Source organism: Schistocerca piceifrons, chromosome 5 (assembly GCF_021461385.2).
Source record: "Schistocerca piceifrons isolate TAMUIC-IGC-003096 chromosome 5, iqSchPice1.1, whole genome shotgun sequence".
Taxonomy (NCBI): Eukaryota; Metazoa; Arthropoda; class Insecta; order Orthoptera; family Acrididae; genus Schistocerca; species Schistocerca piceifrons.
The window spans coordinates 92,402,061-92,474,149 of record NC_060142.1 but is presented as its reverse complement, the minus strand read 5'-3'; the positions used below and the strand labels follow the sequence as shown (position 1 = coordinate 92,474,149).

Below are 72,089 nucleotides of genomic sequence, written 5' to 3'. Positions count from 1 at the left end.
TATAACGGCTTGGACACCATTCCCAACCGAATCAGTCAATGCATCCAGGCCAGATGGGATGCATCATGATACTGATACGTGGGCTCATACTGCCAAGTTCTTTGTAAATTTGCTTGACTGCTAAAACATCACATACCCTTCCAACCCATAAAGTTTCATTTCGTTTCCTCCTCCCTTTCTGGACACTTCACTTCTTTGACATGCCGCATGTGGGGAAATTAAAGAGACTTTTTGAAAAAAGAGAGGCGGCTATATGAATATCGAGAGCTGAGATTGCAGACAGTATAAAGCAAAGAAGGGAGAGCTGAAAGGCTGAATGAGTATGTAGAAGGACTATACAAGGGAAATGAACTTGAAGCCAGTATCGTAGGAAGGGAAGAGAAAGTAGCTGAAGATGACTGAAATACAATATTGCGTGAAGAACATGACAGAGCTCTGATGGACCTAAGTCAAAGGAGGAGGAGATTAGTGTTTAACATCCCGTCGCCAACGAGGTCATTAGAGACGAAGCACAAGGTCGGATTAAGGAAGAACGGAGAAGGAAAGCGGCCGAGCGTTAAGTGATTTAAAGAAATCACGTAAAACCTGAATCAGGATGGCAGGACTTTGGTTTGAACCGTTATCCTCCCGAAAGCGAGTCCAGTGTGCTGACCACTGCGCTACTCCTCTCTGTACCTAAGTGGAACTAAGTCCCATGGAGTGGTTGTCATTCCCACGGGATTTATGAGGTTCTTGGAAGAGTCAGCCATGGCAAAACAATTCCACCTGGTGTGCAAGATTATGGGACCGGCGAAATACTTTTAGATTTCAAGACGAATGTAATAATCCCAGTTCACGAAGAAGAAAGATACTGAAGATGAGATATTACCAAATTATCAGTTTTAATAAGTCATGATTGGAAAATACTGACACGACTTATTTGCAGAAGAATCGAAAAACTAGTAGAAGCTGACCTCGAGAAAGGTCAGTCTGGGTTCAGGAGAAACGTAGAAACGCGCGAGGCAATACTAACTTCACGACTTACGTTAGAAGAAAGGACGAAGAAAGTGAAATCTACGTCTATAGCATTTGTGGATTTAGAGAAAGCTTTGGACAATTTTGACTTGAGTATCTTCGTTGAAATCCTGCTGGTAGCAGGAGTAAAATACAGTGTGTCAAGAGTTATTTATAGGTTGTACACAAACCAGATTGCAGAAGTAAATATGTGAGTGAGACAGTGTTGTAGCCTGTCCTCGATATTACCCATTCTGTGCACTGAGCAAGTAGTAAAGAAAACCAAGAAGAATTATGGAACGGGAATTAATTAGAATTCTGGGACGGAAATTAAGTTTCATGGAGAAGAAATTAAAATACTTAAGTTTTCTGACGACGCAGTAATTCTGTTAGAGACAGGACATGACTTAGAATAACAAATGAACGGAATGATTCATGTTATGAGAAGAGTATATAGGATGAGCAAGAATAAGTACCGCCTGTAATGACCTCGATGTTGACGTGATCTTGGAGTCTGATCGCCCTTTTCCACAAAAGTAAAAGAAGAGTATTGAAATGTAGCCGAATTATGTTAGGTAATGATGAAGGGATAATGAGGAAGTGGGACACTAGTAGATTTGTTTTACTGTTTGGAAAGCGAAATAAGTGACGGTGACCGAAGTAGACAGAATATAAAACGTAGACTGGCGATAGCAAGAAAAATGTTTCTGAAAAAGAGGAAATCGTTAACATGTAACATAAATTTAAATATTAGAATGTCCTTTCTGAAGGTATGCATAAAACAAGTAAACACTTTTTTATTAAAAATCTGAAATAAAATGGCAAGTATGACCAATCATAATCCACAAACAGATCCTTTATATGTCTTTACATTATCTAAAAAAAAATGCCAAACTCCACCTATTTTTGCTCATTTGATGAGAACCTGGCCTTAAGCCGCCGAAGTAGTGTCCAGTAGAAAGAGCTGCACCCGGCCATTGTGACACTCGAAGTTATTATTAATATTATTAATATCGCAACTCGATTCGTGAGAGGCGTTTAAAATCTCGTCTGCCGCTAGCACACAAACAAGTCGTCTTTGAGTGAGGAAATCACTGGTTTTTATTTAACATATACGTTCTGGTACGTAGAGAGTACGTGTAGGGTAGTGGGGAACCTGTGATGCAGTTGATCCGATGAACCGCACAGCCATTGGCACATTGCTGCAGCCGACCACCCCAGAGAGAGGGCGGCGGAGGCAGCAACAACACACGGCCCGGTGTTCTGCATTATGTAGGCCGCTAACCGTCGAACAGCAAATAAATACTGGTCAGTTGTATAATTGTGCCATACTGTTCGCTTACCGTAGTTCTTCCAGCTACTGCTCACTGTGTGATGCGTGCGCCTCCTGTGCCGTGATAGCAAACTGTCGGCCGTTGAATTTCGGTGCTAATTTTTTGCAAAAATGTTTTGTTGTTAACATACGACCATTTGTTTATTACAGCGTCTTTCAAAAACGATTCATACCGATCCAATAATGTTCATCGGAGCTTCTTTATTCCTTACAGCAAAACCTGATAAGTTTTCACAGAATAATTATCACTCTATACTCTCAGTAGTACGGTAGATATTCGTTAATGGTATACATATCTTTGGAGGTTGTTGTTGTTGTTGTTGTTGTCTTCAGTCCTGAGACTCGTTTGATGCAGCTCTCCATGCTACCCTCTCCTGTGCAAGCTTCTTCATCTCCCAGTACTTACTGCAACCTACATCCTTCTGAATCTGCTTAGTGTATTCATCTCTTGGTCTCCCTCTACGATTTTTACCCTCCACGCTGCCCTCCAGTATTAAATTGGTGATCCCTTGATGCCTCAGAACACGTTCTTCCAACCGATCCCTTCTTCTAGTCAAGTTGTGCTACAAACTCCTCTTCTCCCCAATTCTATTCAATACCTCCTCATTAGTTATGTGATCTACCCATCTAATCTTCAGCATTCTTCTGTAGCGCCACATTTCGAAAGCTTCTATTCTCTTCTTGTCCAAACTATTTATCGTCCATGTTTCACTTCCATACTTGGATACACACCATACAAATACTTTCAGAAACGACTTCCTGACACTTAAATCTATACTCGATGTTAACAAATTTCTCTTCTTCAGAAACACTTTCCTTGCCATTGCCAGTCTACATTTTATATCTTCTCTACTTCGACCATCAGTAAAACTCCTTCACTACTTTAAGTGTCTCATTTCCCAATCTAATTCCCTCAGCATCCTCCGACTTAATTCGACTACATTCCATTATCCTCGTTTTGCTTTTGTTGATGTTCATCTTATATCCTCCTTTCAAGACACTGTCAATTCCGTTCACCTGCTCTTCCAAGTCCTTTGCTGTCTCTGACAAAATTACAATTACTTTGGAGGTTATTGTTGTTGTTATTGTCTTCAGACCTACGACTGGTATATGTAACCCTCTGAGCTATTCTATTTCATAAACGTTGCTTCATCTCTCCATAACTGTCGCAGTCTACAGTCACTTGGACCTGCTTACCTCGGTCTCCCTCTACAATTTTTATCTGACACATTTCCCTACAGTACCAAATTAAGCATTCTTTGTCCTATCAACATATCCCTGCTTCCATTCAAGTGGTGTCATAACACTGATACCTCCACAGTTCCGTGCAGTACTTGCTCAGTAGCTATCCTATCTATCCATCCAATCTTTGCCGGCCGGAGTGGCCGAGCGGTTCTAGGCGCTTCAATCTGGAACCGCGCGACCGCTAAGTTCGCAGGTTCGAATCCTGCCTCGGGCATGGATGTGTGTTATGTCCTTAGGTTAGTTAGGTTTAAGTAGTTTGAAGTTCTGGGGCACTGATGATCTCAGAAGTTAAGTCTCCAGCACTTCTCTGTAGCATGACATTGCAAAAACTTCCATCCGGCTCTTGTCTGTGACAGTTACTGTTCGCTTTCACACCAGACTGAGGTTTGTATCCTGCACGCACTTCCGCATGACTATATTTCAGAGTAATACCTTCTGAAAAAACTCCCGAGTCCTAAATTTTGTGTTTGATGCTAAAAAATTATTCTTTTCAGGAACGCTTTTCTTGCTGCTGAGAGTCTACGCTCCATAACCCTCATTTTACTTTTGACGTTCTTCTCTAGGCACTCTCCATTTTGCCATTTTGTTCATCTGACCTTCAAATCCTTTACCGACTTTGACAGAATTACATTGTCATCAGCTAACCTCAAAAGCTTTTTCTTTCCTCTCCCTGAACTTTAATTAACTCTCCAAATTTCTCCTTTGTTTTCTTTACTAACTGCACAATATGTAGACCGAATAACATGGGGGAGAGGCTACAACCCTGTCTCATTCCCTTCTGAACCACTGCACCTTTTCATGCCATTGATCTCTGATAACGACAGCTTGGTTGCTGAGATAGCTGTAGATAAAAATTCACACCTTGTATTTTATCCCTGCCACCTTCAGAATTTCAAAGAAGGAATCCCACTCGCTACTGTCGAAAACTCTCTATTTATACAAATGCTAAAAATCTAGATATCTGTTTCTTCAGTCTATCGTCTAACATAAGATACAGGGTTGATATTGTCTCAGGTGTTTTCCTCGGAACCAAAACTGATCTTCTCCGAGATCTGGTTCTGACAGTCATGATAATATAAACATCCTGCGTAGGGTCGTCACATGAAAACGGCAGTGTTATAAAATTGTGTACTGGCGTATAACAGAAAAATATTCAGACAAGGGACGGTAAATCAAGCGAGTTGATTTTCGCTCATGTACTGACGTGTAACATGAGTTTCTGGTTACATTACATTCACCACCTAGAGTTCTTGTATCACAGAATGATTAATATATTTGAATATGATCCCACAAATAAACCAATTAATGGTTTTGCACAACGGATAGCCTAAATCTAAACAAGCATTTCAGTGAAAGCAATGTTACGGAAAACGCACCAGGCTTTATCTTATTGTACATCTCTTAATCTGCTTATCGCTTTTCTCTAAACGGCCTCATGGTTGAGACATCGAAGTTACAGACTATGGGGTAAGTATCATGTAAATTCACTCGCATTCATATTGTACAAGAGTGGGTGAAAGTCATTGCTATGATCTACACCCAATGTGGCAAGCAAAGAATGAACAGAGAAGACAGCAATTGGTGTCGTGTCAAAGATGTGCGATCCCAAACGTTTTGTTAATAAATAAAAAAATAGTCAACGATTAATAATTCTCCACGTATGTAGGTATTCGTTAGGGACATCATTTCATGGCCACGTTAACTGAAAACTATGGAATCACGAACACGTGAGGGTCTAATTGACAGAGATGACGGTACCAGTCACAAAGTTTCACCAGTTAACACTGAAATGAATTTAACACAGTATTCTCCATGTGGTGTCACCGCCAGACACCACACTTGCTAGGTGGTAGCCTTTAAATCGGCCGCGGTCCGGTAGTATACGTCGGACCCGCGTGTCGCCACTATCAGTGATTGCAGACCGAGCGCCGCCACACGGCAGGTCTAGAGAGACGTCCTAGCACTCGCCCCAGTTATACAGCCGACTTTGCTAGCGATGGTTCACTGACAAAATACGCTCTCATTTGCCGAGACGATAGTTAGCATAGCCTTCAGCTACGTCATTTGCTACGACCTAGCAAGGCGCCATTATCAATTGCTATTTATCTTGTGATGCATGTACCGTCAGACCGATGTTCACCGATTATGGATTAAAGTTAAGTATTCCAGAAGCTACGTACCTTTTTTGCTAGTCTCAAATCCTTGTCATTGTCCAGACCTCACGCCAGCCTGCGTGAGCTTAAACGCGTGCCTATCGGCCTCCCGTCGTAGTGGATTGGCTGTCTTGCCAGTCCACGAAACTCCACACAGTATATCTGATAATAACCAATCAAATTGTCAGAAAGGAAGACTTTACAGGCATCGAACTCGGACGATAAGTGGTGGTGGCTCAGAACTGCCTTCGAAGTACCCTTACCTCACGGAACTTAATGAACAAAAATCGTAAAACGGATCACGAGATGCTTTCCTAACATAACGAAGGTAAAACACCATGTATTAAACACTTGTACAAGCCACACTATCACCTTGACCCACACCCGACAAAGACAGCTTAAGAGAGCGCATCAGATCACTTAACAGTTCGGCTCTTTTCGAACTGGTGGAGGAGAGAGATCTCCACCACGTCTGACCAACGACACCCCAGCAATGTGTGGGACTATCATTTACCTATTGCACTCGACCACTGCTTTTCCTCCTACGCCCCCACAACGTTAAATTGGCAAGAGCTACAGGCTACATTTGCGAACTCTGCCCATCTTGGTAAATTTGTAAAAAGATCTTATTTGCCCAAACTGCTTAGGTCATCGGTCCCTAAGCTTACACACTACTTAATCTAACTTAAAGTAACTTACGCTAAGGACAACACACACACACACACCTATGCCCGAAGGAGGACTTGAACCTCCGACGGGGGCAGCCGCGCGGACTGTGACAATACGCCGAAGACCGCGCATCTACCCCGCGCGGCTGCCCATCTGGGAGAACATTTGAAATCCACTTGCACGCATTTTATTTCATTCATGGACTTGTATGGTATATGTGGGTAAAGGAAAAGATATATGTAAGGAAAATAAATGAACACATTGGATCATCTGTCCTCCAGAGGCTGAATGTAAACTTGACAGAGTAATATATGGTATAAAATGTGCTCTTAATGCATGAAAGGCACATCATAAATGCAAGATCCGTGAAATAAACCTGCTTGAGCCGTTTCATTAACATTAGCTCATCTGAAACATTTTGGCATCAAGTGTCGGCAGCTTCTTCGTCCCCGTAACGTTCTTTTCCTGTCCTCTTTTTAGGAAAATGTCGGTTGCGTAATCTCAGGCTGTAGCGCCAGTCTGACTAAGCCATTGAAACCCCAGCTTATGAATTTATGGCCTGACACCCACTGAATCAACGAGGAGTCCCACTAACCCGTATGACTGGACTGTCGATCAGTTTTACCGGAACTGTTCACAACCGTCAAGAATCGAAGGACCAGTTCTACGCTTGCGATATAAAGCCAGGAATCGCTTTTGCAGAAGGGAACTGTGGTATAAGTGCGAGTGCGCATTGTAGATGCCATTTTATTCCCAAGTTAGCTACTCCTCAGATTGCGTACCCATTCGTTTAGGCTGCCAACGCAATTCGAACTTGCGTATAGCCAGGCGAAAGTTGTGATATTCAGATAATTTTACCATTGTCTAGAATGAAATTTTCACTCTACAGCGGAGTGTGCGCTGACATGAAACTTTTTACCATTGTCTGTCTGCAAAAATACTGTAGTAATGGTAACACAGAGGCACGAAAATATTTAGGAGGAGGTACGTCTGAGGCTCTTTGGCTCGAATGGACTTGTGCTCAGTTTATTTACTAGACAAAACTAAAACATATTGTATTCTTGGTTCTCAAACGAAATAACGAATTGAAATTTGAAACAGTGGTAAGAAAAACATGTGGCCGAGCTGATGCCACGTACCACAAATATTTAAAACAGTTGAATTGTACAAGACGACACAGGAGCAGATTCTTTCCGTCATATTACCTAGTTTCTCATTTAGAACATCGAAAAAACTGAGTTCAGCTTCGTTCCTCGATCGACAGAGAAAATGTAGTTATATAAAGTTCGATTCGATGTATTCTGCATAATAATTGGTCCAACGATTCACTTTCTTATGCCTTTTCATTCTGACGAATAATTAGCAACATATCTGCATTACAGATTGATTCTATAGTTGTCTCTGACTACCTATTCTCCATATAACCTAGCTAACCCAGCCCGAAATCGCCCACAACGCGTGTGTGGTGTACTTCCTTTCAGCCCCATCGACGGGACGAGGTTCTCCTCACTCGGCTTCGAATAGGCCATAGCCCTATGACGCATGGCTTCCTGCTCTGGCGAGAGGACCCTCCAATGTGTGGTGCTTGCGGCGTCCAGGTCACTGTGGGCCACGTTTTATTGGATTGCGTTTTATTTTCTGACCAGCGTGTCGCGGCTGACTTGCCAGCGGACCTGCCATCTCTTTTAGGCAACACTCGGACGAATGTGGCTAAATTTTTAAAGTTCTGTGCCCTGTCAAATGTTTTTACAAAGATTTTAGGGAGAGGATTTTAATTTGCTCACTGTGTGACAAGCTCGCCAATATTTTATGTAAGTGGCCAGCCAATAACAATTTCCTGTGACATTCTTGTTGCTATGTTTCCCCTTTACTTAGGTTTTACTTTCTTATGTAGCATTTTCCTTCTTTTCCTGCTTTGTTTGAGTGTGTGCTTCAGTTTTCTTAGGTCTGTCCGCATTCGTTCCTTTTAATGTGTGTCAGGGCGCTGATGACCTCGATGTTGAGTGCCCATAAGCCCCAACACACCACCACCACCACCGAAATCGCCGTTTAACCTATCACCGGGTTATACTCCAGTTAGGCGTTATTCCGAGCTGATGCAACCAGTTTCCCGCGCTATTCCGAGAATACAGGTTAGCCAGCATCTAACTTGAGTTAGGCAATTCACATACAACTTGCGTTAGTGGTGACAGATGTGACTCAGATTTACTGCACCAATCCTAAGGGAGTAGAGGTCACCCACAAAGGCAGCTGCATAAAATGCGTCATTTTTCGTTCGTCTCTAACATTACGAAGTCGGTTCAACGGTAGACAGGAGTTGTCAATAATAGCAGTGCGATACGCCATAGGACTGTATAGGCAGCGCTGGAGAACCACCGAAATGTCACAAACTCTTGTGGGAGACGCTTCAAGAGAGACTTTCTACTTTAGAGTGAAACATGCGATCAGAATTCCGAGAAACCATGTTCCACGGGCGGCAAGGAACACGCTACTTCATCGGGTGATGTCCTCCATTAACAAATTCTGGTGCATACACTAGAGTCGCGACATTATTTTATTCACACGTACTATTCGCAGATGTAATATGCAGGCGTTCCACGTACGACATAAGCACCGTGTCCAGCGTTGCACGGAAACCAGTACCGGATAGACAGTTTCTGATCACCGAGTGGTGCTCTTGACGTTCCACAGACCTTGTGGCAGGTGGTAGGTGGCAGTTGGCCTACCAGCTCTAGCCAGAGGTTCCACAAACAACTTTAGTACAGTATCCAACATTTAGGCAGCTTTCGATCACAGCGTGACGTTCCTGCCATTCCGCAGACCCTGCGGCAGGTGGCGTGCCTGTTTCAGCCATGAGTTCCACTAACAACGTAATAAGCAACGGTGTCCTGCGTTGTATCATGCTCCGGCCTTTGCTCGGACCTTGTGGCGGGTAGCGTTTCGATTTTCACGACTACGTTTGTCGGGCAACGTGACTACGCAAAATAATCGACATTGGAGTTCTGAAAATCCTTGTTAGTTACTTCCAGAGCCTCTGCATGACGTCACCAAAATACAACTTCTAGTTGGTATGCGAACATATACTGCAACCTTTTTTTAAGAGAACCAACAACTGAAGAAAGAACTATTTTTATATCATCAAAAAAAAAAAAAAATGCAGAAACACACATCATTGAAGAAGTCTCACAGAGATAGTTCAGTAGTCCAAATTCCATCGTGCACAAATTTCAATAGCCAGTTGCAGTGTTGACACCGATCAGCAGAATCTGAATTTGTCAGTCGAGATACTGCGGCTGCTTTGTAGTGTTGCAGTTTGAGTTTTGTGAACAGTCGCTACACTAATACACACCAGTCTGAAGTGCTTAATGGCGTAGCGATTTTCTCGGATATCTTTCCAAGACTACTCCTTACTTTTCTAATTTATATCTTATCTCTTCAGAGTTGTGTTCTACAGACGCTCCTAGCTTACCTGCTCCTTTTTTCGGCTAGAACTGCAGCCATAACAGCCACCGTGCTGAAACAACGATCGGAAACTTTCTACGCGGGTGTTGGTACCATGCGACGTTGGACACCGCGGCTGCCTCGTAAGTGAAACACCCAGCATACGTGCGTGGGACACCCGTTTAAAAAACGACATAACTTCATTAACGACAAAACCTACCTGTCCTACAGCTGGCTGTCTGACCCTGTTCAAAGCTGTGCGGAATAGGATATCAAAGCGCCAGACAGACACACGCTTTGACGAGAAGTTTTCAGGCATTTTAGGAATGTATTATGTCTTGAAAATCGAAAATTAAGCGCAGAAAAAAGTGTTCGTGAATCAAGAGAAGCAGTAAAAACTGGTGTAGCCTTGGGCTGGTTCTGTAGTTCCTATTATTGTTTTAAATCCTACGGAAGTCAAGCCAAGTGGCGGCAGAGTAGCAGTTTATTTCGACAAGGGTGTCTAATTCAGTGCGAAAAAAACATTTTTGAATGTGCTACTTCGACATGCTCCAAATTCTTTGGAAAAAAAAAGAACAATAGCCAAGTGAGAACGGTTGAAAAGAATTTTCCTCTCTGCTCCTACCCGAATTCCAAGAAGTTGGGTTAATTACAGTGTTACGTGGCTCGTGGGGACAAGCCATAGTCCAGTGACGCGTGTCTCACTGTCGTGGACCGGCGCTTGTTAATCAACAGAGGCATCCTAGTCATTATTCAAATAAAGTGTTTTGAACGAAAATGCACGAAATGATGTGCTGCCTCCATCAATAATTCATGTCACTTTCAATTTTTGACGCAGAAGAGTACTTATGTGCTGAATCAGTAAGCATTCTCATCTGCATAATGACATCAGCTGTGAGAGAAGTTCAGTTGTATTGCAAGTGGCGATATGACAAATATGCCTGTAGTAACTCGTTCAGAATGCGAAATGTCGGCGAGAAGGATGAGTTGCAGCAATATTTTAATCTTACATTTGCGATTTAAAACCTACCAACTTCATACGATTATGTAGTGAATCCTTCAGTTTCTAGAGCGAGAGCGCACATTAATTTTACACTCTGACCGCTTCTCCTGATCAATCGTGCCTTGAGGATTTACAGTTTCTTCTGTTATCTTAAAGAAGGTAAGTAAACTACATGCTAGATTATTTCTTGAAAGATTTGCAAAGAAAAGACTTAAGAGGAGAAGAAATAACAGATAGGGACAGTTTCAGAATAAACGCGTTACAGATGGGAGGATCCTAATGTGAGGAAGAAGAGAAAACAGCTCGAAAGCGAGGCGAGAGGTGGAAAATATAAGTAATCACAGTGGCAGTATAGAGGAATGATGGAGCGAAGGGAGTTGAAAAAAACGTTAAGTGATAAACTGAAATAGCTGCATAGTCCACAGAAGGCTTCAACGAGAGAAGTAGGAGAAACTCCTTCAGTAGCTTTACAATTGCGCTCACCCACCATCTGTTCATGATGGCGTAGAAAAATGGATGACAACAATCTGTTCAGGTGTAGTGGAAGTTTGGTATTCAGGTTTGATTGCGTTGGTGTTTGAGTTAATGATCATTTAAATAAGAAACGTAGTTTCATGCTGAGTTCTTGAGTTGTTCATTTTACAATTCTGAATCTATAAAACGCAGTGACGTGTTTATCTGAGTACGCATAATTTTCTTTCACACAAGTAACAGTACATACGTTGTCGTAGTGTTATAATTCTATGTTCGTTCTACAGAAAGCACCGCTACGTGAATCGGTAATTTATAGCAAGCAGCAGAATTAAACTTACGACATTGGAAGAGATCCGTTGAGTTAGATATATTTGCGATACGACACGCAATAATAATTTAAATAAAAAGCTTTTTAATATAACACGTTTTTAAAACGGACTAAAAGATATAAAATATATTCTCCAAGCCCCATAGAGATCAATACAGGCAGATAGTCCTGAAAATTCGTGTTTGTGAATTTTTAATAGCTATGACCAATACTTTAAAATATAAAACGAAAACCATGGGAGCATACAATACGAGGGGCGTTTGAAAAGTCCGTGCAAAAATAAAAACTACTTACATGTTTAGGGTAAACTTTTTTTATTTTTCATCATTGTCTCCTTTTAGACTTATACACTTCGTCCAACGCTGTTCTAATTTGTTGATCCCTTCCGAATAATAGGAATTGTCCAAGTCTGCAAAATAGCTATTAGTTGCTGCAATCACCTCCTCGTTTGAATAAAATCTTTGTCCCGCCAGCCATTTCTTCAAATTGGGGAACAAATAGTAGACAGAGGGAGCCAAATCTGGAGAATAGGGGGGATGTGAAACGAGTTGCAATCCTGTTTCCAATAATTTTGCGACCACAACTGCTGAGGTGTGTGCTGGTGCATTGTCGTGATGGAGAAGGACTTTTTAGTGGTCAAATCGCCGGCGTTTTTCTTGCAGCTCGGTTTTCAATCGGTCCAGTAAGGATGAATAATATGCACCTGTAATAGTTTTACCCTATTCCAGATAGTCGATGAATATTATCCATTGCGAATTCCAAAAGACAGTCGCCTTAATCTTTCCAGCCGAAGGAATGGTCTTCGCCTTTTTTGGTGCAGATTCTCCCTTGGTAACCCATTGTTTAGATTGTTGTTTGGTCTCAGGAGTATAGTAATGTCTCCATGTTTCATCCACAGTGACGAAACGACGTTTAAAGTCCTGCAGATTCTTCCGGAACAGCTTCAAACCATCCTTGCAACACCTCACACGATTCCGTTTTTGGTCAAGTGTGAGCAATCGCGGAACCCATCTTGCGGATAGCTTTCTCATGTCCTAACGTTTGTGCAAAATGTCATGTACCCGTTCATTCGAGATGCCCACAGCACTAGCAATCTCAGGCACCTTAACTCTTCTGTCATCCGTCACCATATCATGGATTTTGTCAATGACCTGCATAGGGCGTCCAGAACGTTCAGCATCACTTGTGCCCGTATGGCCACTTCGAAAATTTTGAATCCACTTATAAACTGTTCTAATCTAAGGTGCAGAGTCACCGTAATGTTTATCAAGCTTCTCTTTAGTCTCCTGAGGCTTTTTTCCTTTCATAAAGTAATGTTTAATCAGCACACGAAATTATTTTTCGTCCATTTTTTGACAGTCACTCGACTTCCTTGATTCACACGAATGCAAAACACAAAGAAATAGACCAATATGACAAACTTGGTGTGCGTTCTTTCCAAAGATGCTACTAACTAAACATGACCTCGATACCCGCCGATGGTGCCATCTCTCGGTCTTTGCACGGACTTTTCATAAGCCCCTCGTAGATATTTGATCCATGAATAGTTCACGTAAGTTAGTAACAATTTCATTTCTCTGCAAATGATATCAACTGTTGTGTGATTTTTCTCGCCGACAATTACTCTCTACACTCTTTACTGTCATTTTCTGTTGCCCCCCACGTTTTTCATTTTAAATTTTACGAGTATTGTCATAGTTATCAAAACTTAACAGGCATCAATTTTCAGGACTATCTGTATGAGGTTAGGAACGTATACGGGGCAGGGAGAAATCGTTTTGTATTTTTAGTCCGTTTTAAAAACTTATTATATTAAAAAGGTTTTGTAGTTAAATTATTACTTTCTGCTTTTTGATCTTGTGCGTGTGAAATTTTTAAATCGATTTCAAACATATTGATGAGATTACAGCAGACATATTGTAAATCTCAGGTTTATTTCAGTTTCTGTTCACCTGAGTCAACAAATATATTCATTCCTCCTACGTCTATGTCCCGACGAGACGGTCAAGATAAAAATTAGAGACAACATACCTCACACAGAGGTTTGCCAGCAACTGTTCTTACCACGAAGCTTTCGCGACTGGAACAGGTAGAGGGGAAAAAAAAACAGCGGTATACGGAAAACCCTCCGCCACACACCAGCCAAGACAGCTGCTCAATATCGCAATGTCGTCCAGTTCTGAGCTATGTTAAAAGTCTCAAGCCTTTAGCTTGTGGGAAAGTTAGCGCAAAATCAGCTGCAAAATTTGTACCGAATAGACAAGAAAGCGACCTAATAAAAACGTTTTAAAATACTGCGTCACCGGAAAGACACATAAGTCTACTTTAGTTTGAAATGTTTACGTTGTCTCTGGAAGTCTGAGGCACTACATTAGGCTGCGGTGCGCATAGACCGTTACGTGAAAGCAACTGTGAGGTGTTTCCCCGGAGGCCGTGTCGCTCTAGACGTCGTCTGCAGCGCAGCGGTGACGTCACCGCGGCTGGTTCTTCCCCGCGCGAACAGGTCCAGGTTGTGCACCAAAGATCGGTATTTCACCTCTGTGTCGACGGAGGCCGCTGTCTGCCGAGTCACTGTACCAACCGGTGTTTCACCTCCGTGTCGATTGTGGCCGCTGCCTGCTGCGCCAACAGGCCACTTCGTCGCGACTACGCGGTCCTTGAACTTGGGATAGAAGCGGCGTTTGTATGGGGTTCCCAAATCCGGTTTCAGGTAACAGCGACTTCCCAGTGTGACTAAACCGTTTGTCTGCTTTTGACTTACTGAATCTTCCTAAGACTGTCTACTAAAACTTCTCAAAAATGATTACATCAAACAAAAAGATATTGCTGAAAACCCAAGGAAATTCTGGTCTTACGTAAAATCGGTAAGCGGGTCGAGGGCTTCCATCCAGTCACTCACTGATCAGTCTGGCCTGGCAACGGAAGACAGCAAAACGAAAGCTGAAATTTTAAAGATAGCATTTGAGAAATCTTCCACGCAGGAGGGTCGTACAAACATACCGCCCTTTTGAGTCTCGTACAGATTCCCGTATGGAGGAAATAGTGATAGACATCCCTGGGGTTGTGAATAAGCTGAATGGGTTGAAAATAAATAAATCGCCAGGTCCTGATGGGATTCCAATTCGGTTTTACAGAGAGTACTCTACTGCATTGGCTCCTTACTTACCTTGCATTTATCGCGAATCTCTTGCCCAACGTGAAGTCCCGAGCGACTGGAAAAAAGCGCAGGTGACGCCTGTATATAAGAAGGGTAGAAGGACGGATCCTCGAAATTACAGACCAATATCCTTAACATCGGTTTGTTGCAGGATTCTCGAACATATTCTCAGTTCGAATGTAATGAATTTCCTTGAGACAGAAAAGTTGCTGTCCATGCATCAGCACCACGGCTTTAGAAAGCATCGCTCCTGCGAAACGCAACTCGCCCGTTTTTCACATGATATCTTGCGAACCATGGATGAAGGGTATCAGGCGGATGCCATATCCCTTGACTTCCGGAAAGCGCTTGACTCGGTGCCCCACTGCAGACTCATAAGGTACGAGCATATGGGATTGGTTCCTAAGTATGTGAGTGGCTCGAAGACTTCTTAAGTAATAGAACCCAGTACGTTGTCCTCGATGGTGAGTGTTCATCGGAGGTGAGGGTATCATCTGGAGTGCCCCAGGAAAGTGTGGTAGGTCCGCTGTTGTTTTCTATCTACATAAATGATCTTTTGTATAGGGTGGATAGCAATGTGCGGCTGTTTTCTGATGATGCTGTGGTGTACGGGAAGGTGTCGTCGTTGAGTGACTGTAGGAGGATACAAGATGACTTGGACAGGATTTGTGATTGGTGTAAAGAATGGCAGCTAACTCTTAAATATAAGTAAATGTAAATTAATGCAGATAAATAGGAAAAAGAATCCCGTAATGTTTGAATACTCCATTAGTAGTGTAGCGCTTGACACAGTCACGTCGGTTAAATATTTGGGCGTAACATTGCAGAGCGATATGAAGTGGGACAAGCATGTAATGGCAGTTGTGGGGAAGGCGGATAGTCGTCTTCGGTTCATTGGTAGAATTTTGGGAAGATGTGGTTCATCTGTAAAGGAGACCGCTTATAAAACACTAATACGAACTGTTCTTGAGTACTGCTCGAGCGTTTGGGATCCCCATCAGGTCGGATTGAGGGAGGACATAGAAGCAATTCAGAGGCGGGCTGCTAGATTTGTTACTGGTAGGTTTGATCATCACGCGAGTGTTACGGAAATACTTCAGGAATTCGGGTGGGAATCTGTGGAGAAAGGAGGCGTTTTTTCGTGACTCGCTACTGAGGAAATTCAGAGAACCAGCATTTGAGGCAGACTGCAGTACAATTTTACTGCCGCCAACTTATATTTCGCGGAAAGACCACAAAGATAAGAGAGATTAGGGCTCGTACAGAGGCATATAGGCAGTCATTTTTCCTCGTTCTGTTTGGGAGTGGAACAGGGAGAGAATATGCTAGTTGTGGTACGAGGTACGCTCCGCCACGCACAGTATGGTGTATTGCGGAGTATGTAAAAAAAAAAAATAATAATAATTCCTAAGGTAAACTCGTGTGCTGTACAAAACTGTGAATATATTGAATTATACTAAGACTTACTATGATTTGCTCAACAATGACCACAAATTGAAGCTGTTTCCATGAAGATGTAATTCTATCTTGAACGTAACTTCTAAAATAAATGCGCAGATGAACATACAAAGAAATTCTGACGTTTTAACATTAAATGAAACATTCCTCCGTATCCCAAAAACAAAAATGTCTGGAGGATTTGTTAAGTGAAAAAAATCGCCCAGTAGTTTAATGAACATCGTGAACAATTTCATTGATTCATTAGAATAATGATGTAATATAAGACTTCTTTCTCCATTTTTTGCCCTCAGAGGAAAAGTTAATAGGATTCCTTTAACAAGCACTAATTCGTACGATTTTTCGACATTCACTTCTCTTTTGGCCAGTAATAAAAAAAAAAGTGAGTTTCCAGTTAGCATTTTCGAATCTTACTGGATGAAGACCGAAACTTGTAAACCGAGTGACAAAATTTTGTAATACCAGGAAATAAGAAATTAATGTGCTGTCATTAGAAGTGCACTATATAAATAATTTATTACTGATAAATATCGTTGCCGTTATAACATTATCCTGCTATTTATTTATTTTTTATTTATTTATTTATTGTTCCGTGGGACCACATTAAGGAGAAGTCTCCATGGTCATGGAACGGGTCAATACATGAAATTATAACACGATTGTAGAAACAGATAAAATGAAATATAAGAAACATATTCAGTTGTAGATTGTAGAAACAGATAAAATGAAATATAAGAAATATATTCAGGCGACACGTCGTTAGTTTAAATATAGAAAATCAAGAATGTAACACTGGAATTTGCTTAGTTTTTTAGCTCTTCCAGGAGCTCCTCTACAGAATAGAAGGAGTGAGCCATGAGGAAACTCTTCAGTTTAGACTTAAAAGCGTTTGGGCTACTGCTAAGATTTTTGAGTTCTTGTGGTAGCTTATTGAAAATGGATGCAGCAGAATACTGCACTCCTTTCTGCACAAGAGTCAAGGAAGTGCATTCCACATGCAGATTTGATTTCTGCCTAGTATTAACTGAGTGAAAGCTGGTAACTCTTGGGAATAAGCTAATATTGCTAACAACAAACGACATTAGAGAAAATATATACTGTGAGGGCAATGTCAAAATTCCCAGACTATTGAATGGGGGTCGACAAGAGGTTTTCGAACTTACACCACACATAGCTCGAACAGCCCGTTTTTGAGCCAAAAATACCCTTTTTGAATCAGAAGAATTACCCCAAAAAATAATACCATATGACATAAGCGTATGAAAATACGCGAAGTAGACTACTTTCCGTGTTGAAATGTCACTTATTTCAGATACTGTTCTAATGGTAAATAAAGCGGCATTTAGTTTCTGAACAAGATCCTGAACATGGGCTTTCCACAACAGCTTACTATCTATCCGTACGCCTAGGAACTTGAACTGTTTCGTCTCGCTTATAACATGCTCATTCTGTCTGATTAAAATATCAGTTCTTGTTGAATTGTGAGTTAGAAACTGTAAAAACTGAGTCTTACTGTGATTTAGCATCAAATTATTTTCCACAAGCCACGAACTTATTTCATGAACTACATTATTTGATACTGTTTCAATATTACACACAAGATCCTTCACTACCAAGCTGGTGTCGTCAGCAGACAAAAATATTTTTGAATCACCTGTAATACTAGAAGGCATATCATTTATATAAATAAGAAACAGCAGTGGCCCCAGCACCGATCCTTGGGGAACGCCCCATTTAACAGTGCTCCATTGGGACTGAACATCATTACCACTCTCAATATTGCGGAAATTACCTTCTGCTTTCTGTTCTTAAAGTAAGAGGCGAGCCAATTGTAAGCTACTCCCCTTACTCCATAATGTTCCAACTTCTGCAGTAATTTTTTGTGGTCAACACAATCAAAAGCCTTCGTTAAATCAAAGAAAACACCTAACGTTCGCAACCTTTTATTTAATCCGTCCAAAACCTCACAGAGAAGAGAGACTATACCATTTTCAGTTGTTAAGCCATTTCTAAAACCAAACTGTACATTTGACAGCAAATTATGTGAATTTAAATGCTGCAGTAACCTTGTATATACAACCCTCTCGACAACTTTAGCAAACACCGATGGCATAGAAATAGGTCTATGATTATCAACATTATCCCTGTCTCCCTTTTTATAAAGTGGCTTCACTACCGAGTACTTTAATCGGTCAGGAAACCGACCACTCCTAAGGGAAAAGTTACAGATATGGCTAAATACTGGGCTAACATACATGGAACAATACTTCAGTATTCTGCTAGATACCCCGTCATATCCATGAGAGCTCTTGTCTTTAGTGATTTAATTATTAACTCAATCTCCCTCTTGTCAGTATCATGGAGGAGCATTTCAGGTAACAGTCTCGGAACACTTTTTTCTACGAGCACTATATGATTCCCTGTTGGGACTAGGTTTCTATTTAGTTCACCTGCTATTCTTTCTCTTATTTATTTTGTAGCTGCACAACTGTCATATTAAATATCTATCTTTATGCTAGAGATGCAACCTGCGATTACATTTTGTTATTTTTAATTAAAGACTCTGTTTATTGAATTTTAAATGTAGCCTTATCTTTTGTTCTGAATTATCTACACACTGAGAATAATTTTTGTTGTGTTCTGAATTTATTTTTTATTTCGAAGTTCGTAGTGTTCGCTTAAAATGTTAATTGCATGTTTTGTCAAATGTGTGGAGATATCTATTTCAATGATGCCACTGTATTGAAAACAATGTCTTTGTCAGTTGACTAGTGGCAGCATCCATTTGCTACCAACTAGTGGTAAAATCTTGTGCAATATCTGGTTGCATCGAAATATATGTGAAAAGAAGTAGGTTTTCGTTCCACAAGTAAAGTTGTTTTAAAAATACTAAACAGAAGTGATAACGTTACCAACCAAATACGAGTGTTCTTTTATTTGAGAGTATTTATTTATTTCTGAATATTACGGGTTGAGTGGTAAAGGACACTATACATCCTTCTCTTGAAAATACAGTCATTCTTTGATCCGAAACTCAGTGAATTACGAAGACTTTGATACGACTGAATGTTAATATCTGACTGATCAAAAGAGTATTCTCTGTACTCAATATGTTTGAATATGTTATGCTTCTTATCTTGACACTGTTTCCGTATCTGTAATGGATTAAGCAAAAACCAGTAATTTTTGTAAAAGTATAATAAAACTTTACAGTCGTATTGTTGAGGATTTGTCTTAAAGCTAAATGCTTCCTGCTAAACTGATTTACTCCTGTGTAAGCGGTGAACTAAAAGACACACTGTGGTACGAAAACAGGAATTAAATGAAGGACGGTAATTCTGTCGCTCGTTTAAAGAAAGAATCGCCATTGTAGTGCTCCAAACTGTTCGTTACTCTTTCATCTGGTCAAATGAAAAAACGACAACCTTCTCATTAATGTTGGGCATTTCGTTGAAATTAAGGTAACTATACTGGTATGTGTGTGATACTAATAAACAAGTCGTGCAGTTGTTAAAATCAGTGCTTTATTTCAGTTACAAATGAGAAGAATTGTAAATGTAGGGTAGGCTCCACTCCGTGTAGAGTGTTATTACAGGAAATCCGTCACTCGCTTAGGCGTTTGTTTCAAATTTCTACACAGCTCACACAGAGGCGTCCGCAGTCTCTTTACATCTGTGGTCTAACAATAATATGACAGATGTTTGTGTGTGTGTGTGTGTGTGTGTGTGTGTGTGTGTTTAACTCATAGTTGCTTGATTTTATGCAGAAACCGCTTGAAAATGAGCCATGGTCAAAACAAATACCGGGAAAATGAAATAACATAAAAAGAATTAACTGCAACTGTGATGGCGCACGATTATAAAAATGGATTTCATACTATTTACTTAAAATGCGGAACATTATATACAAAAACTTTTCAGGAAAATGAAACAGAGTCGGTGGAGACAAGTAGCTATGACACTGGATTGCAGATGGAGCAAAGAACATTTTTGTTGGTTTCCAAAAGATAGGAAAAGACGAAGACAACGAACTAATAGAACATGGGTAGCTGCTATTTCAAAAAATTTCCATCGAATGCTATTAATCGTAAAAAGGGTGACTCATACATAAAATATAAAGAGATACGTCCTTCTTCGTAAATCACTTGTGGAGGCGTGTCTCTGTGTATATCACGAGGAATTTACGTGGAACCCCCACCTTCGAAACACTTATTGGTTGCGATGTTTATATGTGGACCAATAATTGTTTGAAATATTGGCTTGGCTCTGAGCACTATGGGACTTAACATCTGTGGTCATCAGTCCCCTAGAAATTAGAACTACTTAAACCTAACTAACCTAAGGACATCACACACATCCAAGCCCGAGGCAGGATTCGAACCTGCGACCGTAGCGGTCACGCGGTTCCAGACTGAAGCGCCTAGAACCGCACGGCCACACATGGCCGGCGTTTGAAATATTGTAAAAGGTCAGTATGAATTTCAATATTAAGTCGTATTACTGAGAAACAAGTTTGTTCAGTCTCCGTTTCTAATAAACGCAAAAATTGTTAAAAACAAAATTTTCATTGATTCCTGTCTGTGGGGCTATGTATAGTAAGTTCTACAATTTTGTCCATAATAAAACAAAAACAAAATGAGGAAACCAGTGCGTTTCAGAATTGACATTCATCTCTTCCAAAACAAAACAAATAAATATGATATGGGATATTATACTGAAATCTGCGGATTAATTCGCGGATTCAGTGTAAGAGCTAACCGCAAGAGATATTTTATTTCGGTACGAGTAGCGCATGGTGACAGGTTTACGTATCGAGTTGAAACACGTACTGTGCTATACGGTTTCGCTCAGGATAGAGACTAGCAGAGATTCTGGAAACGTGATCTTACGCAACTATTTCCTAACTTGTAACGATTTTATTTACTTATTATCAATATAAGCAACAAATTACTGATTGTATTGTCTCATACAGGTCATGCTTTTGCTGAAATAAACTATAACGTTGCTTTTATTTCTGTATACAGAAGTACCATGGACAGCATATCGAACTAATGAACCTATCCTGAGGCAATTCGGCATCAGAACAGGACTGTCGACTTTTGTCAACGAAAATAAGTTACAATAGTTTTGTCTTGCAAGAAGGCAAGAGGTTATGGAAAGAACAGTGATAGAGGGAGAGGTGGACGGCCGAAGAAGTAAAGGACGCGCACTATTACGGTGGATAGACCAGATTAAGACCTTGACCGGGATGGGCAAACAAGTCACCATGCGCCAGTCAGAGCTTCGTAGGGACATGTTGCCAACGGGCTTACCACATATGTTGCCGCTACATCCTTGCGTTTAGTTAGATCAAAGAGAAGAGATTGGAATTTAAATAAAAATACATAAAAGTAAGTAGAGCTTACCAGCGAAATTCGAACCAGCAACTTGACCACTACTCTCAGTTCCTGGCGAGAACGGTGCTCGTCCGGAGTTTGTTTGCACATAACACTACTCGGAAATTTTCCAGTCGTCAGAGTCGATTTAGGATTATTACGCTACAGGTGTATCATTAACGTGTCATAACAGCCAAACAAGTAATGTCAAATTCCCTGTGTATGTGATTCGTAAAAACGATGAACAGCAGGAAAACTAACTATAATTTCAAATCCCATTTAGTACAGTTTGTCAGAACAATGAATCAATATATGGCAGAGCTCCGTAATACTCTACTCCTTGGGTCAAGCGCGAAAGTGAAAGATACGAGCGACGAGCGGGAGAAAAACCTGTCGCAGACATAGCGTATTTCAATTGTGTGAAATATGTGCACTGTGAAAGCTGCATCAAACCAGTCTCAAGACTGAAGACCACAACAACAACAACATGTGCACTGTTTTGCAAAATCGTACCGTCGCGATTTCACCGTACAACCAGATACTGCAGAAACAGGAGACAATACTTACAGCCAGTTGTCGGGTAATCTCTCAACTCCTTCCATATCAGAATTTTAGGAATCCAGGTCACAATTGGAAGTGCCGTCAGCTACACCGATGAGGAGACGATCAACAGAAGCATCACGAAGCGAACCAGTTATCGGATGCACCTTCGACCGGACAGCAGATTTTACAAAATCGTCAAATCACTCTAATACACACGACGGTCACCGGAGACGATGTACTTAGTTCTATTTGTCTTTCCGAGAATCTGGTAGACTGAAATGTTATTTCTGATATCTGTGATATCGGTAGCCACGGAATTTTTAAAACCTTCTCAGACATAATAAGCGCAATCCCCCTGCTTTTTAACGCTTTTCCGCCCGCCCCCTGGCAATACCTCTGTCAGCATAATTAATCGCAACGAATTTCGAGAACCTACAGCGCGCCGGCCGAAGTGGCCGTGCGGTTAAAGGCGCTGCAGTCTGGAACCGCAAGACCGCTACGGTCGCAGGTTCGAATCCTGCCTCGGGCATGGATGTTTGTGATGTCCTTAGGTTAGTTAGGTTTAACTAGTTCTAAGTTCTAGGGGACTAATGACCTCAGCAGTTGAGTCCCATAGTGCTCAGAGCCATTTGAACCATTTTTGAACAGCGCGGGAAAGCGTTGAAAAACATCGTTACCGATCCAACAGGTTTCAGAAATAACATCTGAGTTTACTGAAGACTCAGTGTTGATGTATTAGGTGCTCGGGAAGAAAAACAGAACAAAAATAAACTGCGTACTCCCCACATTTTTACGGCACCTGGAACGACATGAGCGCAAGAGCACCACTGTCCAATGATACTTGAAACAAGTTAACATGAGTTAAATATTTAAAACGGTAATTGACAAAAACATTGCTTTAGTATCCCTCATTATGCCATACACACTAGAATAACAACTAAAAAACTGATACGTAGTAAGTAGGGCCTTCTCTTATTGACGCCGCAACAAGTGGTGTAGGCCCACTGCGATCCACAACCAATCACTGAGCGTGCCGATAGAGCATTAGTTACATTAGGATTCAATTACTGTGTACAATATATATGAACTACGAGTAAATATCAAACATCTGAGAACAAAGTTTTGTACACTCTATGTGTCTAGCATCGATTTTCTGCAGAGTGCATTCGCAAATGTCCACTCACTGTTAGAACTACAGCCGGCCCGTGTGGCCGAGCAGTTCTAAGCGCTTCAGTCCGGAACCGCGATGCTGCTACGGTCGCAGGTTCGAATCCTACCTCGGGCATGGATATGTGTCATGTCCTTAGCTTAGTTAGGTTTAAGTAGTTCTAAGTCTAGGGGACTGATGACCTCAGATGTTTTAAGTCCCATAGTGCTTAGAGCTATTTGAAAATTAGTCAATATTACAGTTTTCACGGCTGTTACTTAGCAACAGTATACTAGTTTCAACATAGTATTATACAGCCAACCGGTTGCAAATAACTGTTAGATACGTTGACCTAGGTTTCAACACCTACTAAGAATCATCAGAATGAAATCTCAATAAATCGTAAAATTACGTTGCTAAAAGGCAATCGTCAGAATTTGGAGCAGCTATGCTCAAATCGAAAGTGAAGTAAAACGTCCCAGTCTTTGCCAAATGTAGGAACAACAACCTTTGACATGAGCATAGCTGCTCTAAATTCTGACCATTGCTTTTTAGCAATGTAATTTTATGATTTATCAAAATTTCATTCTATGAAGACATCCTTAGTAGGTGTCGAAACCTAGGTCATTGTATATAACATTTATTTGCAATGTCAGTACAGTTTGTCTGTTTGGGCTGGTGGCGAATTACTCGATGCGAACACGACTAGTTGAAAGGCGCGACCATCGCAGAGCAGCTATTAGCTTTCAGATAGTGCCGAACAACTAACTCCCGGTCACAAACACACTGTGAGAGTACGAAAATCTCACATATATCCGAGGCCAAAGATGGTCCTACTGTCAGCCGTAAAGAATGATCATCACTCCCTTCACCTCTTCACCTATACAAAATCATTCAGTAGTGTGATTTTAAAAACTCAGAAATTTTTCTTACGGGGTTTAAAATTAAATATCTACGGTAGACATAATGAATATATGGGATCGAATTTAAAACTGTTGATGCAGTCGTCTTGGGTTCAGAAAGTGGTTGATGCAGATCTGCATGCTAGCCTATTTTGAGCAAACGTCTTCTTCTCTGCGTAACTACTGAAGCCTTAATCTCCCATCCACAATCTCTCCCCGTTCCCCTCCCCTAATTAATAAATACATTCTTAATTAAATATTACCACAGCCAAAGCAGCGTATGTGACAGATGTAATCATACACATAGAATGTATAAAGAGAAGAACGGTCACATCATATCTTGGTCAAATCGCCATCTCTTGTTTCTTCCATTAAATAAACTTTTATTTTAATTTAAAATAATCCTCAATCTATTATGTATCTTATTTATTATCATTACCTAAGTTAGCTACAAGTTTAAACAACATTGTAGGTGTACATTCGTGCTTTGTATATATTTTTATTTGTTACTTTTATTACAATACTTTTGTAAAATTCTCAAAAAAATATACTAGTACTAAAACTGAATTTGTGTGATCTAACAAGTAAAATCACAATGTACGACCTGCTATATAACAACAGGCAGCGGGTCTTTAACTGATAATAAATAAATAAATCCCCTTCACCCGCCCTACTCTCCTCCTCTTCCAGGTTTAGCATTCATTAACGACTCAGGATGCGTCATACTAAGCGATCCCTACTCTTAGTCAAGTTGTGCTATTATTTCCCTTTCTCCTTAATTTTACTCAGCACCTCCTCATTAGTTATCCCGTCCTGTCTACCTAATCTTCATCATTCTTCTCTAACACCACATCTGAAAAGCTACAACACTCTTGTTTTCTGAACTGTTTACCGACCACGTTTCAACTGTGTGTAAATCAACCGTCCTGACAAATATCTCCAGAAGGAAATTTTACAGTAAATGTTAACAAATTTTTCTTTCCATTGCCATTCTGCCCCTGTTTCGGCCTTAGTTATTTTGCTGTCCAAACAGCAGAACTCATCCACTAATTTCAGTGTCTCATTACCTAACGTAATCCCCTCGCCATCGCCTGATTCAGTTCGATTACGGTCCATTACAATGTTTTATTTTTGTTGATATTCATGTTTTCTGAAGACATTATATGCTCTTCAAATGCTCTTCCGAGTTCTTTACCGTCTCTGATAGAATTGAAATGCCATCGGAAAACCGCAGAGTTGTACTTTCTTGTCGCTGGACTTTGATACTTTTCACAAATTTCTCCTAGGTTTCCTTCATAGCTTTCTCAATGTGCACATTGACGTCCCTCCCTTTCGCATCCTTAATAGCAACTGGTTTCTGTACAAGTTGTGCGTAATCTTTCGCTGACAGCGCTGTCTGCTACTTACAGGATTTCATAACAGAATTTCATCTAATGTATACCAGTGAACATTGCCAAAAACTTTCGTTAAATCAACATACGTAGAGTGTGTACTGCCTAGTGTCTTCTTCCATTTTTCCAGAACCCAAACTGAATTTCCCCGTGGTTGTCTTAACACTTTTTTCATTCTTCTGTCTAGGAAAATTATAAAACGACAGGTACAAAAAAAAATGGTTCAAATGGCTCTGAGCACTATGAGACTTAACATCTTAGGTCATCAGTCCCCTAGAACTTAGAACTACTTAAACCTAACTAACCTAAGGACATCATACACATCCATGCCCGAGGCAGGATTCGAACCTGCGACGTAGCGGTCGCGCGGTTCCTGACTGAAGCGCCTAGAACCCCTCGGCCACAGGTACAGATAAATGGTGAAGAAGAGTTCAACAAATGATACATTGCGTGAAACACAAGCTCACTGTTTTTTGAAATGTTCAGCGTGTCCACCCTTCATCAAACGGCGCACATCTAATCCATCGATAATCCAATTTTGCCTATACCTGACCCAGGATATCTGGGGTGACGGTAAGAGCAGCTGCTGTGATGCGCTGTCTTCGAGAATCTGTAGTAAAGGTGGAACATAAACACTGTCCTTAACGTAACTGCACAAGAAAAAATGGCAGGGTGTCAAGTCGGGCGAACATGTTCGCCACTCGGGTTGCGCCACGGCAGCGGCCGCAACACGCCTCATTCAGCGACGTCACAGCGTCTCATTCGGGTAATCACGTACACAGTTGTGGAAATGTAGAAGTATAACGAAATGTCTGCTGTCAGTTTCAGGCTGTGGCATAAGGCACAACTGCAGCATGTCGAGATAGGTGGTACCTTCGTCAGTTCTCTGGGCGAAGATGAAGGGTCCATAGAGAACAGTTAGACACACGAACTAATTGCCAAATCCACGTTCAATAAAATCTTTGAAAGTTTATCTTTCGCATACTGTATCATTTGCTACATTATGTTTACGTATCAGGTGACAATTATTCAACTACGTGAAATAAAGTTGTCATAACTCCTCAACGGTTTACGGAAGGACGTTCAAACTGCATAGTTGGCCGCGGGCCTGATGAGAATTAGTATGCGCATGCGCACGCGTCTTGTTGTTGTCCCGGCGGATGTTCGAGTTCTCCCTCGGGCATGGGTGTGTGTGTTTGTCCTTAGGATAGTTTAGGTTAAGTAGTGTGTAAGCTTAGGGACTGATGACCTTAGCAGTTAAGTCCCATAAGATTTCACACACATTTGAACATTTTGTTGTTGTTGTTGTTGTCGGCCATTTGCACGTGAAAATGTCGCGGTACAGCGTGCCTGATCTATACGTATAGCGCTTGTAAAGGCCTACTATGCGAGCAGTAACAGCCCTACTGCGGCTCAGAGGAAGTTTGCGACCGAGTTTGATTAGATTAGATTAGTTTTTCGTTCCATAGATCCGTGTTGAGGAGATCCTCGTGGATGTGGAACATGTCACTTTTTTTTTAAGCTGAAATAACAATACTAATAGTATGAATATATACAATACATAATTTGTTTCTATTAAAAAATTCGTCAATGGAGTAGGAGGAGTTGGCCACTAGTAAGTCTTTCAGGCTCCTTATAAACTGATCTTTATTTGTAACTAAATTTTTTATGTGTGCTGGCAAATTATTGAAGATGAGTGTTCCTGAGTAGTGGACCCCTTTTTGAACTAAAGTAAGTGCTTTTTAAGTCCTTGTGCAGATCATTTTTGTTCCTGGTATTGTATGTATGAACTGAGCTGTTTGTTGGAAAAAGAGATATATTATTTAGGACAAATTTCATTAAGGAGTAAATAAGTTCAAGCTGCAGATAACCGGTCCAAGTGTGGTAACAATTAAGAAATTGATTCCGAAGTTTGAGAAAACGGGTAGTGTTCGTGATGACAGTATTGGCAATGTCGGTCGTCCAAAAATGGTGAAAACGCCTGAAAACATCGAGAAGACACGCGCTGTGTTCAAATCAGCCAAAGGAAATCGATCAGACGAGATTCACAACAGGTGGTAATCGACCGGGAGGCACTGCACCAAATTTGTGTTGAAGGCCTGCATCTCTCCCCATACAAAATTCAAACCCATCAGCCATTAAGCCACAGGGTCATGGAACACCAGTTGTGTACGCCCACACTATTGTCCACAGAACTGACGAACAGGATTTTGATGTGAATATTGTTTGGTTTAGCGACGATGTTCACTTTCATTTGAATGAGTTCGTTAGTAAGCAAAACTGGTGCATTTGGGGGACTGAGAATACTCATTTCGCGATCCAGAAGTCTCTTCACCCTCAAAGGGTGACTGTATGGTATGTGACGTCCAGTCACGAAATAATCAGTGCGATGTTCCTTGATGACACGGTGACTACCGAACGGTACGTGAAGGTTTTGGAAGATGAATTCATCCCCATTATCCAAAGTGACCCTTATTTCGACAAGAAACCATGCAAGACGGGACTCGACCCCAGCGAAGCAGGAGAGTGATGTTCTGCAGGAGCACTTTGGGGACCGCACTCTAGCTCTGGGGTACCCAGAGGGCACTGGCATGGGCCTCGATTGGCCGCCATATGCTCCGGATCTAAACATATGCGACTCCTTTTTGTGGGGCCACGTAAAAGCAAGGTGTACAGCAATAATCCAAAAACCATTGGTTAGCTGAAAATAGCCATTCAGAAAGTCATCGACAGCATCGGTGTTCCTACACTTTAGCGGGTCATGCAGAATTTTGCTATTCGTTTGCGCCACATCGTCGCCAATGATAGCGGGCATATCGGACACGTCAAAACCTAAATCTGAATGTCTATGGTGATGTTTACATGTTCAATAAAGTGTATGTACGCCGTACTTTGTAACTAATTTACGTTATTTTCATATAATTCAATAATTTTAACCCTGTATATCATGGACTACACCACTGCCCTGTGTTTTGCAGTCACTCCTTATTATACTGGTAAGCATGCCATGTCATCAATCAGACAGTGGCATCATATGGGTTTGTATGAAGTGGTGAGGCCAGCACACCGCACCCCGGCTGTTGTCGGGTTGGGAAATCTGGTGCCGCTGGTTGGCATGAAGAGGCCGAGTTTATCCCGTTGCAGTCCTCCCACCAACAGAAAATCCATAGCAGTAACGGAAATCGAACCCGGGTCCGTCGCATGACAGTAAGCTAAGCTGACCGCTCAGATATGGAGGCGAACATTACCATTAAAGTGACGGCTCGGTAATATTCACAATTATCATAAAAAATGGTCAAATGGCTCTAAGCACTATGGGACTTAACATCCGAGGTCATCAGTCCCCTAGACTTACAACTACTTAAACCTAACTAACCTAAGGACATCACACACATCCATGTTCGAGGCGGGATTCGAACCTGCGACAGTAGCAGCAGCGCGGTTCCGGACTGAAGCGCCTAGAACCGCTCGGCCAAAGCGGCCAGCACAATTATCGGAAGCTGCCTTTTTGGAAACAGAATTATTATATTCGTCGTGAAGTCTGAGGGCATGTCTTGCATACCCAGTGGAGTAGTTTTTTCGTGGCTGAGTCTACTAATGATCACAGTAATTTAACGCTATCTGTTGTTGTTGTCTTCAGTCCAAAGACTGGTTTGATGCAGCTCTCCATGCTACTCTATCCTGTGCAAGCGTCTTCATCTCCGAGTAACTACTGCAAAATACATCCTTGTGAGTCTGTTTAGTGTATTCATCCCTTGATGTCCCTTTAAGATTTTTAGGCTTCACGCTTCCCTCCAGTACTAAATTGGTGATCCCTTGATGCCTCAGAACGTGTCGTGCCAAGCGATCTCTCCGTCTAGGCAAGTTGTACCACAGATTCTATTCAATACCTCCTTTACCCATCTAATCTTCAGCATTCTTCTGTAGCGCCACATTTCAAAAGCTTCTATTCTCTTCTTGTCCGAACTATTTATCGTCCATATTTCGCTTCCACACGTGGCTACATACCATACAAATACATTCAGAAAAGATTTCTGACACTTAAATCTATATTCAATGTTTACAAATTTCTACTTGTTTTGCAAATCAAACTGCCTTTTCCTGCTGCTAGTTACTTTATTTATCCCATACGCGTTTCGCCTTCTCCTGTTCTAAGGCATGATCAGTGGGATCTATAACGATACATTTTTGTTAGTTATAGATTATCAAACAGTTCACTTCGCTATTTTTTGTAAAAAAAGTAATTACTTACGATTTGCTGATCTGCGTTTCCTCACATCTGGTCTGGAGGTCGCACTACCACTTTTATCACTGCCACATATTCTTATCTTTGTGTTCTCGCCATCCACACACTGTTCACCATGTTTCTCACTCCTTTTTGTGGTAGGCTATTGTTCTTTTTTGTCACTCGATACAACTATTTCGTCGTACGCTTCTCTTCACAGCCTAAATATTGCGACACCATTACGTGGAGATGAAACACAAAGATGGGAATACATGGCAGTGATAAAATTGCTAGAGCGACCTCCAGACCAGAACTGTGTCGTTATAGGTCCCACTGATGATGCCTTAGGACAGGAGAAGGCGAAACGCGTATGGGATAAATAAAGTAACTAGCAGCAGGGAAAGGCAGTTTAATTTGCAAAACAAGTATTTATATGCTTGCTGCGAAGGATGGCCACACAAACAAACTTGTTAAAAATTTCTTTTCATCAGAAACGCTTTCCTTGCCATTGCCAGTTTACGGTTCAAATGGCTCTGAGCGCTATGGGACTTAACATCTGTGGTCATTAGTCCCCTAGAACTTAGAACTACTTAAACCTAACTAACCTAAGAACATCACAAACATCCATGCCCGAGGCAGGATTCGAACCTGCGACCGTAGCAGCCAGTTTACGTTTTGTATCCTCTCTACTTCGACCATCATCAGTTATGTAAAAAAAAAAAAAATTATCGTGTGTGCGTCACGTGAAGCAATTTGCGAAGTAGAGACTTGGCGTACAAACCCATCTAATTAAACTGACCCCATTTCTACAGAGAACTAAGCAATGTGCACTTCACGTGCGCGCTACAGTCTCGAAAGGCGGCGTCAGCAGTTGGGAAGATAGCGAGCGGAGCAAAAAGAAAGCTCACGGTAGTTGTGTGTAAGAGCAGACGCTAATGAGTTTTGAGACAACAGCGCCGTTACGGGCACAATGTGTAGCTAATCAGCAGCGGCGGCGTCGAGTGGTGCGCGCAGGTGGGGCAGGGGACCCGCCGCGACCCGGCGGAAAGCTCTCGAGCAGGAGAGCCGCCAATATTTGCCGCAAGTGGCTGTCTGGCCCGCTGGCGCCGAGGAGCGCGCGTGGTCTAATGGGGCCCGTGACCCCAGCGCTCTGCTCCTCGGCGGCCGGGGGGGCGAGGGAGGGACAGCACAAAGAGGCGGGCGGTCCTCCGTTCGAGCACCGGCCGGGCATTTCCCGGCCGACAAAGCGGCCCCTCCCAGCGGCCCGGCGAGAGGTCGCGGGTTCTGTTCTGGGCGCGCATTGTGCCCCGCGACCCTCCAATTAGCGTCGTCCCGTTGCTCAACATGGCCGTCTTTTGTTCGCGCCAAGATGGCGGCCGGCCTCATTGTGCGCCCCGCAATGGCCGATGCCAGGCAGCCAGCGGGTCTTTGTACCCACCCTACCTCCCCGGCCCGAGCAGCGCTTTGTTACGCATTCCGCCGCTGCGTGTACGCGCTGCGCCGGCTCTGTTTGCGCTCTTGACTTATCCCCGTAATGACCTATTGTTTACGTCGGGAACTCTATTGTCCGAGACTTTTCCAACATGTGGTTTCCATTGTAGCCCGACGGGGCTCTCTCTCTCTCTCTCTCTCTCTCTCTCTCTCTCTCTCTCTTTCCCCTGTAGCAGCTTCCGCTGCTTTGTCTGCCCGTCCCTCTCCAAAAGCAATTTTACCTGATACACCATTTACGATGAAGCGCTTAACGGGCTCCTGACATGTAGCCACTCATAAAATTCGCGGAGCTTCTCGAGAATGCTACTAGCAACGGGCCCACTGCCGGCAGTTGCTGCTCCTTCCCTTTTAACCCCTGACAGGGCTCTGCAGCATCCCTCTACCCATTGTTTTGTACTCGCCCCTCCCCCCCCCCCCCCGCCCTTCCACCCATCTTTTTAGAGACCCTTTAATATTTATCTGTACTCGAAACAAAATGGGCATCTAAAGTTTGAAGCGTGCGAAATTACAAAGTCCTTATAATTAGAATCTTGCTTCCCTGCAGTATTGAAGCTGAGTGGATGGTGAACCCAGAACTTTCTTCCTTCCTTCACTCGTAACCAGATCGAAAAAAAAGTTACGTAATTATTTCTTTGTTTATTTCCCGGTACGTGCCTGTCGTGGTTAGGGTGAACAACTATTCCGTATTTCCCGGGGCCATATAATCACTCATTCCGTTTAGTGCTCTAGTAGTATTTCTTGTAGTGGATAGAAAACTCAAAAGAGAGAAAGGATGATTATGATGATCAGTTGAAGTACGAATATCGGCGTGCATGAGAATTAACTTATCAGTAAAATGGCATTCATAAAACGGCATCCAACTTCATTATCATTTAATTAAAATGAATATAGTTCGTTTTCTGGAACGTGCTATGAGCACTTCAGGTTGCGACGACGGCTGCCGTTCCATTCCATCATTGTGTGAAGTCGACCAACAAGAAATATTTGCTCGGATGCTGAAAAATTATTAGACGAGGACAACGCGTAAATTAACTAATACGAGTTAATAAAGTAAATCTCCAGATTTATATAATTAAAGTACTTTAAACACTCATAATAAGGCCACCTTCTATTACATCCGTTGACTAAGACGGCTGCGACAGAAGAGAAACAGTGCAAGACAGTTTTGAGAGAAGCATTTGTTATAAAACACGATCTCATAGTAAATAAGTCATGGAATATATTTATCGTGAGATCTGGAAGCTGTGATAATACTAATTGCAGGAGTGCGTTCTCCCATGTTATAGCTTTTTTTTTATTTTCGCGGCTTCGTTGTTGACCGCCTGTTTCTCCTGTATATGTTGTCACTGATCACTGTCATAATTATTAATGCCGCGAAATACTATCGATAGTCTAAATTCCCTGAATGACAGATCTCGAAAAGTTTTCGTATAATAATCGGTACTGTTGTTGATACATAGTCTCCTTTCTGTTCGCGCTTCCACGGAAAGAAGACGGTTTCTTCATTTACATGTACATCTACATCGATACTCCGCAATATTCCTTACGGCCCATGGAGGAGACTACCCCGTACACTATTAACAGCTTCCTTTCCTGTTCCACTCGCAAACAGAACGGGGAAAAACGGCTGTGTATAAGTCTCCCTATTTTATCCTCGTTGTCCTTACATGCAATATACGTAGGTTGGAACTTAAATAGTGGCAACTATTTATTCACATCCGATACAAAAGAGTTACATGTTTGCACCTGTTAGTGTCCTTCAAAGTAGTCACCAGCGTTGTGTAGAAAGCGTTGCCAGCGATGTGGCAGGCGTAGTATACCGTTAGCAAAGCCTGCTGAGTTGATGGTGCGAATGGAGCGGTCTACTGCCTGTCGAATCCCTGGGAGAGTTCTGAAGCGATTGCCACGAACTGGTTCCTTCATCTTCGGAATCAAATCAAAGTTACAAGGACTTACGTCCGGGGAGTATGGTGGACGGTACAGTACTTCCCAGTCCCGTCGACCGAACAGAGCAGCCACAGCTTGCGCTGTATGTGCCCGGGCATTGTCGTGCAAAATGATGGGTGGGTTGGGCAGAAAGTGTCGCCTTTTCTGTCGCAAAGCTGGTCGTTTTTGGAGCATCACCTGCGACCAGCTTTGCGAAAGAACCGGCGGCTCTTTCTGCGCAATCCACCCATCATTTTGCACGACAATGCTCGGGCACATACAGCGCAAGCTGTGGCTGCTCTGTTCGGTCGATGGGACTGGGAAGTACTGTACCATCCACCATACTCCCCGGACTTAGGTCAATGTGACTTAGATTTGATTCCGAAGATGAAGGAACCAGTTCGTGGCATTAGCTTGGGTGTGATGTCAGTTTTCGCTCTTCTCAGTGTTAACAGCAATGTGTGTACTCGGTGACTGCTACTTACAAGGCAGTATGAAGAGCGATCTGTGATCGTGGGACGTGGGATCAACATGTCATCAGTTCCTCCAGCTGTTATTGTCAATAAATGTATCCTAAAGGTACAGCTTTTCTTTATTCAGGTAGTTCCTCATTTGGCGTCACGAGGCTGAGTGGACCCCGTTCTATACTTCCCACCTAACAAAAAAATCTGAGATACCGAGAATCGAACCTGGGTCGTTCCACACCGAAGCTAACTATATTTTCTTGTTTCTTTCTATCTGTGTCTTCATCGTTTTTCTTTAGCAATTCTTTGTGGATGTCACGTGATATCTTTCAAATTCCCTTGATGAAAATTTCACTTAGTGTATATCAAAATTACGGGCGGTGGCCAGTCCCCGGAATGGACACGCTGGGCTACCATACCAGCACCATTCGGCTACGGAGGCGATGACTCATTGTCATTAATTCTTCGAACGAACCCATCCATCGTATTCGGTTAATAGGAAGTGTAGAAACTGGAACAAAAACATACTATTCCGCTGTTTGCTATCATTATCTCTGGAACTGTGTGAGTGCAACGACTTCCGTTTGCGGTTAAGTTTATCAGTTGCTGCACCGGAAGAAGTATTTTTCAACCAGCGGACGAGAGGAGAGAGTTACATCAGCCGCACTGATTTGGAACTGATGCGAAGACGGAGTTATCAACATCCTATGCTTGCAATACCACTGCCATCACAGAAGGATCTGGAGTTTTCACTGTTTTTTATCTAAATATGTTTCATTATATAGTGCCTCTCATTTTAAGAGGAAAATCAGATTAGGTTTCAACGTACCATCGGCGATGAGGTCTTCAGAGGCTGATCACAAGGCCTGAATGGACTATGGTGGAGGCAGAAACCGTCCTGATTTTCAGCTTAAGCGAGGCAGGCAATCGATGGGAAACCTAGATCTGTGGATATGAAGTGAGCTCAACTTGTAAATTGTTCTTCATCAAGATTTCGTTTACTCACGGATAGTGTGCATGGAGGATGATCTTGCATCCCATCCTGAAATGAGGTGTTCATGAGGAGCCTTTCTTCCAGATGTCTAATTTCAGACTCTGCGGTACTTCTCATACTCCTGAAGAGAAAATTCACGTTTGGGCCTTGGCCCCATTGGAGCACGCGATGTACCCAGGGCCGGTTCGATACCATTTTCCACACAAACGACACATTATTTGGCGCTCTCCCTCTTTCCATTTTTCTGCACAAGCAATGTATTATTTGACACCCCACCATCCCTCGTATACTTTCACCTGTAGCTGTTTTCGCTACTAATTACTATAATACACCCTTTACACAGATATTGACTGCACTTGGGCGCCCCTAGTCGTGCCAAATGACCGCTTATGTCCCTTGGGCTTTAAACCGGCTCTGGGTGTACCACAAAAGGCATTCTCAGAGTTTTCTTTTTGCTTTTCTTTACGCCCATGTTACTTTCGTTCTCTCGGAATTGGTGCTTTTCCGGTCGTCACACGAATCTGTTCCAGTCTTTCTGGGTTTTTCTCCCAACTGCCAACAAATTTTTCTATCTGATATGTCAAATTATGCTATTTTGCTTCCTTCCTTCATCTCTTCTTTCATTACAACGATCCATTTTATTGCAAAGATTTTATATATACTGTGAATTTTTTATGATTCCAAAAACTGTCTAGTTAATCTAGTTGCTTCCAGTTTTTCAGTACCCTCACAGAATTTTGACCTGCGTTTTGCTGTATCAGAATAAAATGTGTGTCTTTGCTGTTTTCGTGGACTTACTACGAGAACCCCTTAAGTGCAGATTTGGTCATTTTTGGGTTATTTTTGCATTCTGTATCGCCGGCCGGGGTGGCCGAGCGGTTCTAGGCGCTACAGTCTGGAACTGCGCGGCCGCGACGATCGCAGGTTCGAATCCTGCCTCGGGCATGGATGTGTGTGATGCCCTTAGGTTAGTTAGGTTTAAGTAGTTCTAAGTTCTGGGGGACTGATGACATCAGAAGTTAAGTCCTATAGCGCTCAGAGCCATTTTTTGCATTCTGTATCGGAATATGAATATCTTTCGTTTGAAGAAACCAGATAAGTGCAATTGAAGTTGAATAGATGTGGCAGATGTCTTTTAAGTGCATAGTTGAATAATTAGTTGTACTTAAATAATTCTTGCTGCACTTTGTCAACAGGCTTGATGTGATTACTCGAGCAACAATAATCCATCAAGTGCACCTAATGGTTTACAGCAGAAAAACATAACACGATGTATCGGAGATAAGTTTTATAAGTAGGTTGTAGTAAGCTTGTGTTTCTTAGCCTCACATATCAGAAAATTGATCTAAAATTACAATGCAATAATATTAATATTTAAACAGTGTGCCAAATATTATTGTCCGTTATTTGAAAGTTATCGGAGGTAAAATTTATTAGCAGTCTGTGGTAAACACGCCTTTCGTATTCCGAACAGCCGGTAGCAATGCGGGTGTTTCAAACTTGGCTTGTACTTGTAATAATATCACTTTACATGAAGAAGGTGGCATCAGTATTATTGTAGATTATTTTAATTTTCGTGCAAGAATAGCTAAATGTCCAGTGTAGCAGAAGCTGCTGTGCAGTAGTATTGCGCCAGTTATTTACAACGAGTAATTCTAAAAAGTATTTCCAAGAGGTGCCCTGCAAGTGTCAATGGCCATGAAAATGATACACACAGATGATAAAATTGAAGGTAAGCAGTAAAATGACATTGTCAGATTTACTGATATTTGAAAAATACATAACTGAATTTTATTTCATACCTTTTCTTTTAAGGATACGTCAACTGGAAGCAGAGCAGATGATGCTAGCACGGTATACGCTTAAGTCCTCACTCTGAAATTACAGGCGATAAAAAAAGAAGAAATTGTATCAGCGAGTGAAACGGTCAAGCATAGCGCAGAAGAAATTGAATTTGACTCAGATTGCTTCGTCAGTGAACCTAATTATGAACCAGGTCCCAGCGATACAAAAAAATGGTTCAAGTGGCTCTGAGCACTATGGTACTTAACATCTGTGGTCACCAGTCCCCTAGAACTTAGAACAACTTAAACCTAACTAACCTAAGGACATCGCACACATCCATGCCCGAGGCAGGATTCGAACCTGCGACCGTAGCAGTCGCGCCCCAGCGATACAGAGTGTGCAGATCTCTTGTGTCAAGAAATCGATACTGTAACAGAGAATGACAGACGTAAACGACCGAGATGGAAGAAAAGTGTTGCCAGAAGATGGAAGAAGAATACAATTAAAAAGTATAAAATTGAAACTGAAAAACAAAAACCATTTAATTGTTAAAGATGTAGATACAACCGCAACAAAATGTTCTAATATGAAATGAGGTACTGCTTTCGTAGAAGCTTCTGGGACCGCGTTTATACAAGGCAGGAGGATTTTATTCTTTGTAAGACAGTGAGTGTAAATCCAGCACGAAGACGAAATACGGTTCCGCCACTGAAACAACGCAAGAATCCTAAGGTTTACTACGTGACTAAAGATAATAAAAAGTGAGTCTACAAGACCTTCTGCAATAAAACTATGTATTTCGGGTGGTGTCATTGACACTGCATGTAAAGGGAAAGGCGGCGAGGGTGGGCTTTTCATAATTTGAGAGGCAAAAGAGTTCTACATAAAAATTAAACTAGATGATGTGCATAGAGTTGAGAAACACACAGAGAAAAGTTTACTACAGTGGAATTACTCAAGGAAATCCACAAAAATATATCTAAGTTGTACGGTCTGTACAAGGAGGAATGTAAGAATTTTAAACCAATCAGTAAAATAACTTAGAGAAGATTATTTTGTCAGAACGACAATCTTGCCTTCTACAAATCTAAAAGTGTCAATGTCAAAAACATGTTAGCTATGAGAAAGCAGAGAGTAATTAAGAAAATAAAGCACCTGGTTGGTAACAGAGTATAATGAGCATACTGCAAGGAAAAATGAATGCGACCAACAAAAAGCTGCTGATAAAAGAAAATGTAAATACGGTAAGACATTTATGTGTTCCACATTTCATTTACAATCTGTCTTGCAGATACCTTCGAGTGAAGTCAGTCAGATGTACTATGGGCTGGAAATTTGTACATACAATTTCGCTCATGAAAATAGTAAAAAATGTGATTAAATGGTATACGAAATGTACATATTAAAAATACATATCGATCATCTCTTCTTACAAAAAAGTGATAGCTAAAAAACTATTACTTATTGTTTTGTTATATCTTTGTTATTTCGTAGAAAAGAACCTAATCGATACAAATGGAAATGATGAAGGAGGATTTCCCGAAATCATTATTGTTGGACGTGGCTAGTTATTTACATTTTGCTGCATTACACATGTCTTTTCTTCAAGAATAGTCACCTTAAGTATCAGCAAAAAGCGCCTTCAAATATTAAACTTCAAGTTAAAAAAAATAGGAATTAATAATATTATGTATAGTCATAGCAGCTGTGTTACACATTACCACTGAGTTACAGTGACTATATAATTCATTATTAACATTAAAATGCTAACCGCTGCTAGCCACATGTTTTGGCGTGACACCTCTCTAGTTGGCAACGGCCATGCCGCAGTGGGATACACAGGTTCCCGTGAGATCACCGAAGTTAAGCGCTGTCGGGCGTGGTCGGCACTTGGATGGGTGACCATCCAGGCCGCCATGCGCTGTTGCCATTTTTCGGGGTGCACTCAGCCTCGTGATGCCAATTGAGGAGCTACTCGACCGAACAGTTGCGGCTTCGGTCAAGAACACCATCATAACGGCCGGGAGAGCGGTGTGCTGACCCCATGCCCCTCCTATCCGCATCCTCCACTGAGGCTGACACGGCGGTCGGATGGTCCCGGTAGGCCACTCGTGGCCTGAAGACGGAGTGCTAGCTTTTGTGCACCTCTCTAGTTGCTCTTCTATGTGGACCACCAGTTGTGGCGCCAGCACTGCTGTGGAAGAACTGGTTGCGTGGGGTGTTGGCTGCAGCCCCACCTCTGCAGGTCTTCTCTTGAGGTGGGCTGAGGGGTGGTCTTGTGGTTGGCTGCCTCAGCGATTAGGTGGAGTTTGCCAGGACACTGCCTAACCAACAAGTGCACGGCTTCCCCACAGAGACGTCCCGCGCCCTGACAATGACGACAATGCTGAAGACTTTCGAGTAAGCACTGACACTTGGCACGTTTTTGTGCATTTGAATGGTGAGGACTGGGATGCGGTGGGACAGAAAGAACAATTTATTTTCTATTCTCTTTATTTACATATGTACATTTTACACTCACTGTGTTGAGCAACGTTCTCCAAAGAAGTTGCTTTATATGAGCCTTAAATTCAGCTTGTATATTATTCAGTCCTGCAAGTGCCTCAACATGTAGATGAGTAGATATACTATCACCGAATTCTGCTTCAGTGGACTTGATACTAATAGGCTCTCATGGCACAGGGAGAATACATGTATTTATTCACTGCTGCAGTTATATTCAAATACCAGCACGTTAGTCTGTCTGTAGCAGTCGCTAACACATAGTACAAATCATCCAAATTCCCCGCACTCGAATGTTTTATTTAAATGCGTTTATCCTCTGAAGTTAATTCAATCATAGCTTCCCTAAACATATCCACTGTTGAAACCCTCCTCTCATACATTTTAATGTCAGTTGGTGATTGTAATGCACCACTCTCTCTTGTCATCTACTTCTTTCTATGCTCCCACATCGTACACAGATAGTCCTGTGATGCCAAAAACACGTCGAAAGTTCTCTACTTCTACCGCCATCCCAACGTCACTGTCGGGTTCTAGACCTAAATTCACACTTTTAGATAGACTAACAGTCAAATTATATGAGTTGGTGAAAAGCAGAACACTTCTGCAACTTTACTGAGACATGGCGAGTTGACGAAGCTCTGATGTCTGTGTATAATAGTAGCATGAGTGCAGGTCTGATAAATCTGGCAGGTAGTCTGTGGCTTGCTGCTACATTTCAGCTGGCGTTTGTTGCTCTGCTGAAAAAAATACAGAGGTATAATCGAATATATATGGTTTCTGCCCCATCCATGCTGACAGCACTTCGTACTGTATACAGACCTGAAATGGTCCTTATTGGGCGAGAGCAGTGTGGGGGAAGAGAATAGAGTGGGGAGGAAAGGATGAGCGGACGGGAGGGCGATATACGCAGTTGTGTCTGCTGTAATATGACACCGGAACAAAAGTACTGACTGATCCTGAGTCAGCGATTTGATCGCAACCCACAGTGATCCCATGCTACGGTGCCTCACTGCAGTCTGTTAATGAATGAACGAGCATACAGAATAGGTTACTAGATATGTGAGTGGTTCGAAAATTTCTTATTAACAGAATGCCTTACGTCGTACTCGACAGCGAGTGCTCGTGAGAGACAAAGGTATCGCCAGGAGTGCCCCAGAACATAATCTGAGAGACAGGATGAGCTGATGAAGCTGTGGTGTACGGGAAGGTGTAATTGCTGAGTGACTGTCGAGGGTACAAGATGACTTAAAATTTCTAGGTGGTAAGATGAGTGGTAGTTACATCTAAATGTACAAATATTCGAATACAACATTAGCAGTGTGTTGCTTGACAGTCACGTCGATGAAATATCTAGGTGTAACGTTGCAAAGCGATATTAAATGGAATGAGCATGTACGGATGCAACCGAGACGGTGAATTCTCGACGTCGATTGGGAGAATTTTAGGAAGACAGAATACAGGACACATATAAAACATTTCGCTCTTCTATCACCTGCTGAGGTCAGAGCAGGAATAAAAACATAGCTGCATTGTTCCTGTACTTGTCTTGAACAACAAATTTAGACATCATTGAACGCAAAGTTATCGAATGTAGTCACACCTTCATGGAAGTGAACAGCATGCATAGTGGAAATGAATTATGTTATTCAGGATTGGCTAAACAAACTCAGACTTGCAAGATGGAAAAGGGTTAGAAACAAGAAAAGTTCACCTTATGCAGTACATGGATTAAAACAAACAAAATTCAAAGATTTACCTAAACTTTCTGCATCTCTCATTAAAAACAAAAATACTAACTGTCAGGACGTAAAGTTAAATGACTAAAAGTGAAATGTTTTCGCTACCAAAAATGTAGGCCAGGAATGAATGATCTGGTGCAACTACTGTCAGTCTTCAGATTGTAAAGAAATACATGCATTTGGTAAAAGACATCCTTCAAATATGACAAATATTTACTCACAATATCTTCATGTTAAGATTCTGTCAGTAAGTGGGAAGAGAAGGAAGTGTGATCAGTTATGCAACAAAGGAGCATTTTCACTCTTGGAATAAGTCTTTTCCTACTTTTTATCTGGAGGCACCGACACAGTTCCTGAACCTGGTATAGAAGACAGCGGCAGCCGCGACGCAGATTTATGAAGTACAGAGAAAAAAAACTCCTCATCGCTTTATTAATATTTAGTGATCTAATAAAATGATAGATTATACTGATTCCAATTATTCACTGATCCGGTTTATAAAATTGTAACATCCCCCCCCCCCCCCATGAACCATAGACCTTGCCGTTGGTGGGGAGGCTTGCGTGCCTCAGCGACACAGATAGCCGTACCGTAGGTGCAACCACAACGTAGGGGTATCTGTTGAGAGGTCAGACAAACGTATGGTTCCTGAAGAGGGGCAGCAGCCTTTTCAGTAGTTGCAGGGGCAACAGTCTGGATGATTGACTGATGTGGCCTTGTAACACTAACCAAAACGGCCTTGCTGTGCTGGTACTGCGAACGGCTGAAAGCAAGGGAAAACTACGGCCGTAATTTTTCCCGAGGACATGCAGCTTTACTGTATGGGAAGCTTGCACAGGATAGAGTAGCATGGAGAGCTGCATCAAACCAGTCTCAGGACTGAAGACCACAACAACAACAACAACAACCTCCCCACAAAAAAATCCATATAATTATAGCCTTTCAAATTTAGCGTAACCTCCCAATAAATAAATTCCGTCACCTGCCAATAATACAATGTGACTAACCTCCTAATAAAGAATCTGACTCATATAGAAACTTTCAATAATTGACTGACTGTGAAGGTAAACTGGTCAAATTGGACGTCAGTAGTGCTGCGGCATGGCCCCGAAAGATCATATTGAATAAATTGAAAATTCTTACCTCAATTAAGTCGCCGGATAACGCGTATATATCTGCTCCTATAAGAATGTGCAATGCTGGCCGATAGATTTGTCATGTATAAAAGAAACAACTGATTTTTCTTTGCAATAATCGGGATGACCATGCATTGGAGAAATTAGTAAATTCTTTAAATTGAGATCAATAATTGTCAAAAGTTAATTTTTATAAGAAAGATTATTATTAAGATATTGTTTAAAAACATTTACATGGGACTTGATATAACACTACTACATATGCGCGAGGCTGTTTTTACCTTATACTACAATGGTCAGGCACCGCCACCGCTCCACACGACCGGCCCAGCCAACTCCATACGCCAGACTGCAAGCTACTACTTGCTCCTACTGACACACAGATCCTACTGCTGACAACACTGCTCTCTGGTCTGCGATTCTCTTATAGCTCACATACCGCAGGCAGCGCGTGAGCAATCCATCGAAATTTCATCTGCTCGAGCGCGCTAGCAACAAATTCCTTAATCATGGACCTCTTACAAAATATAACTTCGTTCAAGCTGGCAAAAATATCAATGATGTCTGCCAGAACCATACAACTGGCGCAATATTTGCATTTTCTGTTAATTACTAAAGAATAATAATACACTAGGTAGCCAGTTATGCATTAAGATTTTCTACACACCATCATTAGTTGATTACTGCAGTGTAACAATTCCTATTATGACATTTGTAGCTTAATGAAGAAACTACAAATCCAGTTTTTTCAGAACTTGCTGAAACGGAGTTAACTGGTATTTGCAGCAAACCTACGATGTGTTCCTTCTTCAGTACAATCGAACCTAAAATTTTCCTTATTACTTTCCATGGTATGTTGAATTTCTTCACTGTTTCTGTTTATAATGAGTATTTCAGCTCCATGAGTACACCCTGGTTTGATGACTATTTTAGTGTCTTCGTTTTGTGTATTGTGAAATGATTTTTTATAGGATGGCTTTTTACATTTTGGGGACAATATAACTAATCCTGTTGTAAGGGTATATTGGGTAGTCTCGTCTGAATGTATTCTAATTGGCCCTGTTATCAGACATGATTTAGACACTGTTCAAAGTAATGAATTAGAAACTCAGTGACTACTAAGTGAAACAAGAATCGCAATTGATTCGGATTATTACGTCAAAGTGACTCATGAAACATCTGACAAGCAATGGTAATTCGAAAGCAAACCTTGGCACATCTGACAAAATGGTCTGGGATAAGATTCTAATCATCGCGTACAAAAATTAGAAAATGACAGTCGCGAAGTTTTACTGTTATTGTCGAGATGTTAGTATACCATAAGAGAGACATATACGGTCCAGTCACATTAATGTAAGCGCATGTCAGAAGCCTGATTAACTGCCTTCTACAGCACGGACGTGAATGGAGAAAGTCAGTGAGGTTGTGAAAGGTACCGAAAGGCATGTGGAGCCATACCGACTTGTGTGCCATGACCAGTGCCCCAGGTTTCTCGGTTGGTGTGAACAGCCCGATCACGGCGGCTCGACAGATTCTCGATTGAGTTTAAACCCGAGGAGTTTGGTGGCCAGGGAGTACGACAAATTCATCCTTTTGCTCTTCGAACTACGCACGTATACTGCAAACTGTGTGAGACGTTGCGTTGTCCTGCTGCTAGACGCCGTCGTTCAAAGGAATAAGAATTGCATGTAGAGGTGTACACGGTCTCCAAGGATATACGGGATGTTCAAAAAGTCTCGCCGCAGTGCCGTATGGTTGTTAGCCGCGCGTGCTGTATGATTGTTCGCCTGCCTGCGTTACTTCCCTTCGAGTGGACTCTCCCAACATTCCACTGTTTCGTTTATCTCAGCCAGCGTCAGTAGTATCGTTGATGTGTGTCGTTACGTTTTGACTTGAACGATTAAGTTTAGTTCTTTTGTTCGTTTGTTTCGTTTTTGTCACTGTTAAAATGCTAACCAGTGAAGAACGTGTGTTCTTAGTCGGACAAGTGTTCAAAGCTGACGATAAATACACAGTTTTAGTTTGTAAAACATTTAATTCAATTTTCCCGGAGACAACACTCCCACATCGCGATACTGTGCGAGATTTGATGAACAAATTTCGAAGTACGAGTTCAGTGACAGACACCGAGAAGTGGTCGTCCTAGCGTTTTGTCTGAGTATAAATTACTCGATATTTCCGATAAAATGTTCATGAGTGCGAACAAGTCAAGTAAGAAAAGTCGCCCAGGAAATCGATGTTAGCCGGCCGGGGTGGGCGAGCTACAGTCTGGAACCGCGCGACCGCTCCGGTCGCAGGTTCGAATGCTGCCTCGGGCATGGATGTGTGTGATGTCCTTAGGTTAGTTAGGTTTAAGTAGTTCTAAGTTCTATAGGACTGATGACCTCAGAAGTTAAGCCCCATAGTGCTCAGAGCCATTTGAAATCGATGGTAGTGTTGGAACGGCCCACACAGCTATAAGGAAAAAATTAGAACTTTTCCCATACAGTGATAGTCGTGCAAGAACTGAAAATTACTGATCATGGCAGGAGACTGCATTATTTTCAATGGTTCAAAAATTTCTTCCAACAAAATGGAAGGGATATTCTTAATGAAACTTTTTTTACTGATGAGGTGTGGTTTCATTTAGCCGGGTACATGAACTCTGAAAATTCTCGTATGTGAAGTACTGCAAAACCATTGTGTATTCATGAGGAACCACTTCATTCTGTGAAAATAGGAGTTTGGATTGCAATTTCTAGACGTCGTATTATGGGTCCCATATTTTTCAACCAAACAATAAACGCACAAAGATACTGCAGTGATACTCTGTACCCATTCATAGGATAACTTGTGTTAAGTGAAATACTGAACGGTTATTTTCAACAAGATGGTGCAACCGCGCATACAGTTCGCGTTTCAATGTCACTGCTTGCTCATGTTTTTTGTGATCGCATAATTTCTCAGGGACTTTGGCCTCGACGATCGCCTGACCTAACACTACCTGACCTTTTCTTTTGGGGTGCAGCGAAAGCAACTGTCTATAAGAACCGTCCAAAATCCATCGATGAATTGAGAATTGAAATATCCACTTTCATTGCTTCTGTTACAGAAGAAAGGGTAGAGGTTGTGTTTGGAAACATGATTACACGAATTAAATTGTGAATTCAACAAGGGGGGGACACACTTTCAACATTTAATGTTAGTATTTGTAAGTAAAAATTAATATTGAATAAATTAATAACTTTTATTTCACTGAGTTTCATTTGGTGTATATTAACTGCGGCATACGGGGCACTCGCGGCTAACAATCATGCGGCACTGTGGAGAGACTTTTTAACAGCCCGTATGTATACTTGTGTTGAACCGATGTGTCTTTCAGAATGACAAGATCACCCAACCAATGCCTCGAAAATACTCCCCAGACCTTACCGATCCTTCTCCGGCCTTGACCCTTCTGACAATTGTTGCAGGGCCGTACACGCCAACGACCTCATGTTCGATGGAGCACAAACCGTGATGAAAAGACCACCTTTAGCCACTCACTGGACGTCCAGCTGTTGTATTGGCGTGCAAATTCCAGCCTTTGTCGCCGATGAACAGTAGTCAGTGTGAGTGCATGGCCCAGGCACCTGCTGTGGAGGCCCATAGACAGCACCGGTCGCTGAACTGTCGTTGAGGAGAGGCTGCTGGTAGCCCGTTTTTTCATCTGGTGGTCAGTTGCGCAACAGTTACACGTCTATTCGCGCATTCACATCTTTGAAGCTGTCTTTCACACCGTCATCTATGGCCTATGGTGCACCAAAGTTGCCTTGGCGCCGGTTTTGGGTGGAGCCATTTTGCCATGCACAGTATACTTCAATCGTGGTGGCACGTGAACAGTTTACTGCTCAGTCACTATATTATTGCACTTGGCCGTTATTGGAAGCACACAGTGACCTCACATTAAACAAGTACAGTGATGACTAAGGAAAACGCTGACGCATGACAAGCCTTCCGAACAGCCCTCATTCCCAGATACATTATTGCGGTCTACTGTAGTCTGATTTAAACTAGTTGCATTTGACACGGCTCCCGCCACCAATGCACTAATTAAGTGTGAGCCTAGCACTGTCGGTTCCCACTTCGTTGACACTTCCTCTGCACTGCGCTGCCCAGAGCATTGTGCCAGCCAGTCCTCAGCGAATCGTTGTAGTGAGAGATTTGGGTGACTTTCGGCTTCACCTGCCTTACGATGTGTGGCGAAAGTAGTCGAAGCGGGGCAGACCGTGGCTGTACACTGCTGGGAAACTTTCAAAAAGAGTCGGACATGGCGTGATTATACACAGTCGGTCGCAGGAATTCGTGTGTTCCACGAGGGAGTATTTTGAGAGAAAAGGGATACAGGAACGCCTCTATTTCCGCTGGATAAAGTGGTGGAACGAACTGCAACTTCTCTACAAATCAGCGAACGATCAGTGATAAGAACTTTTAAGAAGAAATTTGCGAAAGAAGAATCGGACGAGTCATCTTAAGTTGGAGAAACATGGGAAGAAGGGGCGCCTCGAGAAGAGGATCACAAATATCGATTCTTTCTCAAAAAAATGGTTCAAATGGCTCTGAGCACTATGGGACTCAACTGCTGTGGTCATAAGTCCCCTAGAACTTAGAACTACTTAAACCTAACTAACCTAAGGACAGCACACAACACCCAGCCATCACGAGGCAGAGAAAATCCCTTACCCCGCCGGGAATCGAACCCGGGAACCCGGGCGTGGGAAGCAAGAACGCTACCGCACGACCACGAGATGCGGGCGATTCTTTCTCAGGAAGATGCAATTCGTCATCAGAGATATGCATATTATTCAAGAAAGGAATATTCGACGCTTAAAAATTACGTACTACCCTTGTAGCAGCGGACCTATTTCAGGATCCTTGTTATGAATCGTGTAAAAGTTAGGATTCCGGTATAAATCCATTCCTGGCCGCAAGTTATTAACGGAAACCCAAGATATTGCAGCCTGGCCATGTCGATTTCTTAGAGAATATCTCAGCGTGTTCGGTCAGAAGGTTAGCTGCCCTCTGTAATAAAAAAACCGTGTTAATCGACCAACAACGAACTTAAACGGATGTCTTACGACGTCCGCCCCGAGCAGATGCAACGAACAAAGGCGAACAAAATGAGATCAGCGCGACAGAATGTCAATCCTAAGGGCCCGGGTTCGATCCCTGGCTGGGTCGGAGATTTTCTCCGCTCAGGGAGTGGGTTTTGTGTTGTCCTCATCATTATCATTTCATCCCCATCGACGCGCATGTCGCTGAAGTGGCGTCAAGTCGAAAAACTTGCACTTGGCGAACGGTCTAACCGACGTTAGGCCCTTGTCACACATTTACATTAGCTTTACTCACGGTCAGACGAATGATAGAATTCAAACGAAATGCGCGAACTTTGTTTTTTTGGCATTACATGGCTACCAGATTGCATGTGTACTATTCGCTTTAAATATATATTTGCATCTTCGTTTTGTGTCTCAGCCTATTGGCCCATTTCGCAAGAATCCAAGTCTGTTGTTCTCAGCTCGCCACCGTGTCGTGACATCGATAGTGTACTTTCTGTTTAGGGGCTCCTCACATAGATGCTCTTCAGCGGGAGATTTAGGTCGATACATACAGTACGCAGTATTCTCTCTGCAAGAGTCGCATTTTTTTTAATTACTATCAAATAGTGTGTGGACGATCTTTCCTATTGCCTACTGAAGCTTCGATATTAACTGCGGAGTTATATATCATTCATCAAGATACACTTTACATGATCCTCTTACAAGTCGACAAGGTCGCAGTATGTACTGTCCTACAGTCTCTTACAAGGGCAGCTGAAAAAAAAAAGTTTTAATCCTTTCGCACATGATATACTGAGAAATCTCAATCGAGTAAAGGAGCTGCGTCAACGGAATCACCTTCAATGGATACCTGGGCATTTTGGAACTAGGGACAACGAACGTGCAGATCAAATGGCGAAAATGGTGCAGCATCTACTTCCCATTGACGTACCCCTTCCATACAGTGATTTTCGTAGTAGCCTCGCCAGCCAAGCAAAAACGTAGTGGACAAAGATAGTGGACGTGTACCGTAACATTAAAGGTACTTGGTATTAGACTATTCCACGCCACCCATAGATTTTCAACTTGGCGCTCACGAGAAGAGAAATTTTTACTGGCTCAAATGGCTCTGAGCACTATGGGACTAACATCTGGACTCAACAGTTCCCTAGAACTTAGAACTGCTTAAACCTAACTAACCTAAGGACACCACACACATCCATGCCCGAGGCAGGATTCGAACCTGCGACCGTAGCGGTCGCGCGGTTCCATAATGAAGCACCTAGAACCGCTCGGCCACAACGGCCGGCGAAATTGTTACTTTTAACATATAACTGTATAACTGTATTAGATGTTAAAGTTTCGCCGCTTTTATTGTAATGGTGCAATCAGACTAATGTACTTCGTTGACTTCTTATTATCTCGTGTAATTATATTTTGTAATAACGTTTTGTATCAGTATGTGCACTAATTTTATCTGGTAAAATGGGCTCACTATGAATCCACAAAAATTTTCTTCATTTTTACCATGAGATGACACGCTGCCAGAAACGAAAAAAGGGCACAAAAACCCATCTATAATAGCGCAGTTTCAGTAGTAGAGTAATTTTCAGGTGAGCTATCGAAACAAATCAAACCAAATGCACATGTTATAATTTTTAGGCCTACAATAGAAAAATGATTATAAACTTTGTATTACAATTTATAGAAATTAAAATTTGAAACACAGAACATTACACATACATGTCGAAACATGTCTGGGTGAACAAGAAGAAATAAATAGTGATTGCATAAGGCGGTTTTTGAAAACAACCCAAGTTTTATATCGCAAGCACGGTAAAACGTCAAGATGAGCTTCAAACCTGAGTACGATGATAATTTCTTTTCGTTTTGTGGCGGTGTCAGCGAGAAAATTTTTCGGAAACATTTGACATTATTTGTAAAATTTATTGAAGTCGCTAAGTGCTTTCATTCTCAAAATCAAGAAATCGCCCTACATCAAAAATGGTTCAAATGGCTCTGAGCACTATGGGACTCAACTGCTGTGGTCATCAGTCCCCTAGAACTTAGAACTACTTAAACCTAACTAACCTAAGGACATCACACACATTTTTTTTTTAATCTCATTTTGTTCGCTTTTGTTCGTTGCATCTGCTCGGGGCAGACGTCGTAAGACATCCGTTGAAGTTCGTTGTTGATCGATTAGCTCAGTTTTTTTATTACAGAGGGCTGCTAACCCTCTGACCGAACACGCTGAGCTACCGTGCCGGCAAAAAAATCTCATTTTGTTCGCTTTCGTTCGTTGCATCTGCTCGGGGCGGACGTCGTAAGACATCCGTTTACGTTCGTTGTTGACCGATTAACTCGGTTTTTTATTACAGAGGGCAACTAACCCTCTCACCGAACACGCTGAGCTACCGTGCCGGCGTCCGCACATCCATGGCCGAGGCAGGATTCGAACCTGCGACCGTAGCAGTCGCACGGTTCCGGACTGAGCGCCTACAACCGCTAGACCACCGCGGCCGGCTCGCCCTACATGGTTTCTATCTTTAACACTTGTCTTATTGTGTTAGATCTTTAATGGAAGATTATATTTCGAATAGATTATGACAATAGTTGCAATTTTTAATGTCGTTCGGTAATTATATGAAATACTGAAAATAAAATTTTTGCTTCAACTGGAAGCCATGAGATAGACAATCGAAGTGGAACCGTGCGTCCGCTACATCCGTTTAGTAATATAATTTCAGGAGAGAATGGAGCGAACTAAGTATGAGTGTGGTATTCTCGTATTCGGACTGTTAGTAACTGAGGCGTAGCGCCGTATAACGACCCTGCCTTGGAGGGAGATGTGTCTCAGAGCTGGATAGTGACAGACAGATGGTGACGCAAGACGGTACGCGCACGTAGTTTATGTATCAGCCGATAGAGGACAATATTCGATAGGGGGACTGATTTTAGTTTCGATTGTGCCCACTAGAGTGCCCTAAAGTTAAAGAATGTTTTTCATAAACTGTTCTAGTATTTTCATAAAGTGTTACTATGTCTTTTTGTGTAGGTAAAATGTTATAAATGTGTTTTAGCAGCATGAATGATGCGTGAGTGTGGTTTAAGGTTAATATGAAGATAATTGTTTAACGAGTTATGTACGAGGATTTAGTGTGGGAACATTTCGAGGAAGTATGGATGTGGACAAGGGGATTTTTGTAGAATAGATTTGTAAACTAAGTTTATGGTAAAGGGAAAGTTAATTCAGGTATAAATAACAATAGTAAATAAGTTTATGCATAAGCAAAACTTGAGCATATTAGATAATTACGTCGGTAAAAAGTGCAGTCGTTAGCTTCACGATTTTGAGATTGGTTATTGATGAAAAGCGCGGATTGACACGGGAGAATGATGTTTTGCTATTGGCTGTTGAGAAAACTGGCCAATGGTAAAGCAATATTCTTCGCGCGCCTTTCTCGACTGGTAGATAAGACTTTGAGTATTCTACAGAAGAGTGGGAGCCTAGCCACAAAACAGTTCGGACGTGTTTAGTAGTAGTTCCGATGGAAACGATAAGTTGCCCGATCTAGCAGTGTTTTACACATCAAAAGTGTGGTAAAGTGACGGCATACATATTCCGATGTGCGTGTAGAAATTTCGGAATTTTTAAGTGAATTTTGTGACAAATTCCGCGTGGCGTATTGGGCAGGTCGGTGGCTAAAAACTGTGACAATCAGTATTTTCGTAGCTATTACGTTTTCGGGAAATGTAACACCATAAACTTGCTAACGTGAGTGAAAGGTATTGTGAGTGACTGTGTTAAAACTAGCACGGGCTTGGCAGTGATACTTGTTCACCTAAGTTTCAGAATATATTAATTGAGGACAGAATTTTCAACCTTTCATTTCGTGTGAAAACTTTCTCCCGAAACGTAGACTAGTGACTTTAGTTGCATCCTGGTTCACGTCGAAGTACAGTAGGTTTCGCTCGGCTTTCCTATTGATGATCTGCTGAGACCATGTTCACAGGTAGGTGAAGGTTCGTCGTAATGGGAGGGAAAGAACCGCGCCGCCGCATAACTACAGTATTTATCTACGTACGGTGGTGTGTTTGGAATGTATCTTTCTCGGCAAAATCAAGGCGCTATGATATTGAAATACGATATTGATACAGTATGTTACGTAACATTCATTTAATTATGTTTATTTAGTGAATATTGTTATTTCAGGGACAGTTTCGGTAATGCATAAACTTGGCTGCAGTAGCTTGTAGTAGGCCACAGCCAAACAACCCCCGCAGCAGGGCGGGTCTGAAGTGCGCCTATCCACTCTTGGCAATTATTGGCCACCGCACGCCCTGTCTAGCAGGTGGACACGTTCTCCAGGTGGACACCCTTGCAGCCTTTCCGCCACCCGTCCCAGGCTGAGAAGCGCCGCTTGCGGTAGATCTTCAGAGCGCACTCGAAGTCGTCGTACAGGTCTTCGTTGAGCAGATCTGCAAAAGGAGAGCGCACTCTGTACACCCATCCTGATACGCTAAACATTTCACTTATCCCATGGGTCTTTACTTTTTAACAGCGTGTTTAATTTTCAACTCTACTCTTAAGTAATTACTAAAAATCGCAGAACTGTATATTCTGATGTTTAAAGAGAAGTGGAGTGATCCCTGCTGAGCAGCAAACGCTCAGCGCTGACGAACAGGCCGCTTACCTTCGCATTTCACGTCACACTTGTCAGGGTTGCGAGAATCACCACACCAGTACTGGTTTATCTGCAACAAAAATTTTTGTCATCCAACACTGACTCGCTCTTCTGCATGCCATATTAGTAATACCTTGCTTTCATCCGTCATCGTACAGGTCTTCGTTGAGCAGATCTGCAAAAGGAGAGCGCACTCTGCGCACGAAGTTCTAGCAAGATAGTCTGGCATATTGGGAAGCCAGTTCTTCTGTACATGTAGAGAGGAACTCAGCACTAATTCCACCCTTCTACACATGTGACATCAGAAAATGGTTCATATGGCTCTGAGCACATGGGACTTGACATCTGAGGACATCAGTCTCATAGAACTTAGAACTACTTGAACCTAACTTACCTAAGAACATCACACACATCCATGCCCGAGGCAGGATTCGAACCTGCGACCGTAGCAGTCGCGCGGTTCCGGACTGGAGGGCCTAGAACCGCTCGGCCACCGCGACCGGCCATGTGACATTAGAGGACGGGAAATATGGAAACGGGAAATCTTACAATCGATATCATTAGTGATTACCAGGTCACAAAAAAAGTCTGGAGAATTAAAGCAGGAAAGTCAGCGTAAAAGATGAATATGACATAGAAGATGATGATCAAGCGCGTAAATGAGTTAAGGATGAATAGGTGAGATGGCCTTAGAAACTACTGAGGTATTTAACGACACTACTGAGGTATTAGTATTTAACATTCATTCCTTAAAGTCCGCCGCCTGGCCAGTTTAATTTCAGCTGTTAGCAGACAACAGTAAAATATCATGCATACAAGCAACCATTTAAATGTTATAATTTTCCCATGGTCGCATTCTTTTCACCTAATATTTACCTGAAATATGCCGTAATTTGAAGACAGATCTGCATTTTCACCAACGTGATCTGTAGTTAGGTAGCTCTCGCTCTCTGCCAGACAGACCCCTGTTGGAGATAAAAACGATTCGTGTTAAACGAAGGGACACACTACAACATATCTCGAGTGCGTACGTACACACACACACACACACACACACACACACATATACACACACACACACACACACAGCACTTGCTCATCTGAAACATCGGAAAATTGTAAAATGAACGAACCAACTCGCAGTTTACGTCATCGCACAGCAATCGTTTCATTTAACTAGATATCAGTCTGACAAACATCTACGTGCGCCCAGACGTATTTATGTAATTAACAGAAAACAAACCAACGGTATTTCATCATACTGTGTTATGGGTTACGAACACCATTTGCCCACCTTTTGCGTCTTTCCGTCACGATATTGGTTGTGATGAGAAGCTCCGAATGTTGGATTCTTGTCGCTAGCTGCTGATGGACTACAGAAACAGACTGTGCTAGGAAACTGAGCGAGTAATTACATCAGTTACATCCCTTTGCCTCTAGTGTTCTATTTGCCAACCGTTTTCAATTTCGAACACTGAGGATTTGGAAAGTAGGAGAGAGGTAGTGTCTGAAGTAATCTTGTGAGGGCATCTCATTAGTTACCTGCACAGCTCAATCGATAAGAGCACTGCCCTCAAAAGGCAAGGTTCCCAGTTCGATTCCTGGTCAGGCACGCAGTTTTAATCTTAAAGGAAGTTTAAAAACAGGACACACACTGCTGCAGACTGAAAGATTCAATTTTCGTCCAGAATTTGATTCTGCTGAAAATGTCTTCCTACAAGTCGTGTGTGATGTCTTCACGTTGGACACTGTTTTGCTCCATAATGATGCAGACTGAAACCTTATTCAGAATGCTTTTTTTTTTTTTTTTTTTTTTTTTTTTTTTTTTTTTAACATTTATCTTTGCGGCCGACATAGAGTCAAAACCATAAAATTTCAAGCTCCTGTGAAGTGACTCATCACGGTTGCGTAGACAACATATGTACCTGAGCGAAACACTAATGTCCAGAATTGTAAGAGTGTTCATGGCTTGTAAAGGAGCTTCGTTACGGTCATTCCAATTAAGAAGGAAACTAGCTGATCGACGTATGTTTCGATAGGGATATTTCAGCCAGTCCGTGTAGATAATAGTAACGAAGGTACAGAATTAGGACACCAAAGGATGACGAAGACATGAAGTTGCAGCAAATGCTTTTGGAGAAAGGAAACTGTACCCTTTCCAAAGCAGCGAAGATGATCAATTTGAGGTGGTCCTCAGGAAAATAATACAAGGACGACCTGAAGCTGATGGTTGATGGATCCCGTAAGGTAGCTAAAAAAAATGGCTCTAAGCACTATGGGACTTAACATCTGAGGTCATCACTCCCCCAAACTTAGAACGACTTAAACCTTACTAACCTAAGGACATCACACACATCCATGCCCGAGGCAGGATTCGAACCTGTGACCGTAGTAGCAGCAGGGTTCTGAACAGAAGCCCCTAGAACCGCTCCGCCATAGCGGCCGGTAAGGTAACTCATTTTTCATTGTGTCTTGAGTAGTGGTTTGTAAAATTCTAATGCATTCTGCACATCTTTTAATTCAAGATTTGAAGACTATTCTCACAACACGATAAATTATAAGTCAGATGGAAAAACAATTATTTATTCTTTAGAATAGTTACAAGCTGAAGAGGAAACTGACTCTTACGCGTGTATTTGTTTTTCATTTCAATTCATTCACCACCGGACACCGTCGGAAAAGAAAATGGCACCTAGTCATGAGTGGGAGACTCATCGACAGGCAGAGATAACGTAAGTAGTGGATGAGATGAAGTGTATGGATCCGCCAGCCAGACGCGCAATTATCAGCACCAGTTTAATTTTGCGGCTTCTGAGTAACGACAAATTAAGTGACATTTTCTCTCTGACAAGTCTACATAAAAATGCAGGAATACGAGGGTCGTTCAATAATTAATGCAACACTTTTCCTCTAAAAGCCAGATGGTTTTATCCAGGACTCCAGTACAGCACATTATTCCCCACTCTTTTGGTCTCAGACCCCCATTTTTCAACAATCCCCATCCCACTCAATGCGACAGCCTTTCACCATCTTACTTGCAGCTCCTATGTGCCAACATGGCACCACTCTACTGGTCGACGTGGGGGCCAACGTCATGCTGCATCAGTAACCTCCCCAGCACCCACGTAGTGCTTTCCGTGGAGTGTATCTTTTATTGGGTCAAACAGATGGAAGTCTGAAGGTGCAAGGCCCAGGCTGTAGGGTGGATGAGGAAGAACAATCCAATGAAGTTTTGTGAGCTCCTCTCGGGTGCTCAAACTTGGATGAGGCCATGCGTTGTCATGGAGAAGGAGAAATTCGTTTGCGCTTTTGTGGCAACGAACGAGCCGAAGTCGTTTCTTCAGTTTCCTGAAGGCAGCACAAGACACTTGAATTGGACGTCGCATCATAAGAGAGGACATCAAACAGAGTAACCCATTCAGGGTCCCCGAAGACCGTCGCCGTGACTTTACCAGCTGAGGGTGCGGCTTTGAACTTTCTCTTCGGAGAAGAGGTGGTGTGGCGTCACACCTCGGATCGGCATTTTGTTTCGGGTTCGAAGTGGCGGACCCATGTTTCATCACCTGTGACGATGTTCAACAAAAAATTGTCACGATTAAACTCGTAACGTGCAAACAATTCCGCACAGATGTTCGTTCGTTATTATTCATGGTTTTCTGTTGGTCAGCGAGGAACCCAGCGGACACATACTAGAGTACCCCAACCGGTTGACAAGTATGTCAGCACTAGCGCCGTAGACGTCCAGGTGGGCAGCGAGATGTTTGATTCTGATCCGTCTATCAACTCGAGTGAGAGTGTCCGCACGTTCCAACACTGCAGAAGTCAAAATTGTGTGCGGCCGTCCACCATGCGGGAATCAGACAGATTTGAACGACCTTGTTGCGATGATGACACACGCCTTGCACAACGACTCACCGCGCTTTTGTTCATTGGCAGGTCTCCGGAGACATTCTGCAATCGCCTATGAATATCTGCGATACTGTGGGTTTCCGCCAGAAGAAACTGAATGACAGATCTCTGCTTGGAACGCACCTCTGTTGCACTCGCCATTTTGAAGGCTACGTGTAGCCCCGCCGCATGTCGGAGCTTCATGAAACTGAAGAGTCTGAAGCGGAAATATTCCACGATGTCCCATGACAAATTCTGCATTTTTCAACCGAAACTGGCCCAGAATAAAATGTGTTGCATTACTTATTGAACGTCCCTCGTAAAACTCTTCGTATCTTTGGTCAGAGCTTGAATAGGTAACATCTGTAACTGAATTAGTTTCTGTGTTAAGTCATATTTTCATGCATAATGAAATATTAAGAAATGGGGAAGTGATTATTCTTTTGAATGAATGACTTCATCGGGTCTTTACTTTCGTAGTAAGATGAGGTAGGCGATTAGATCAAATTGTTACGGCAGTGTTGAATTATCTAACATGCTTGTTTCTGTCGACGCATTTGCATACAGTAAAAAGTATATGAAAGAGTTGTGGGTCAAACTTTGTTATAATATAGAAAAGAATTTTGGATATATTCCTGTTCCACAAAGCACTATAATTTTACTGTCGGCGAATCGCCTTGCTTGTGTCCTCCCAATTACAAACTGACTTTTCACTATTTTCTGGGATTATGGGTAGAATTTTGTTCGAGGTGGCTGAAAATTGTGGTGATGAAGATTCAAACGGCTTTTTCCTTCACTGAAAAGTGCTGAGGCAACGAAATAGTTTTTAGATGTGATGACAGCTTTGGGTATACTTGTAGCCTGGTGGCTCAGTGGTATAGTGCTAAACTACAAGCCGGCCGATGTGGCCGAGCGGTTCTTATACTGGAAGCTTCACATAGAAATTGTTGTGGAAAGGCGAACCAGAGAGAACAAAAAAAAATGGCTCTGAGCACTATGGGACTCAACTGCTGAGGTCATTAGTCCCCTAGAACTTAGAACTAGTTAAACCTAACTAACCTAAGGACATCACAAACATCCATGCCCGAGGCAGGATTCGAACCTGCGACCGTAGCGGTCTTGCGGTTCCAGACTGCAGCGCCTTTAACCGCACGGCCACTTCGGCCGGCCAGAGAGAACATTTCAATCGCAGAACGCCTAGAGGATGCAACAAATCTAAAGACATTACGTAAGCCGGCGGCGGTGACTGAGCGGTTCTAGACGCTTCAGTCCGGAACCGCGTTGCTGCTACGGTCGCAGATTCGAATTCTGCCTCGGGCACGGATGTGTGTGGTGTCCTTAGGTTAGTTAGGTTTAAGTAGTTCTAAGTCTAGGGGACTGATGACCTCAGATGTTACGTCCCATAGTGCTTGGACCCATTCGAACGATTTGTAAATCACAATCTGAAGATCCAAAGGAAACAACAATTTGACCTCATATTTTAAGGAGAAAAAAAGCACACTTTAAAGACTTCCGCCTTAGCAACCGATCCCGTGAGAAAATTTGGGCCGCAATTCTGATCGTACGCAGTTACGACGTACTGAACATACAGCTTTTAAATTGGTCGCTAGCCCTCGCCCAACCCCGTTGCACCCGCTTAATACCCGAGCGCGAAGTACTGTCCAACGTAGTGACAAATACAGCCCTCGTATTCGCAGGATGTTGTTGCGAGGAAAGACGAGGGGGAGGGATCGTCGTGGCTAAAGTATTTTGGAAACTTTTTCGATTTTCAATTCAATCATGCAAATCGCATTGAAGAACTACGGAACTCCTGCAGATGTACTTTACTTTAACAGTGTCAGCTTTACAACAGCGCTACGCTACTTCTTTAATGACACATTCATTTACACTGCATGTGTGAATCTCTACGCAAAATGCAACAGTTTAGACAATCATCAAAGCTCGTTACCAATAACAAAATAGTAAAAACAGTATTTCACATGTTGAAAGGCATCTGCTCCGTCACGGGTGTAGCCACTTCGGTACCAAGCCCACTGGTAGACGACCAAAATATTGGTCCTCATAATTGCCTGTAAGGAAGAGCGCATTTGGAGGCTGTTGCTACCCTTAGCTTAGTGTCGCGGAGTTGGTAAACCTGCGGACAAAACCCTCGATTACGCGGAAGTATCCTGTTGCGCCTGATGGTGTCATAATCAGTACAGAAACCGCAGTGATTTTCACTCCGTGCTCTTGATGCTCTGACAAGCTTTTCTGAGCGGAAAACGAGTCTACAATTAAAATTATCGTGCTGTCTTCTCAAACGATTTTCGAGAACTCCTTTTGTCATGACATTCGTAAATGTTCCTTGTTCATTCATCCAGAAGATGAGGCAACTGCTAAACTATTACCTGCATGAAACAAACTTTGCCTGACTCACAGTCGAAACGTCCCGGTCGAATTTTTGAAAACTACAGAGGTGACAGAAAGTGCCCATCTGCAGATACCGATACCACTATTGTATAGATGTGCATCGTGTTATTGACGGACTGCAGGACTTTGCCGGCCTGTTTCGTTCCTTCTTTGACGACAGAGCGGTCGAACGTCTTCTCCAAATTAAAGCCGCTCTGATTCATATTGAATAGATTCTGTGTGCCGACCGTGTCCATAATAGCTGTGGTGTCAGAAATAAACTCTCCAAATGCTATAAGTATGGCTGTCTCGTTATCTACCGTAGATTTTTAGTTGTACTAACACGAGATATTTTTTGCGATACAGTACCATGTTTCTTCTTGAAAGCATACATACATCCGGCAGATGCTTAAAAAAAATTTTAATTCTACCTCCATTGCTGCTTCAACGCTCCACTTTCGTATATTAACGTCGCGGATCGTTACCTATTTTCTGTAAGACTATGCATTATTAAATTTGTCTTGACAGGTTGTTTTGACCTTCGAAAACTCTCATTGACCTGTACCCCAGTTCTTCACTCCAAATGTACAGATTCCTTTCATGTTTAAATAATTTAAAGTTCCCCTTCGCCGTCCTGAAAGACAGATTACCCTGTATTGCACTTTTCCAAAAGTTGACACCGTTTCGTACAATCCTGTGCCACGAGCAGGGGCAACGTGGTATCCGAAGATACTACATCATTGACTGCCACGTTTTCACATCGCTGCTGCGTTATACCAGTGAAGCTTTCGACGAATGTGACTGATGAAAGGGCTGCCTAATCGTCGTCGTCATCATCGTCTTCTATACGTTTTTCTCTGTATCTAGCACGCCTTCATTCGTGATGGTCTATGATTTCTTCAACGAAATTGAAAGTTATAAGTAGTAACACATAGAAAGTCCTTTACGCTTTCGTTTGCTTTGTATAAAGGGTAGTCAGATAGCCGCATGTTAATGATGTTTACCAATCGCTACTTTCACTTTCATCGATAAAGTCATCGCCTTGACCAAACCTCCAACGCACCAACTGTCCAGCTTCCAGTTGTATGAGGTGTGGCTAAAAAAAAACCGGACTAGTACTGGTGAAACAATAAAACGAATGCAATAAGGCTGAAAGTCGCGTGGCCTGTCACGTGACTCTCGCTCCGCCTACTGCTCGAGTTTCATCTGCCTCCTGCACTCAGTCTGCCCGAGGCGTCTGTTTTAAGTAGTTGACGTTTTGTCTGTGCGTCGGAAAATGTTGAGTGTACAGAAAGAACAGCGTGTTAACATCAAATTTTGTTTCAAACTAGGAAAATCTGCAAGTGAAACGTTTGTAATGTTACAACAAGTGTACGGCGATGATTGTTTATCGCGAACACAAGTGTTTGAGTGGTTTAAACGATTTAAAGATGACCGCGAAGACACCAGTGATGACACTCGCACTGGCAGACCATTGTCAGCAAAAACTGATGCAAACATTGAAAAAATCGGTAAACTTGTTCGACAAGATCGCCGTTTAACAATCAGAGCAGTGTCTGAGTTAACAGGAGTTGACAAGGAAAGTGTTAGGCAGATTCTTCATGAAAGTTTCAACATGAACAAAGTGTGTTCAAAAATGGTTCCAAAGTGTCTCACAATTGAACAGAAGGAACGCCGAAGAATGATATGTTCTGACATCCTGGAAAACATTGAAAGTGATCCCACCTTCTTACAAAATGTTATTACTTGCTATGAATCGTGGGTTTTTACTTACGATCCCGAAACTAAACGCCAATCGATGCATTGGAAAACTCCTGGTTCTCCACGACAAAAAAAAGCACGAATGTCAAAATCGAAATTCAAGGCAATGATGATTGTTTTTTTTTTTTTTTTTTTTTTTTTTTTTTGACATCAAAGGGATTGTGCACATTGATTGGGTACCAGAGGGACAAACAGTGAATCAGCATTACTACATTAGCGTCCTGGCTACCCTACGTGAGCGAGTACGGAGAAAACGGAACGATTTGTGGAGAAAAAAGTCATGGATCCTTCACCAAGACAATGCCCCAGCTCACAGTGCGTTGTCAGTGAAGACGTTTTTGGCAAAACACAACATTCCCATCTTAGATCATCCACCCTACTCACCTGATTTGGCCCCCTGTGACTTTTTTCTTTTCCCTAAAGTCAAGTCAGCTTTGAAAGGAACTAGATTTGAGACTGTTGAAGCAGTAAAAGAAAAAGCGACGGAAGTAATGTATGGACTTACCGAAAATGATCTGCAGCATTGCTATGAACAGTGGAAAATTCGTATGGAGCGGTGTAGAGACCGAGGAGGAGAGTACATTGAAGGAGATAACATGAAATTGTAAATAATTGTAAATAAATGTTTTTTCCAGCATCAGTCCGGTTTTTTTCTAGCCGCACCTCGTACTCCAATACAGCCAAATCTACAACAGGTGGCCTAGAATTAAGTCGGACAAATTTCAGTTGCTCTGTAGTTTTTAACACGACTGAAAGTCTTACGACGTATTTACTTATTTGCTTTATTTCGAGAATGAGTACGATTTATTGCACCACATTCGAGTAGTTAGATGTTTGTAATTGCATTTGTCTGTTTTCTATGTGTGGCAAAAGCAAGTACAGCTCAATGCAGAGTTTTATACAATCGCTACAGCTAACCACGCTTTTACACTTTGTTGAAAGAGAGGCGATATCCCATTTCTCCTCGCCTACATCAGGCTGTTTCCACGAACACATCTCACATGCCGCCAAGCGTACCGCGAATATGCTTCCTTCACGGGAATAAGAAATGACATCACACAGAGGCACTGTAACCATTAATTGTGGTCGATGTTGGCATCTTGCTTAACACTTCATCCGCCAGTATCGATTTGGTGTTCTCCTTCTAAGTATAATGTTGTGCATTGGACGTCAGCGACTAACTCTTGCCTAAGTAGCTATGGTCCCTCGCGGAAGATATGCTGCGGATGATAAATTCACTCTCCTGGAGGGTATTTAAATAGATAGAGGACAGAAGTTATCGTTAGGAAGATAGTGTTTGACGTCCCTTTGTGAGGGTACTGGTGTGTAGTATCTGTAAGTGGTTATCTTTGGAGGGCGACAATGCCCAGAGGCGCAGAGTCGCAAGCAGAGGCAGTTGTTGATTTCTCTCTATGTTTAATAGTAGCGGCACACAGTTTGAATAATAGTGTGTTTATGTTTGTGCAGTGTGATGAAGGAAATAAATTAAATTTTACCAGTTCTTAATGCGTCTCCATCAGTTAGTACCACACGATTGCATTTAACAATGAACGAAGTCTCGATATACACGGTCAACTACAACAAGAGGATTGTAACATAATAATCATTAATTAACCCATATAATCTCCAAGGAGACGGGAGCTTATACCTTCAACTATGAGATCATCAGATGTCGAACACAAGTCCTTATTGAGGAAGAAAATAGGTCGTGTCCTTTCCAAAGGAATTGCCCCTCCGTTTGCCTTAAGCAGTTTAGGGAAACTGTTATGTCCTAGCCAGTAATGCCACCCGAGCCCGCTGCCAAAAGGTTGGCAGCATCAAAGTCCGGACGCCGTCCGCATAAGCAGCGCCAGCGAGACAGGAAATCGCCTCAAGTCTGCGCGCGCCACCGCTGGCTTCTGGCTTCTTAACCGCTGGAGTCGCGAGCGCTAGGACAGTTCTGTATTCGCCGCTCAGTTGTATACTCGCCACCGAACTGTGTACTTGCTAGTCAGTTGTGTGTTCATCGCAGCAGAGTTGTTGTTTGTCGTCAGCCGACGCTGACCTAGCCGCTCTGTCGTCAGCCGACGCTGACCTAGCCGCTCCGACTCGAACTAGACAGATTTCTGTAGACACGGAGTTCACTACCGTGTTTCTGTATCTTCGTTAATAAAGATAAGTACCGACTTTTATTTAATCAGAGTGTTTGGGTCTTCATCTTTCTGTTCACTGTTCCAGCGGACCGGTCGGCCCGCTATTAAAAGTGTGGCGGTGACTTCGTAAGCAGTTTCTACAGCGAATTGCTTGTCGCTACGAACGCCGCCACAAAAGAAACCACGGAAAGCGTAATTAGGATTTGAATCTCAGTCCTTCGAAATTCGACTCCAGTGTCTGACCACTGCGATACCTCGCTCGATAAATTATTGTTAAGTCCGGAACAGATTTAAAAGCGTAGGCAATTATTATATAGACGATACTAAACTGTTGATAAGAAGTGTACATACTCTTATTCCAATCCGTATTTGCCATTCTGGTAAACTAAACATGATTTAAGAAAGATGTGTAAAATGCAGGAGAGGCAGCTGGCAACGAGTTAAGCAGTGTGCATACGTCAAATGGCTGAACCAGTGACATTTTATAACCATTGTCCAGACTATCTCCCAGTTTAATGCATCACTCATTAACGCGTTCTGGCGAGACCATCACCGTCTGTGATAAAAAGCAAATTACGATGAGACGTGTATTCTGAATCACAATATAATGACGGCATATACCAAAGATTTATAATACAGACAATAGATGCAGATGCACTGTACCACAGCAGGATTAGTACTTCGACGAACTATCGATAATTGCATATCTCAACCACATTTGATGTTCAATATGAAGAAAACAGAACGGTGACTCGTCAGACGGTGCTAAAAGACGTACGAATGCACTAAAACAAACTAAACAATAAGACGCAAAGAAGCACTAATCTTAATTTCTGTATATGTAAATGGTAATTTTCTCACTATTCAAATTCTTCTGACTTTAAATATAATAAATGTTTATTGTGCTTGCAAAGGAAGTTACGTGTGGTGAAATACAAAGACATCATAGATAAGTATGTGAGAAAGAAAAATTCCAGAGATATTCGTTATCAGCATGAACGCTGTTTTTCTCCTTCAATATGAACGGAAAACTGCATCCAGTATGCGTCACCACGACTTCTTATGATACGAAGCTATTGCGGAGTCGAAATGGCTCGAAAGCAGAAGGTACCATTCAAAGCAAAGTGAAACCTACGAACTTTTTATGATAGGCTATATCAGTCGTTACCTACACTATCCATGTTAGTTCTCGTAACATCACATTAAGAGACTTTGCTTAATGACTAGCAAACTATCGGACTTTGCGCAATGACAACCAAACTATCGACTTTCAGGCTTAGGCCCCGAGCTATGCCGTAGATCAGTGTGTCACCAAAGCCCTTTATCTTCCCGATTCTGTTAGATTTCGATTACTCGCTCGCAACGAGACAATAGCGTATCTCAAGCAGATTGCTAGTTCGTACATTTTGTAGGTGGATCGCCATCATTCCTTTCGTCTCGCATGCCGCAAAGTGTCACATTCTTACAGGAGGCCGCAACTAAAACACATGTACCTTGTGAGACATGGGTTATTGCAGTTGTATAGAGAATTATCAGTACTTAGTGGTGTAGGCTAACTTTCTGCTGAAGTTTATTGCTGATCTGTTTTGCTCTCTTCTTTCTGCAGAGCCTGTGATCCTGTTATCTATTATGCCAGTTCCTGTTTACCACATCATTCGTTCCGTGCTTACAGTACTGAGCGCTGAAGAGCTACAGTTCATGGTTTTCATTTTATTTGCGACTGAGACAGGATTCGTGTGTGTTCCTTTTATTAATCTGTTCCGCTCTTTTTCATTTGTCTGAGTTCAAAAGTTATTAATAACTTATCCTCAAAGGCGGAATATACTTTGTGGTGATATAGTAATCTGTAGTGTAACCCGAAGTCTAGGTTAGGTTCCAAGCTGAAAGTTTCATTTTCCTTTATATTCTGTTCAGTGGCGTCCCTTTTTCCATAATTTCCTATGAACGCTTGCGACAGGCATTTCCAACGTACCGGTACACTATAACAAAAAATGGTTCAAATGGCTCTGAGCACTATGGGACTTAACATCTTAGGTCATCAGTCCCCTAGAACTTAGAACTACTTAAACCTAACTAACCTAAGGACAGCACACAACACCCAGCCATCACGAGGCAGAGAAAATCCCTGACCCCGCCGGGAATCGAACCCGGGAACCCGGGCGTGGGAAGCGAGAACGCTACCGCACGACCACGAGATGCGGGCACACTATAACACTTTAAGGTTAGAGCGGGGGCAGCTTCTCGTGAAGTTTTACCCTGTAAGCAAATCGTAACTTTTTTAAAGACATCTTTCGTACTTTCAGGTTTGTCGATATTTTGCAGCTATGGCTTTGATTGTATTCAACACACAGGGTGTACGAATAACGACTTCAGTCACAAATTTTTGTGCTTTATTAAATCGCACGATGTATTTCGGATCGTCATGATGGACCCACAGGGTCCGAAATGTACAGTGTGTCATAACAGAACACGAAAATTTGTGATTGTAGGCGTTGCTTTTCATATTTGTTTATTTTTGTCTTTCTCTGACTAGCACAATGCAACCATCCCGCCGGATACTGGACTCGCATTCGGGAGGACGACGGTTCAATCCCGCGTCCGGCCATCCCGATTTAGGTTTTCCGTGATTTCCCTAAATCTCTCCAGGCAAATGCCGGGATGGTTCCTTTGAAAAGGGCACGGCCGACTTCCTTCCCCATCCTTCCCCAATCCGATGAGACCGATGACCTCGCTGTCTGGTCTCCTTCCCCAAAACAACCCAACCCATACGTAGTATCAATTTCAGCACGTTTTGCTATAAATTCCATCCATTACACCAACGCATTTCTGGAACTGAAAGGTAAATTCGCCGTTACCAGCACATAGAAATCGTGATTTAGTGGAGCCACGGAAATGTAATTTTGAAACACCAGCATGGGGATTAGCACCCCACTCCCCATATGGAATTCAGCTCTATAGTCTTTGGTATTTATGGGTCCACAACCGCTGTCAATTTCTTGAGGGAAGTGATTTTCTCGCGTAGACTGTTTTATTTTTGAAATAAACACTTTATTTCATGATTTAGATATCTGGCAATTTCGCCCTCTTCTGCGTTCCTACTTGCATCACAGCAAAAATGTTTTGAGATTAGCATTATATATTGTACACATGCGAAGGTGTCTTTAATAATGATTTCGTTCTATCACAATAATTTCGGACACAAATATCTCAAAAGTGAAATCCATTTGCAAAAATGGGCAAAAATGCGACCCTTATTCGCGTTTGCCACTGTGACTGCGAGTAACTGATTAAAAATACGTTAGTGTGACATTTAAAATAAAACTACACATGATGTGATCAGCGTATTGAAATCAATTGTTGCTTCCTCCACACAGAAGTGCGGAATATAAGAAGCTGTACGGCAGGCGGGGGCAAAGCTGCGCACGGGCCAAAGACCAGAATCTAGAGTTTTCCTACTTGTGAGTGTAGTGTGGCAGCCCTGCGTCATCAGCTGCGAGCTTCTATGGTGGAAGAGTCTTAGATAACCTAACTCACTCTTTAAGCATATGTGTTAGTTTAATAGGTTACCGTATATCGCAGGTGATTTGGAAGTTCGGATATCAGCGGCAGGGGGCAAAGACACTACGAACTAGCTGAGGTAAATGTCCAGATGCGTACCTTCGCCCCAAGACGTTTGTCTTCTCTTTCTTTGGTTTTACTACTGAACGTGTATATTTAACATATTTAATGGACCTTAATTTATAGTTCACTATTTCACATCGGCTTGTTCAGTATTAAGAAGACTACTTCATGTTACAGAAACTACGAGAGAAAATGTTCTCCACGCCGTTGGCTTCTAAAACATTAGAGGAGGCTAAGAAGCTAATAGAAAATGGATTTTCCATTATAAATGCAGCTAAAAGGCATGGATGTAACTAATCCACACTACGTAAAAGACTTAAGGTAGGCTGTGGGGTAGCATCGTTCGGACGTTTCAATTGAGTATTTCCTGAGGCAGAGGAAACTTAAGTTGTCGGACGATCTGGATACTATGTCCTATGGCTTTACGTTTAGACACTTCCGACATCTGGCAAGTCAGTTTCCCAAAGTAATGGCGCAACTCACCAGTTTAGTGCAGAAACCCACGTGGCAGAAAAAGACTGGGCTGGCTCATTCATCGCTCGTCATAATTTTAAGTTTGAGGCAACCGGAAAAAATCAATATCGGAAGGATTATGGGGTTCAGTAAAGCACAAACGGAATTTTTTTCAGCTACTTGGAAACTTTGTAATCAAAGTATAATTTAAGTGAAAATGAAAAGTGAGTTCGCAATAACATTTCATTATTAACGGTTTCGTCTTATCTACAAGTTATTTCCAGAATTTTTGCCCCCTAAGGCTTGTGCTGGCTCTTCGGATATTTCGTGATACCACGAAGCTGGTGATGACGTAAGCCATAGTCGGCCAGCGAATGGCACACTATTTAACCTGTGGCTCCACAGCCACCACTCAGTGTACAATCGTGGTATCACGAACAATCCGAGGAGCCGCTAGCACCAGCCATAGGTTCAGCCATCTTTGGCTTGTAGATGAGCCGAAACCGGTTAATAAAGAAATGTTATTGCGAACTCGACTGTTCATTTTCGCTTAAATATAGTATCAGGTCGCTGCTCTCCGTAGATCAGGTGGCCAAAATTTATAATTTTGCGCCCCGTCGAGTCTACTATGAAGACGAAACATGAGTACGGCTGTACTGAGAAAACTGCGGAAAAGTGTGACAAGAAAAGGCCAGATAACGATAATACAGTGTGTTTCACTGTTGTAAAACGTTGATGATGGAGACAATGATGATGATTTTTTATCCGTATGGCTTGGGCCCCCAGTTCGGACAGACCGTTCGCCGGTTGCCCGTCTTTCAATTTGACGCCACTTCGGCGACCTGCAGTCAATGACGATAGGATGATGATTAGGACAGCACAACACCCAGTCCCTGGGCGGAGAAAATTCCGCGACCCATCCGGGAATCGAACCTGGGCCCAGAGGATTGACACTCCGTCACGCTGACCATTCAGCTACCGGGGGCGGACATGGTGGTTTTGGTTTGTGATGATGGTAAAGATTTTGACATAGTAAAGCATACAATTTAATTTTCGTTTAGCCTGTTCTAATAATTTCTTTGTGTGTCGAATTTTGCCCAATAACTATAGAAGTTTACCCCAAACCTGGAGCAAAAATACATTTTCATCATTTGTAAAATTTTGTTAAATACAACATTAATATATCATACAAACAATCTGCAACTTATGGTATCGTGTAACGTACGGGTATGATCCCAGGTGTATTGTCTACAATTTTCATTGTCATGTTATCGGGAATGTAGAAGGGAAAAACAGAAAAGTGGTAAGTGCACACTTCTGGCACCGCACACTTACAACTTTTACATACACTTCCAACTTTTTACTGTGATGCAAGTAACTGAAGTAGATTCATACCGCTCAAGGGGGCGAGACTAGCTGGCTAAAGCACGAAATTAAGTGGTTATTTCAAAACTAAAGCAGCCTGCGCGGGAAAACGACTTCTGCAAGAGTCCAGCTCAGGTGGTAGCCGCCCCCCCCCCCCCCCACCGGCCACACACACACACACACACACACACACACACACACACACAGTCAACTGCAAGATCGAGACGCGTAGGTGTCTGGGTACTCACAGTGTTTGACGAGGCCCACGGAGACGTTGTGGCGGAGTATCTCGTTGGCAAGCTCGCATCTGGTGATGACGCGGCCTCGTGCCACGGCGCTCAAGGCCACCAACAGTCCCGCCACCAACACCAGAACCTTCCCGTTCCGCATCCCGACAGGTACTGACTCCTTACTACTAGCCGAGCGCCGTCTGTCGCCAGCCGGCGAGCCGATCCGTAATCAGGTACAGCGCCACATGCGGACTCGGCTCTCAACTGACACCCGTGCCAGGTTTCTACGCGCTGCTGCAATGACGTCACTCCAGGGGCATCACTAAAGCTGCGTCTGGATACACCCAAACACTGTCACTGCACGCCGCTATTTACCATGTCACAAAAAGTTAAAGGGTTTTAATTTTGCAAACCGCTGTGGCCGAGCGATTCTAGGTGCTTCAGCCCGGAACCGCGCTGCTGCTAAAGTCGCAGGTTCGAATCCTGCCTCGGGCATGAATGTGTGTGATGTCCTTAGGTTAGTTAGGTTTAAGTAGTTCTAAGTCTAGGGGACTGATGACCTCAGATGTCAAGTCCCATACTGCTTAGAGCCATTTTTTGTTTTAATTTTGAAATTACAAACGTGTGGTTCCTGAAGAGGGGCAGCAGCCTTTCCAATAGTTGCAGGGGTAACAGTCTGCATGCTTGACTGATCTGGCCTTGTAACATTAACCAAAACGGCCTTGTTGTGCTGGTGCTGCGAATGGCTGAAAGCAAGGGGAAACTACAGCCGTAGTTCTTCCTTAGGGGATGGAGCGTTGCTGTATTATTAAATGACAATGGCATCATCTTGGGTAAAATATTCCGGAGGTAAAATAGTCCCCCATTCGGATCTCTGGGCGGGGACTACTCAGGAGGACGTCGTTTTCAACAGAAAGAAAGAATTTTGAATCATTGTCATCGTTTGGACTGGGATCCCAACCCCTTTTTCGAAAACAGATTTCGCAATGTCACTTGTGGTTGGTCATGTAAACACTCCAATACAGCTTCATGTTTCCTCTTCCACACTCTATTTTCACTCGCGTGTACACGCACGACAGTCTTCGGAACGTTCATCCATTCTGTTGTTTTTAAAAACTTTCGGCTTATCTGGACCGTGTGATTTTTTTGTGCAATGGAGAAGTGAAAATACTAAACTCAGTATGAAATTTCCGACTCCGATATTTAGCTGAAAGGAAACAGCCGTTGTATTGGATAAATCAGAAACCAGGACAGCTGATTCCCAAAGCTTGTGTATGGAAAACAACTGACGATCGGAACGCCGATGTTAGACCGGTCTAGCAAAGCCTCTTCAGGCCTTAACATGTAAACTGGTCAGCGGAAAACGATTTTCGAAGTACAATTTTCGTCTCACGTAAACGCAGCAAGTGATAAAGACCGTTCGATTATCGCCTACCGGCTGCATTTCGAAATGCCGTCAGTTTGTTTAGGTTCTCATCGGGTACCACAACAGTTACACGAAAACAAATAATCTGTTGATAATAGCACGAGACTCAGTTTGAGCCGCGCGGGATTAGCCGAGCGGTCTGCGGCGCTGCAGTCATGGACTGTGCGGCTGGTCCCGGCGGAGGTTCGAATCCTCCCTCGGGCATGAGTGTGTGTGTGTTTGTTCTTAGGATAATTTAGGTTAAGTAGTGTCTAAGCTTAGGGACTAATGACCTTAGCACTTAAGGTCCATAAGATTTCACACACTTTTTTTTTTAACTCAGTTTGAAGTGGTGTGTTTTGTACAGTTATATGTGCAGAGTGTATTATATTTTCGGAAATGCATGTGTCACTTTTCTTCTTTTATGTCTATTAGGAATTTATTACATCACAAAGGATGTACAGCCTAATGTCTTTGAGCTGGATTAACACTTAATTTGTTATTACTGCACATCATATGTTGTATGATGACAACTAATTACTAATAACAGAAGGCTGTTTGTGGTTTCCCAGCGGTTTATTTCGTTCCTTAAGTGGGAAAATTTAAAGGGCTACAGTTAATGAGAATCCTTCACTCACTATTCTTAGTTCATCCCTATTCTCTTAACGAAAGCTTGATCTGACTATAAATGAACTTACAGGGGCAAAATGATTTCGTGTAAGACTTATATTCCTACTATTGACACTTACAGCGTAAGTCGTACTCCAGTAATATCTGAGCCTAGGATTACAAATGGTTCAAATGGCTCTGAGCACTATGGGACTTAACATCTTAGGTCATCAGTCCCCCTAGAACTTAGAACTACTTAAACCTAACTAACCTAAGGACATCACACACATCCATGCCCGAGGCAGGATTCGAACCTGCGACCGTAGCAGTCCCGCGGTTCCGGACTGCAGCGCTAGAACCGCACGACCACCTCGGCCGGCTCCCAGGATTACAAAGTGCGACATTAAGTAGCGTGAAACTGAACTAAATAGTAGTGCGAGTGGGTACAAACAAGTGAGAGGACCACTGGCTGTCATTAAAGAAAAATAATTAAAAAGTAAGTTCGTTTGGCTTTTTTATTACAGTCTCTTGATTGGTTGTAAGCAGTTTCGGAGAAGAATATCATGATAACGTAATTGTTTTGTACCATGTCTGTTTTTGTGGTACTCAACCATTCATTTAAGCGTAAGCAAATTCTAGAAATTATGCCAGTAGTTTTGATTTCAAATGGTAGTGATATCTCTGTTTAAGTCATATCTGTGGAGAATTCGTTAATCGTTCCGGTGCGATTTAAGCGTTGGTGGAAAGTACATATCAACAAGAAATCGTTTGTCTTAGCTGACGAATATGAAGAAAAGAGCTTACAATAAGTGGAAGCAGGAGGATGTTGACAAAGCTTTACTGAAACATTAGAATGGTGAAAATGGATTAATTGAAGCATGTAGAAGACGTAATGTACCAAAGTCTACACTGCGTATTCATTTGAAGGGTTTAGATAAGACATGAAAATTTGAAAGACCTAATGATATAACAGCGGATATGGAAATTGAATTATTACTGCACATCATTAATTTAGGGTCTCGCTTCTTCGGAGTGACTATTAGCGAATTAAGGAAACTTACCTACTAAATCTATCATCTACCACATCGATTCACTAAAGAAAAAAAAGAATAGTCGGTAAAAAATGGTATTAAAGGTTTATGAAAAATCATCCCACTATGTCCTTGCGATTTGCCTAAGCTACATCGATGGCATGAAGGAAGAGGTTTAACAAAGAGCGTACAAATGAGTTTTGTGATATGTTTACTGCTGACCGAATTATAAAGTGGATGAAACTGCATTAACCACAGTTCACAAATCATCTAAAGTAATTGCCCCTAAAGGCAAACATCAAATCGGCGCAATCACGAGCGGAAAAAGGGGTCTTACAACGAACTGTGTATTTGCAATGAGTGCAGTAGGGGAATCCATACCTTCAGTGTTAATATTTAAGCGCAGCAGAATAAATGATGTTTCAAAAATGATAGTTGCACCAAACACAGAATTTGGGTGCTCGACAAATGGATGGGTAACATCAAAACTGTTTCGTCTATGGGTCGAAAATTTCATAAAAGTAGAAGAAAAGGGATCAGAACCAAATTTTGCTTTTACTAGATGGACATCGCACATACCAATAATTTAGCTGGTTCGTGATTATTGTATGAATACCATCATTTCCTGCTCACAAAACATAGCACTAGACGGTTTTAAGGCAACAGGCTTGTGTCCAAATGATAGAAAAGTCGTCAAAGAAGAGGACTTTGTAACTCTTACTGTACATATTGTTGATCAATCAGACCAAGAATCGGCTGATCGAACTGAAGCAACAACGAGAAAATTTGGAAGGCCGCCCAACGTTGCAACCCCACGCAATGATCAGTTTGGATCTTCTACAATGACTCAAAATTGTGGACCCAAAAACAATATTGCAGCCGTTGCCGAAATTAACAGTCAGCAAATAACGTCTTACTTGAACTCTTTATTTCCTATCCCTTGTGTAACAACAGTATGAAGAGAAGTACGAACCGACCTAAACCAACTACGGAATTAACATCAAGTCCTTACAGAAAGGAAAGAAAAGTCAAAGAAAAGGGAAATAAGAGGAAGAGACCTGTGCACGAACCTATAAAAAGAGACGGATAGATGAAAAATTTAACAAGAACGATGAAATAATATGTCAACTGTGTAAAGAAGATCGAGAAGAAGACATAATTAAGAGTATGAAAAATAAAAGTTGGGTACATGACCTATGCGCTGGCGTGGAGATTAAACTAAAGAACAATTCCTGTGATACCTGTGTTCAAACCAACTGATTTTCCCAATGCCAGTTATCCAATTTAATTTGTTAAGAATTTGTATTTTCTTACTCATGTATAATTTCACTACGTGTAACTATGGGAACCACGTTAGGTTTATAGTTTGTAATTTGTTATTTTGACTTTTGTTACATTATGGCATATGTTTGTTGTGTCGTCGTTGATTTCTTATCCTAAGTACGGTTTAGACTATCGGCGGTACGCATTAGGAAACCAGGCGCCTTAATCGTACTGAAGGTACAGTTTTGGAAAAGGTTGAAAACGCATTTTGTGACAAGATCTTTGTAGTTGTGCGGATGTTGATTGCTAGCTTACAAAATAG

At 42.2% G+C, this 72,089-nt stretch overlaps 1 protein-coding gene and 1 pseudogene across 1 annotated transcript; one reads left to right on the top strand and one right to left on the bottom strand.

Annotated features, from left to right (window-relative positions):
- The first annotated feature begins 38,307 nt into the window (after positions 1-38,307).
- LOC124799927 lies at positions 38,308-38,426 on the top strand (annotated as a pseudogene).
- A 12,672-nt stretch (positions 38,427-51,098) lies between these two features.
- On the bottom strand, positions 51,099-67,652 carry LOC124798675 (lysozyme c-1-like). Its single transcript, XM_047262174.1, has 4 exons — positions 67,478-67,652; positions 52,498-52,586; positions 51,631-51,691; positions 51,099-51,415 (listed from the first exon to the last, which is right to left on the bottom strand). The coding sequence occupies exons 1-4, from the start codon at positions 67,617-67,619 to the stop codon at positions 51,282-51,284; spliced, it is 426 nt and encodes a 141-aa protein (XP_047118130.1). The 5' UTR covers positions 67,620-67,652; the 3' UTR covers positions 51,099-51,281.
- Positions 67,653-72,089: the final 4,437 nt, after the last annotated feature.

Bases quoted from the DNA above. Each gene is read 5' to 3' on its own strand.
- LOC124798675 (XM_047262174.1), bottom strand. From the start codon at position 67,619: ATGCGGAACGGGAAGGTTCTGGTGTTGGTGGCGGGACTGTTGGTGGCC. The intron at 52,587-67,477 runs GTGAGTACCCAG...TATCTCCAACAG, and splicing joins CGTGGGCCTCGTCAAACACT to GGGTCTGTCTGGCAGAGAGC. The intron at 51,692-52,497 runs GTAAATATTAGG...TTTTTGTTGCAG, and splicing joins CAAATTACGGCATATTTCAG to ATAAACCAGTACTGGTGTGG.